General features: G+C 34.6%; 6 protein-coding genes across 6 annotated transcripts; 4 read left to right on the plus strand and 2 right to left on the minus strand.

Annotated features, from left to right (window-relative positions):
- The first annotated feature begins 8,697 nt into the window (after positions 1-8,697).
- LOC128178319 (uncharacterized) lies at positions 8,698-12,415 on the plus strand. Its single transcript, XM_052845430.1, has 10 exons — positions 8,698-8,783; positions 9,194-9,388; positions 9,751-9,939; positions 10,293-10,415; positions 10,598-10,861; positions 11,030-11,152; positions 11,465-11,566; positions 11,702-11,723; positions 11,857-11,915; positions 12,217-12,415. The coding sequence occupies exons 1-10, from the start codon at positions 8,741-8,743 to the stop codon at positions 12,306-12,308; spliced, it is 1,212 nt and encodes a 403-aa protein (XP_052701390.1). The 5' UTR covers positions 8,698-8,740; the 3' UTR covers positions 12,309-12,415.
- An 854-nt stretch (positions 12,416-13,269) lies between these two features.
- Positions 13,270-18,909, plus strand: LOC128177655 (uncharacterized). Its single transcript, XM_052844454.1, has 10 exons — positions 13,270-13,506; positions 13,829-14,035; positions 15,401-15,592; positions 15,934-16,050; positions 16,294-16,563; positions 17,296-17,439; positions 17,800-17,901; positions 18,104-18,125; positions 18,243-18,301; positions 18,676-18,909. The coding sequence occupies exons 1-10, from the start codon at positions 13,464-13,466 to the stop codon at positions 18,762-18,764; spliced, it is 1,245 nt and encodes a 414-aa protein (XP_052700414.1). The 5' UTR covers positions 13,270-13,463; the 3' UTR covers positions 18,765-18,909.
- A 3,060-nt stretch (positions 18,910-21,969) lies between these two features.
- LOC128177564 (breast cancer type 2 susceptibility protein-like) lies at positions 21,970-41,879 on the minus strand. Its single transcript, XM_052844314.1, has 28 exons — positions 41,831-41,879; positions 41,386-41,538; positions 40,922-41,086; positions 40,180-40,279; positions 38,002-38,156; positions 36,937-36,977; positions 35,095-36,433; positions 34,657-34,703; positions 30,536-34,502; positions 30,331-30,384; positions 30,079-30,151; positions 29,073-29,595; positions 28,494-28,663; positions 28,080-28,208; positions 27,745-27,816; positions 27,510-27,645; positions 27,005-27,163; positions 26,460-26,639; positions 25,835-25,985; positions 25,635-25,744; positions 25,305-25,421; positions 25,069-25,150; positions 24,865-24,961; positions 23,941-24,049; positions 23,504-23,604; positions 23,334-23,412; positions 22,688-22,972; positions 21,970-22,374 (listed from the first exon to the last, which is right to left on the minus strand). The coding sequence occupies exons 2-28, from the start codon at positions 41,510-41,512 to the stop codon at positions 22,192-22,194; spliced, it is 8,751 nt and encodes a 2,916-aa protein (XP_052700274.1). The 5' UTR covers positions 41,513-41,538; positions 41,831-41,879; the 3' UTR covers positions 21,970-22,191.
- A 12,586-nt stretch (positions 41,880-54,465) lies between these two features.
- LOC128177025 (transcription intermediary factor 1-alpha-like) lies at positions 54,466-57,731 on the minus strand. The gene is made up of 2 exons (XM_052843533.1): positions 57,234-57,731; positions 54,466-56,646 (listed from the first exon to the last, which is right to left on the minus strand). The coding sequence occupies exon 2, from the start codon at positions 56,622-56,624 to the stop codon at positions 54,708-54,710; it is 1,917 nt and encodes a 638-aa protein (XP_052699493.1). The 5' UTR covers positions 56,625-56,646; positions 57,234-57,731; the 3' UTR covers positions 54,466-54,707.
- A 4,681-nt stretch (positions 57,732-62,412) lies between these two features.
- On the plus strand, positions 62,413-65,408 carry LOC128177480 (uncharacterized). Its single transcript, XM_052844198.1, has 2 exons — positions 62,413-63,757; positions 63,931-65,408. The coding sequence occupies exons 1-2, from the start codon at positions 62,468-62,470 to the stop codon at positions 64,498-64,500; spliced, it is 1,860 nt and encodes a 619-aa protein (XP_052700158.1). The 5' UTR covers positions 62,413-62,467; the 3' UTR covers positions 64,501-65,408.
- A 3,364-nt stretch (positions 65,409-68,772) lies between these two features.
- LOC128178074 (uncharacterized) lies at positions 68,773-70,726 on the plus strand. The gene is made up of 2 exons (XM_052845071.1): positions 68,773-69,636; positions 69,730-70,726. Exons 1-2 carry the CDS (start codon positions 68,818-68,820, stop codon positions 70,279-70,281), a joined length of 1,371 nt encoding a protein of 456 aa, XP_052701031.1. The 5' UTR covers positions 68,773-68,817; the 3' UTR covers positions 70,282-70,726.
- The last annotated feature ends 1,363 nt before the right edge of the window (positions 70,727-72,089 follow it).

Below are 72,089 nucleotides of genomic sequence, written 5' to 3' on the forward strand. Positions count from 1 at the left end.
ATTTTCTCCAGTACATTGATTAACCATTTACAGTATTTTTAATCAAATGCTTTGCCCTCATTTTACAATTAGAATTCATGGCTTCTTAATTAAAACTCATGAAAAATGCAAATTAGCCTATAAACATGGAACGAAATCAACATAAAATCAGCATTAAACATTCACGGTGACCTAATACAGATTCTGCTTCCTTTGGTATCTTTCTTCCCCTTTTTCTTTGCTTACTACATTAAATCGTCTATCGTAAACGCCGATTCTACCCGTCTTGGGTTTTGTGATTTATGTTTCACCTAAATGACATTTGTTATCACTATAGTTCACGCGACGACCGCTAGGTGGGGGTTAATTACGGAGATTGTCGTATCTAGCCAATCATCATTTCTACATTTACTTTTCATGGCGTTCTGATAGATAAAACAATGATTCAATTGCATGGAATTGATTTCTGCCGTTATCTGTTGCTGGCGGTTTTAAACAAGAATAGCTTACGATGGAAAGTACTGTCAATTACCAAAACAAATGATAGCATGACGAAAAGGTGTAATTAGAATTTTTTCCTTAGACACGGATATTCTTCTTGGGCTTTTATTTGGACGGTATGCAAATGTTTACGTTGTCTGATATCATTAACAATAAAAATTACACATAACAGTTATCTGTCAGCTTTATTTTCCTCGAGGACTTGCTCCAGAATGTGTCGTGACCCAACTGAATTGTTCACAAATGATGCAGTAACTTCATTAGAATTGAAGAGAAACATGTCTTGTTATTGTGAAAAGCTTAACGAATAAGAATTACGCTTGGTAATGATTGCGACCCCCTTTTACAGGATGTTCTTCGACGTTTTGGCAAGCCCAGGCATTTGTTGCAACATATAGCACCATCTACCATGAGGAAACTTTAGCTCATGGTAGTAAAAGCCCTGTTCTGTATTGCCAACTTCAGCCAAGCTGAGTCAACTTTTACTCTTTCAAGAGGCTGAGAAGCCAGATCTGTTGTATTCTGTCGTCTAATAAATTATGAAGTCTTGCCAAGCTTCAAGAATGATGATTATGGTCCATGATAGACAAATTCTTTTGCAGATATGTATTATTCAACGTACCGTGGTGTGGACGTACGGGGTCTTCTTGCTTCACGTGACCATATCTGTTCCGACAGATCGGGAACAACACCACATAGCGTGTCTAGCATCTGTTTTACCTTAAACCTCTGATATTGGAAATATTGGGGATGCTCTGCATCAGAAAAAGAGCGTGTTTTGTAGTCTCTGATTACGTTAAATGCTCATTTCCCCCACCAGACAACTCAAATCATGCAGTGCAAAAAAAGAATTTATTAAGCACCAATCTATACCTCTCATGAATAGTCGTCCAGACAAAGCTTAATTGTGTTGTTACATCTATTTATTCTCTTCGTTATACATATAGAAGCGTTTTTTTCTCTCTCCTTTTTTCTTCATTGGAGTGTAGGCTTAAAATAAAAGGACGATAATTACGTATCCTCGTTTATTTGAGAAATTTTAACGTAGTTGTCAATCATCCAATATGTCTTCCGACAAGTTACTAAACTAAAAAGACAGATTCTATTTGCTAATGTACTATCTTATTTGTCTTTGCAAAGACGCCCTCATATCACTTGAATCGTTCTATATGACAAAAGCTGGACGCTTCATATCTTTTCGCCGATATCGTTAATTAAACACGTGACAATGAAAGTAACAAATTGGAGATTAATTGTGCGATCTCCCTCGCACCGTGTATCTCCCTAGAATGACGAGCCCGATTACAATCAGAACTAAACGTGGTGACTACGGATATCAATAAAATGACTATTTGTGCGAGGGGCCAAAGATGTCTTGAGTTGCTATAAAACGTAATAACACTTCGGGACGTTAAATCATAAATTTACGAACATTCGCCATTATCCATATGTATGAGTTCTCGCTTGTCTAAATAAAAGACAGAGAATAAGGACTGATGATGATAATCGGTGGTAAATGACCAGAATTCTCAGCGAGTAGATGAATTTATACTTTGCATTGTTAATTTGATTTACTTGAAACGGTGTAACCGAATACTCTAAAGGCTTGGATTCAGAACGCTGATCATTTCATGACGTTTCTAACAACTGTTAGAAATACATGTATATTAAATCACAAATGTTCCTAATTCGATTTATTGCTTTGTTTACACACAAACTTGTCTGAAACTGAACTCATCATTCTCAATTTCACCACACGTTAAATTTTTCGTTTGACCCAATGCGCATGTCTGTAGATAGCTTAAAAGTTGTAATAACAAATTTAAAACCCATTATCTGAAGACAAACGTTAGCATGTCCCAATACGGCCGTAATTCTACTTAGAGTATCACGTTTTGTGATGAGCAAATTTACAAGAAACATCTGAGGCTAAGGATGGATTGTCTCTGCAGACTGTTGTAATTTTTCCTTTTTCCCAATTGCCTCGAATTTTATTGTACCTTGAAAGACCAAAGTCTATATTTTACTTAACCATAAGCGACATAAGCTTATTGATCCCTCCCTGGTTCCCGCTATAAAGCTCTTGTTTATGCCTTTCCCGTTCGGTCCCAAAGAAAACCAATAGAGGAAACTTTCACTCCAGGTTTGATCCCAGTCGCATATCACGAAAAAATGCATCTATTTTATAATAAAGGGGCTAAACAATTAGTCACCTCTGGCTCCTGTGATCAAATTAGGCCAACCGTTAACGTCAAGAAATGTTTCCCGCGGAATAAAAAATGGCGCGCGAAATAGAATCATCGCCACAGACGACGGAAGACGAGGATGCACGCGGCAAAGTTTTCTGCTGTTATGGCGTTAAGTTTGTCAAAAGGGGTGTGAGTATTGAAGGTCGGTGTAAGTCATGTCCTGTTACTAGCAAGTATATCTAGTGGTCATTCGGCGAAAATCTCATCAAAGACGAATAAAGTACATGCAGATGTGTGGAAAATTTGATTGGTCAAAAAGCTTCATGATAATTATGATCTGTTTGCCCGTGTAAATGGAATTTGTGCCGTCACATGGATAAAATAAAGAGTTCATGCCTAAAAGTCTTTTGATAAAAAGTCGGTTAAACATGAATCATATGTTTGCATATTTACACGCAACAGAATATTACGTAAATAAAAGGTGCGTTCTTATATATACTCTGTCTTGGTCACTTCGTATGCAAAAATTACAGAAATTATCATGTTACTGTAGATTACTTCTTTATGAGTTTCAAAAGATTACTGGAATTTCACCGTTTTGTCACTCATCAATTAACGCATCGAAATTGCGCGGTTCAGTCTAAATACAAATGATAATCATGCAACAATTCTAGAGATTGTTTGAATTATTAGACTTGCAAATAGTGTATTATAAGAAAGTTGTTGATATTTGGGAAGAAATCAAAACGATAAACGTGTCAAATTACTAAAATCGGGAATGACTTATACAATTATTTGAAAACAGCGATTTTGACTAAAACTATTAACAAAAATTCAACAAAGTTTGAGAAATAAAGCAAGAACATTTCACCGAGTTCAGCATTCACGATGCTAAGATACATCGAATTGGCTCCCTCTGTCCATTTTATATCTAGTTAACATTTTACAATCACTCCGACTTTTAATCCTCCCAGGGAGCTAATCCGATAATCGATTCCCAGGCAGACCGCGGTTCACACCGTTCCTACGTAAGATTTGTCCAGAGACAGTGGGATGAGAAAGTCTTATCAGTGTGTCAACACTCGCAAACTTCGGAGGCGGAAAGCGAGCGAGAGAGAGAAAAAAAACCATAAACCAAAAACAATTAATACTGTGTTTAGGAAGAATTAATCAAGGCAGAAGACTGAAAAGCAACGATAGAATCCCTATAACAAAAAGTCACAATAATAACTGTTTTTCAAAATGATGATATTAAGTATCAAAAACAGAGCGGATTTTTCTCACAGTTCACTTTTTTTTTTTTTACCAATTTATTGATTCATCGATTAAATATAATACAGCTTATGAGATTTGTAGGTTTGTATTCCTGGTTCTGATCCATACAAAACATCTTACGAAAAGAGTTTATTTTCATTGATATGCATCGTGTTATGATGATCATTTAATTTTGAAGAATGTTTACTATTTCAGCTTTTTAGAATGTTTTTCTTTTTGATTAATCTGAAGAGTTCGTCTTACATTGGGGCTTGCATCGAATAGCTCGTTAGATTTCATGAACCTTGGGTTTTTTGTAAAACTTAGGTTGCTTCTTGACACTTTAAAATGTAAACATAGAAATAATACTGCTGATAAAAATCTAATGAAAACTTTCTTACAATTAGACCTATGTCTGATTATGTATTGGTGGTGGAACCGTTTCACGTCCGCCAAAAGCTTGACCTTAATTCGAATTTCTGTTAAAACTACATGAATTTGCTTATAAAAAGAATTTTTTGACAGTCGGTTTTAAATTAAATTAATCAGATGTACATTCATGTATTGAAGAACTTTAGTACGACATAATCACTTAACAGGCTTGTTAGAACCAGAACGCCCTTCGTTGGTGACGAGAGATGTAAAAAAAAAAAATCCCTCCTTATTCTTTTTATATACGTTAATCAAATTTGCAATTTAATTTCAGGTTCAAGTCGAATACATGTATAAGCTCCTTAAGGTCTATTTTTTCTTAAAAGTTCTTTAAATTACTGTCCGGTTTCTGGTCCCTAAACTATTTTTTGAAAACTAAGTTTACCTTATGTTAACCCGCCACCCCCCAAAAAAGCAAAACAAAACAAATCCAGTTCTTTACTTTACATCCGAAATACATATGGGTTTTCCTAGCTTTAACGTTTTCCTAAGTCAATGGCTTATCGAAATCATACCAGGCTTTAGCAACATGATTACTTTATAAAGAAACATCTGAATAATAAATTACATATCACTGGCAAATTACATATCAAAAATAGAAGAAATGTAATGAAGACTGCCAAAAGATTTGTATAATAGGTGTCGCAATTTCCTTACTTTCCTTTTTATAGAAGAAAACATCGGAAGTCAAAAATACATATTTTGATTTTTCTTTATAAAAAAAAAATTATTGCTCACTTTGCCATATCTCATATTGGATGCAATGATTTTATGGGATAAAAACATTCGTTTATGGCGCATTTGGAAGAATTTGTGTCAGAAATATTTCTGGACTTAAAAAGATTTACTCTTGGAATCTCTGCAAATTCTATGCAGATCTATTCTTCTTTGGAGGGGAAATACGGAATTTATTGCAGGGATGCGGAATGAGTATTCTCGGTAATGGACGAGAATGACGGTACGGCTTATAATGGACGTGTAATTGGGACTCTCATGACATAAACGGCAAAAAATTATAGTTATTTAAAAACCAAATCACTTTTATTATTCATATTACAACAAATACCCATGGAGAAATTCTTGATCCATTTTGCTGATCACGAACAGTGAATTTTTGTTAGACTGGTGTAAGACCCTCTTTCAGTACTTCTAGCATGGCTCCGACGCATGCGTACTGAGGTTTCAATTTTTACCATTCCTGAGTGTTATTCTTTAATTGATGGTTGGTCTTGCCTTTAAAAAGGATAATCATATTAAAGAATTATAGTAATCTTTGAACATATGTTGGCTTTTTGTCCCTTTTACGGATGGATTCTTGATTCAGTGTATAAACACAATAATGTTAATGTTATCAAATCTTGATATTACTATAGATGGGTTCTTTGCCAAAGTTGAAGGTCATATACACTCCGCACTGTACATTATTCATCTTTAGTTGTTATATCTTAAAAATGCAGAATGAGAATTTTTGTCTAATCATTCACAGTTTATGGAGGTGTGGGTGGGAGGTTATACATTATAGATCACTAGCAGTGTATGAAATTTATAACCGACATAATCCAATTAAAACAGTGTTTCATTAAGGAAAAGGGAATATAATCATGCATTACAAAAAAGTAACTATCGGTAAAAACCTAGGTGTTCTCTTTAAATGTCAGTTGCTTTATTACATGTACATAGGGTATACTGTGGAATCATTTTCATTCGCGGGGGGGGGGGGGGGGGGGGAGGGGGGGTCAATGTTCGTGGGCAGCCAAACGTAATTTCGTCAGTAAATTCGTTGGTCTGTTTGACAACAATAGTTTTAACTGGAATTTTTGCAACAGTTTAATACAAACCTTAATTAATTAGAAGTGTTACTGTTAGCACTGATGGCTAAGCCTAACAACAACGTGACTGATACTAATGTGCTCACTAAAGGTTGCTTTCGAAAATTGTGGTTATTCTGTCACTTAAAATGGGATTGAATATATGGAATAAATGGACATTATGGGCGCTTTCCATTTACGTTGCCTCGCCGGCGACGTTATCGGGAAACGGCGACGTTAATGGAACGGTTGGCAACGTCACAATGATCAAACGATGACGATTGCAGCTTAAAACTGATACTTATATTAAAATTTGATCCAGATATTTTGGTTATTTGCAGTTTTAATGTATTTCAATGTAGTAAGACAAATTGTAGTTTTAGAAATACTGGTTTTGTAGAATATGATAACCTCGACGCCATATTGTTTCCTAGTCGGCAACGGTATATTGCGTGGCCGCAATCGCTCGCCGGCGACGCGCGTTCCAGCAATCGGCGACGAAGGCAACACCGGCAAATCCGGCGATGCCGGTTAAATGGAAAGCACCCTATGTCTATTTGTCTGTCCCTTTGTCTCTTAGCCTGACCATCCTTCTGTCCAAACTTCCGTGTCCAGTCGATAATTCGTCCATGTGTCGCTTGCTAAAGTCAAGGTCACTTCAATTTGGCATTAGAGTTCTAGATGAAATTTGTCACATTGGATTCATAGTAATTCGAATCTCAAGCACATATTGTCAATAAATTTTATTTAGTTTTTTAGCTTTCCAAACACAAAGTCAAATTATTTTATTTTTCACAATTCTCTCAGAAATGAGATACATGCAGGATAGAAAATAAAAATATATTTGAAGTCCCTGTTTGAGATCTCTATGAGTCTCTTTAAATTGACACTAGTGTTGAACCTCGCGACATAGACATCCTTGATAAACCCGTTTCATTTTGACATTACTTATTTATCAATGTGAATGTTCGAAGGAAATGAGACCGCCGTACTTCAGCTAGACATGTTCAAACTGCATTCCTCTTCAAGGAAAAAATAATCTCTCCCACACCAAAAAGAAAAAAAATCTCCCCAATATCAAATATTTTACTGCAAGGACTTGTTTGCTACATCCTTTAGTCCAGTAAACCTTTAAAATGTGTTTTGTGTATTCTCTAGCCGGGTGAAGCAAGTAATGGAAACATCAATATTTCTTCTTCCTCCTCATCTTTTTTTCTATGCCATGTTCAAACATTTATCTGAGCAAACAAAATAAAGGCTGTTCAAGACAATGAGATATTTAGACGCAATAAAGAATATATATATGAAGAAGGCTCATTTTATAGGATTCTTTGTTATTAGACATCAGAATTCAAATCAATTTTATTTGAAATCCATATTGGTCCCGTAAATTTGGATTCAATGTTTACCTCGCTAGATAAAAGAACAAATACTGTAAATAACGCGAGCTTTCGTTGTGTTTGCTGAATTATTGATATTGTTTAGTTTAGAAATTATTCCCTTCAAAATGCAAAATGAATATTATATGACCTTCTGCATTCTATTGATAAAGTAAGATTTTTTACAAACAAGGCGTAACAATAAATATATTGAACAACAACAATTGTTCATTCAATAAACATTTCACCTTCAATAAAACGTCATTGATCAGCATTGAAGATATCACCTTCCCTCAAGGAATCGGACATTGAGCGTGGTATATTATTGTGGAATTCTGGTGTTCGAGGTGTTCTAACAGACAACCCTTTAATTACCTTGGGATTTACCATCTCATTCTTTAGGCACAGACTACCCCTCCATAGTCGACTCGCACCAAAAAGTTTTTTTGCCTTTCAATCTATTAAGTAAATCCTCTTCTTTTTTTTAAAAATAATTTTTATTCTTTGACTTTGAAAGCAGGATTTGCAGTAAGATATTCACATTTTACATTTCTATGCAAAATTACACCAAATTAAGTATTTGTTTAAAAAATATACAATTGATAGTTGTTGTGTAATTTTAAAATTATATTATTTTGTCTTTAGAAAAAAGGAAGGGTTAATTCGTGTTGACCCTGAGCTTGAATAATGCCCCTGAACGTTATTCATTGCTGACGATGACCTTTAGTCTAAAGCTGCTTATAGTGTGATGAGTCAATCTGAATTTGTGCAATAGTTTCAAGGAAGATAAATGTATTGGATGAATGGAGTTTTGAAAAAAACAACCCAAAACCCCCCACAAAACAAAAACAAAAACAAAACGTATGATAACAAACATTAATATGTGTAGACAAAATAGTGTATGGCCGTGTATTTGTTTTATTACACGCATTCTTTACTAGTTTATCTTTCAAATACTTGTGAAGTTTTCATTTTTACATTATAGACTAATCTTTTTAATTCGTAAAGTCACATCTCAAAATGAAGATTATTTTGGGCAATACTCTATCTATATATGTATCGTCAGAGACCGGACACGTCATAGTATATACACACTACCGAACTTGGTATGCACTGAACATAATAACATATCCTGATAGACCTCTCATTGTTTATACATCTAATTGTCATCATATATGTACATGATTGTGTTATAATTATGTGGGAGTTACTCGTTTTTCTACCATTCGCTATTACGCCAGGTAAATTAAAAACTTATATGGTTAAAAAAAACCATGTGATATCTTTCTTCCTAAAGAGGTTATTAATTATATATGAAGAATTGGAAATTTTAGATGCAGAAGTTTACATGCGATGTATCATGATTGAAACTTTCATCAACGTTAGAACATGTACGCCTAGTGTTTCCTGTTTAATCTTACAATGTTGAAAATGAAATAATCACTAAACTAAAGGAACTTGTTCTAATCCATATAAGCGAAGTTAACCTTAAGTTAAAAGTTTACCATGCGTTGTAGAAGTTTAAAAATTAAAAAATATTTTCATCCACAGATGATACATATATTTAAAACCAGACACAAGACTAACGAATACTAGTATGTACTTTTCCCAAGATCAATCATCTCATTGATTTTTCTTATATTGAATACAGGAAATGCACAAACACAAGTAGAGCTGAGCGTCCCGTCCTCACTAAGTCTTGGGAAGGCCCCGTTAACCATCAGTTGTCGGTCCTTAAAAACTGGTGCCATCAACCGAATCCAGATCGAGAGGAAGCCCGCAACAGGATCAGTGTACAGTACTCTTGTGTACGTGGGCGAGGGATTCACTCCAATAGTTAGGGATGGTAAGGAGAATGGTGACAGCTTGCTTATGGAGCAAATGGTACTCGGCCGAATCAATTCATATAATGTGAATATCACTATTCTAAAGGGAAAAAATTATACGTTTTTTTTTATTGCAAGAATATGTAGACGAGACGCTCTGGTTTTCCTCTTTAACAGTATTTGCAAACAGTTCTTGTTGCAACAGCAACTTTAAAACTTAACCGATCTGTTGAAAACAAACAAAAATTATTTTTTAATATATTTATTGAAAAAAAAAAGACAAACTATCTTCAAAGGTCAGCTCCATTGATGTATATGCATTTGATTTTTCATTTGTTTTCAGTTTCTGTTTAATTCTCATCTTTTTTTTTTAAAATCTAAGATGAGTTGAGACCACGAACAGTTGCAACTGGGAGGGTAGGGGCTTCTAAAGAGGCTTCTCTGGAAATAAACTTATCCAAGGACCGTGTGAATTGCAATGACTGGGGCTACTATAAGTGTAAGATTACCTACACTGTGGGCAACCTATCCTCAACAGCGACATCGGCTTCTGTACTTATGAACTTGGTCGGTAGGTACATGAACATCACTGGTAACGTTTTTGTTACGTTCCATATTGAAACAATAATATCGTAATATTATGAATTACCTGAAAATATATATATTATTGACGCCTGTTGAAATATTACTTTAAACGTATTATATTTGGCGGGTATGATATTTGGCGGATATCGTTGTTAACACGTTTGCGTAGATCTGAATAAGCAGGTTTTTTAAATAAAAAGTACGTATGTGTATTCTTAAACTTATTGACATGGCATTTGATGACTAAACGCTAAAGAAAATACACATCCAAACGTAATCCGTTTACGGTAGCTTTATGATTTGGAATCAATCTTCCCAACTTTACCATATTCCATTCAGTTCCACCATCGTCTGCGGATCCTATTCTGTTACTCAGTCCCTCTAACATTCCGAATGAAGACTCCTCCAGTTATAGGTATCTCAAAGGCACCACCATTATCATAGGCTGCAGGGCGGAAGTTGGTAAGCGTTGTTGCATGTTAAGAACTGCAAATGTGTAATGTGTTCTTTCAAATGAAGTATCATAATAATACATGTAATGTGATAAGATATAATAAGATTTTTATCATGTAGAAATTAAAGTTGATGTCGATTATAATAAAGGAATGGTGATTGTCCAAAGTTATACATGTATTTTTGCCCAGGTTTTCCTGTTGCTTACCCGATGCGCTTTTGTTTAAAGAAAGTCTTTGGTTATGAACTCATAACTGAGCTTCAAGCCAATTACGTAGCTCCTGCTTCTACGGATTCCGCAAAGTCTTGTGTTAAAACTAGAACCATTCTGGCGTCAGTTCCGGTAACCTCTGATGGACTTGTATACTGTGACGTGTACAACGCAACAGCCAACAGGGGGTGTTCTACTCACATGACCTCTACATCTGCTTCGTTCACTGTTCAGGATTTCCCGGGTATTGATGTTGAAAATCAAGTTAGAACGATATTATGTAGTATATTAAACTTATATTTTTAGGAATTTGTGAAGGATATTTTTATGAAATTGAAATTGGATTCTGTTTAAATTTCTTCAATACTATTTTTGTTTGTATTTTTTAAAGACATGATCTGTATAATTGCAGTCTGCAATGTGAGTATTGGTTCGACGAATGCGTCATTTATAACACCTACATCGAATGTGACGTCATCGCCAAATATTCCAAAAAAAATCAATACTGGAGAATTTACAACTCCTGAAACAAAGGGTTTGTATACCTTACTACAAAATGAATTATAAACCTTAACTGCACCTTTTTTTTTAAACATATGAACAGTCGTAGCATTAGTCGCAGCGATAACCGGTTTATTTATCGTCAATCGCAAAATGTATTTAGTCCTTGCGAATTACACCTTATTTAAAGTACATTCAAAGTATTTCTGTTGTATGTTTTGTTATTCCTGTATTTGACTTCTTGATTGTTTATATCGTCAATTATTTTCTGAATAAACGCACGCTTTTTATTTACTTTAATTGATTGACATCTATTGAATTGATATTGAACTCCTTTTGTGTGTAGATTACACGGTCCTGGTTCTGGGCTGTGTGTTTTTGGTTGTTGCTGGAGCTCTATTCATCGCCAGTGTCATCATCTATCTGAAGGCCAGGAAACTCAGAAAAGGTCTTCTTACATGTTCGATGCTTATCCGACAATGCTTTATTGCTGATATATATATTTCATGTATATCCATTTGGTCAATGCAAAATTAAACAATAAGATATTAACTAAAATAACGATCAATTTTTTTAATTACAGAAGCAGAGGCGGTGATGATTAGGTAATAAACTTTTAATTGACTTATGATATTCTTCTTTTACATCTTTGTAGTTAAAGTAAATGCGGTTTTCATCAATTAAACATAAAATTCTAGATACTATGAAATCTATATTTTTTATTTTGTTTTGATTTAGAACCACATATGATTCAGTTCAATACAATTCTAAATCGGCGTCTGAATACTCATCGCTGGGTAAGCTACCTGTAGTATGAAACTGAGTGGAGAGAGAGAGAGAGAGAGAGAGAGAGAGAGAGAGAGAGAGAGAGAGAGAGAGAGAGAGAGAGAGAGAGAGAGAGAGAGAATGAGAGAGAGAGAATGAGAATGAGAGACAGACAGAGGGAGACAGACAGACAGACAGACAGAGGGAGACAAAGAGAGAGAGAGAGATGTCAATTGCTTACAGTAATGAGCTGTTCCTTTGATTTTAATATCTAACAATGAAAAATGTCTTCTTATACCTACGCATATTGATTCTTCTTAATTTTGTTTTTAGATAATTTGGCGGAAAACATTTACCATCGTCCTTTGGAGAAACAAGACAGTGATGGATATGTAATGCCTACCAGTTCCTTTAAGGGAAAGTGATTGATTTGTGAACATTTGTAATAATAGTGATATAGGTTGAACTTTAAGAAGTCTTTAAAATAACTCAAACTCAAAGATTTAGTGAGAAAAAAAAACACAAGGAAAATTGGAAAATTTGTTGAAATTTTATATTAAGAAAGAATATTTCAACTTTGGTGAATTCAGTTATTTGGATGTTTTTTCTGCATCATTACTTTAAAAATTTAAAGATTTGTTTATTAATGAAAACGAATTTTAATCGAAAATTTTTTATATACATCCTAGAAATGTTTACGAGCATAGAATTAGAAAAGAACTAAGGAAGCTGGTTGATCAAATTAATCTTTCTACCTTAATTAAAAAAATTGTTTAGCTATAAACTCTAATGTAGCAAAGAAAAATAAGCATTTGATTTTCTCAATTGAAATATATATAATTAAATTAACAACTAGGTTTTATGTTTGAATATTTCCTGTTACTTTATGCAGAGCTATCATTTATTCAGTTCCCTGAAAGTGGTAACCTATATAAATACTATAGACTTCTGAAGGAAGCAACATTTCGAATTCATTAATGAGTTAGCCGAAAGAGGATGAAAATAGTTAAAAGAGTCATACGAATAATGAAGACTTCGAAACAACGGAAAAGGCACAATTCCAGTGTATCTATAATCGAAGACAGGGTACTTAGGTAGGGATGGCGCGCCACAGGGAATCGACAGACAGGTATACAAAGAGTTTCCAACATGGGATGTTAGATGTCGGTCGGGTCATTATGCTTGTTCAGGAAGTAGTTCATTCAGCTCATATAGTGTAAAGTACTTTTAAAATACTAGACGAATTATTATCATCGAATAAATGCGGTAAACAACAGCATGACGTCACACCTGACCACTTGTGATATAAGACACGATGGTATGGCTGCACCTACATTTTTCACTTCTATCGTTGGTTTGAACCGAGTTTTATGAAACAAGATATCATGCAAATGTTTCACCGATAGACATGGACCTATGTTACAATACATGTAGCATAAAGTAGTTGTACTTTAATGCAATATTACGTGACAAAAGCTGATCATGGCGGATGTAGGTCAGAAATGACCAATAGCTTAACCCTCACATCCTGAATATGAGAGGGAATAATTTATTTCTTTACGTATCCATTCTGTGTTACAATGAGGGAAGCGTTTGTGTTATTTATTCTTTTCATTGCACAAGGTAAAACCTACTTCTTTAGTTGTGATAATTTTACACACTTGATTGAATTATATGATCGATAAAGGTAATTTTTCTAAGGGTGCTTTTTTCTCGGACAGTGAATCGAAGTGATTTTTTTGAAGGGGGGGGGGGGGGGGGTTCAAGTATGCATTTATTTAAATGATATCTTGATGTAACAAACACTTCATTAAACTGTAGGTTTTTTTGTATAGATAAACTATTCAAAGGTTTTCACGCAACGGATTTCCTTTAAGATATTTTTTAAAATACAGGCCTAGAAATTGAGTAACTTGATTGATATATTGTGGGGCTTGCAAAACAGGTAAAGCACAGGTTGCAAACCTCGAAGCTCCAGCACAGGTAGACGTGGTCAATGGAGAACTTGTAGTGAAGTGTGCACCTTCGGGAAATGGATTTAACTTCATCAGCCGACTGGAAATCAAGCGTAAACTGGTCAGCGAGTCCTCATACATTACAATCCTCTACGTGGAAGACCCGGCCAAGGGAAGTGACCCGGTGTTTCGGGATAGTAAGTGGTTTGATTACTAAGGGGAACTACTTTAAAGGTCGTAAATTTAGCGTGTACGATATTTTGGTGGTAACATTGGCGGAAATTCGTTGTTCAAAAAGCTAGCGTCTTTCTGAATGTCTGTACTTATATGTATATACCAGGCACGTAGCATCGTTTTTGAAAGTGGGTGGCCAGACTCATCTAAAAAAACTAGATAAGCAAAAAAAACCCAAAAAACTTAAAGTTTCCCAAAATCTTCAAAATCCTAATCGGGGGGGGGGGGGGGGGGGGGGTAGTATAACTTCAATTTCACTCCCCATTTCATATCAATTTTTTACATACTCCCAAAAAAGTGGGGGGCCAACTCCATCATAATTTAATTTTTTATATGTAAATTTTAAAAAATTTGTTGCTGCGAGAAAAAGTTGGGGGGGGGGGGGGCAGCCCCCCCCCCTGCCCCCTTATGCTACGTGCCTGTATACAATGTATGCAAGTAAACGATGTACTCAAATTAGCGGAACATGTTTCCCGCCAAAATAAGGTTAACTGAAATACACAGAAATTGGTAATTTAGAGAGGGTATCATTAAAAACTTTATAACCAACTAAAAAATACGACCATCTGCATTTACCAGTATTCTATCCGAACACCTATTATTAGGTTGAAACTTTGATGAAATATTTTCGGGATGTACATGTATGTAAATATCTAAATCGAAAATGTAATATAAATTCACAGCGCTAAGATAAAGGAAACATATCATTTTGCAAAAATTTATGTAAATCCGTATTGAAGTAACAACTTTCCCCTCAATTTGCATATGAATTACTTTAATTTTAAACGTTCACTTATTTTGCTTAGAGTCAAAATTGGTTTAATTAAACTGTAACCAAGTGTTCACCATTGGCAAAAGTTACATTAAACCAACACTTAGTTTAAATTAAAACATTTCATTATTTACTGCAACTGTAGAATCGTTTAATTTTGCGGAGATAAATTTCCGTACTTTGTAAGTTATTTTTTTTTTTTACAATATCAGAAACATGGGAGCATAGTTACATGTACATGATTTTATTTTCATACAGAATATTTCATAATTAGTTGGGAATATACAACTGTCGGTGAATAGTTCCAACGATAATAAAAAAAAAAAGACAAACAAAACAAAGCAAACCCAAACAAACAAAACAACAACAACAAACAAAGCACGTGCAACCACGAATATGAATGATTTCAAAGCATATAAAAGTGTAATAACACGATTATTTATAATATATATATATATATATATATATATATATATATATATATATATATATATATATATATATATATATATATATATATATATATATATAATCGAATTAAAATATATTCCATCAGATAATTTAGCTCTAAAGGCCACAACAGAAGGGCGTGCAGGAAGAGTTTCCGGGGCAATTCTTAACTTCAGTGTCTCAGCGGGACGGGTCACGTGTGAAGATGGCGGCTCCTACCAGTGCAAAATCACCCACACGGGCGCTAACAACGAATCACTGACAGTCACGTCTGCTTCTGTAAATGTCGCCGTTGTGGGTAAGGCACAAACATTTTGTTTTTTTATTGGCGCAACATCGAAATTGTTATGTGTAAATAGGAATGCGTTTGAGTATACCCTTTTGTGCAAAATTTAACAAAAATTTATAAGATTTGTTTAATAACCTATCACTTAAATGTACGTGTTTCTTTGTATATATACAGTTTTCATGAAACTTCTAACCGGAGGAAAATCCAAATTTTGGAAGCCTGCAATCTAACTCTTCTTCATTATACGAAAACTTTCTTTTTTAATTCCATTCGCTGCGGATTATTTGTAACTCAAATATCTCTTTGACAATTATATTGTCAAATCATAAAAAAAACCTGTTATATTATAGCAAACCCCTCCAGCGGTCTACCTGTCTTCGACCTCAGTCCCTCCAACGTACCTGGATCAACCGACAATGTTTACCTTAAAGGAACCACCATAGTATTGATCTGTCAGTCGGAAGTGGGTAAGTGTCGTCGTTATATTGATATACAGGCCATCAGCTAAAATTTGCATCAGCTTTTCGCGCCTTTTCCACAATTCCGAGCTTTGTCGGAAAGGCCCGAGAGGTTGCGATTGGTGGACGCAACTATTCGCGTAGTTTTTCCTACGATGTCGTCATTATTAAAACCTGATTAAATAAATTAATTTTGAACTTTCCAAGCTTTCTCTTCACTTCGACCTTCTTATTTAACTTGGTCATATGCAGGTAGTCCAGCCCGTCCAATGAGATTCTGTCATCGTCCCGCTGGCATGCCCAACTTCCTCCCCGTTTCCTCCACACAATCGGACGTGGTCACCCCAGCGTCTACTGAGCCCGGGAAAATCTGTATACTTTCCAGAACCATCGTGGCTACCTTTGCGATCGCTGACAATGCTGGGGAATTTTCCTGTGATGTGTACAACGCTACGAGAAATGCATCGTGTGGTACATATCTAAAAACCAGCGTAAGGTCATATAGTGGCCAAGAATATCCATGTAAGTACACAGTATCTATTTTGTCAGGTAATAATGTTCGGGTGGATAGTTATTGTGGGTGGTTGTTGGATTTTTATTCAATTGGATTTCAAAACTTCCAAAAAAAGTTGTAATGATTCAAGTGTAAGCAAATGTGTTGAACATCTGTAAAACAAAGAGTATACGCGTTCGAAAAATATCCAATAAATGGTTGATTACCTTTTGTCATCGAATTGATATCATAACGAACCATGTTTCATTTTTTTTTTCTGGTAATGACATCCAAAAAGTCAAGCCAAAAATTTTGGCGGAAATTTATTTTCGCGAATTATTTTGTAAGGACTCGTGTGCGAAAAGGAAGACATGTATGCGATACCTACCTGCGCGAATCTAGAGTAGGTTGGGATTGCATGGGTTCCGGGCCTGCCTTTAAAAATTCAAATTTCTTAAATTTGCATAGTAACAATAGCAAAAATAGGCATTGGACCCCCAACCGGCAAACAAAGATAGTCCTCTACACACCCCCCCCCCCCCCTTTCGGGTTTTTTTGGATCCGCGCATGTTATGTAGTTTAGTTGTATGTGATATCCTTTCCATTACTCAGTTTAATCAGTTCAATTATCATGGAAATAACAAACAAAAAATACCGGTATTAACTATTATTGATGAAAAGGGTGGAGAGGGGTTAAAACACATACAAACACCAATGACTAGCAATCACATTGATTGCTATTGTATTTTCTATCATTGTAGATTGTAACGCGAGCAATGCAGACAGTACTACAACGACAACATCGACAACAACAACAACAACAGCATCGCCAACAACAACCAACTCTCTATCTATAGATGAAACTTTCATTGCCGAGAATTCAAGCGGCGTCTCGTACACTGGGGGTACAGGCAAATTATAATTGATACCGTACTACATTGACAGTACATTGCATTTTATTCAAATTAAAGTGATCAACACTAATATATCAGAACTGGTTCTTTTAAACGTTTGTTTTGCATACAAGTTGGTCGTCGTTATTATCCATTGCCCATTGGTAATCTAAATAATCTATGCACATAGTTGTTTCAATCGATTATCGGTTTAGTTTTTGGTTTTTTTATTCGTGTTTTTATTAGTTTTTGTTTTTTAATAATATAGCGGGTATTTTTATTTTTGAGTTTATGTTATATGCGGCAATAATATGGCTGTTTCCTCCAGATAGTACTGTACTTCCTCTATTTCTCGTATTTTTTTTTCGCCAGGCCTCTCTCTACTTCTCCTTGGGTGTGCATTGATCTTCCTATCCGGAATCATGGTTGCCGTCAGTGCCATTCTGTATATTAAGGCAAAGAAACTCAGAAAAGGTCAGAAGTTGCAAAGCTCTGGCAATACTATGAGCCAAATTTCTAAGAATTGCAAAATAGAACTCAAATATAAAAAAAAAAAAAATTCGATTTAAAAAAAAAATAGTTTAACTTTAAGAAACGGACAAAATCCCAGCATTATATGTATACAGAAATTGTTTTGACATGTATTATTCATATTTTTTTATCATTTCCTTTTCAGAGGCAGAAATGTCTATGATAAGGTAGGCCGAAACTCCAGGACTTTTTGGCATTCAGTAATTGGTTGCATAACAATTTTGTCAAATAGATATCATGAGATATGAGTTGGTTGAATTGATGACAATTTTTTTTCACTCTAGGTCCACCTACGATTCCGTGCACTTCAATGCGGGCCCGGGCCCTAATTATTCCTCTCTGGGTAGGTACTTGGTACTGATTTTGACTAGTCATTTACGCACATTTCCTATTTCCAATACTAAAATGCCGATGGAAAATGCCATTTGTTAGAAATACAAATTTGTGTTCGATTTAACAAGGAAGTTATCGGAATTTTTTTTTTTATGGAAATTGTAGAAATATTGTATAATCAATCAAATTGATGTTCGATCATCGAAGTTAGAAACTCGATAGGAAAGCTTACGATTATTTTCAATGTGTTCTCATATCCTCGAAACCGTGAATAAAACTCATACAACAAAAATTCAGACCCACCAATATAAATTGAACCACTGTGTGTGAAAATATTTAAGAAGACGTTCTCCGCTAATCATTTGGTATTTCTTTTTTTTTCAGAAGACCTAAAAGAGCAGACCCCCCATCGCCAAATCGAAGAGCTGGACAGCGATGGTTACATGGTGCCATCAATGACGACGTATAAATGATGCAATTACATGACGCAACACACCATCGGTGAAGACTTCCATATAAACATTTTAAATCAATGCATTTTCTTTCAACCAATATAATCATATATTTTGTCAGAAGAGTTATATCTTTACACAGAAAATAAACTACTGTAATTTTGATTGACAACTGTTTTAATTATTTATTTATGTAAGATTGATTACAAACTGTGTTAATTATTTATTTATGCTCGGGGATTAAGGGTTGGGAGAGTGTGAGAGCGATTCATTCTTGAAATGTTGCGTTGTGTATAAGGACTATAACACACGAACCGAACAATTATCACTGATACAGTCAGCACACACTGTTGTATGGAGTGGGAAGATTTAATGGCGCTACCGAGACTAAGGGAAGGTGATGAAACAGCTGAGACCTAGAGTTATGCTCCAGATATCACAGCTTACAAAGTTCATCAGGAAACATAACTTTTTCTGGTTCACATTTTACAATCGTTTTATCTCAATTATTTGCCTTTAGAAATAATCATCTTTCTAATAGCTGTTGAGAAATACTCCGAGAATGAAAAATAACCGACTTGGAACCTTTTCCCGAAAATCAAAGGAATATTTCAAGATTTTCGTTGTTGTTGCAATTATTGGACGTCGTGTGTAAATTGCTCAAATTTGCAACTGACCTTTGTAGAATCGGCGAAAACATAAAAGTACTATTATGTTGCAAATTCGCTACTTATTAAGACAAAAAGGCTTCAGATAAAACCGCAATTATGACAAGAATTATCTGTCAGCGGCCAGAGAAATCGGCTCCCCCTCTTTGCTATATATCTCATTCCCCCTTTTTCTATTTCTCTGGTATGTTGTTATCTTCACTCTTTTATTCTCTATTACGCTGAATGGCCCTGATAAACTTTTGATTCCGGTCTCCCTTAATTCCTTTATCTTCCCTACTGAACACGTAGAGATACCAAAAAAAAAAATATCCGAATCTCCATGTGACTGGAAAATATCTGTAAAAAGCTATCCGATGGAAAATGTTCCAATTACCTCTGAAGCCAAGCCAAGCGATAAACAATGAACAGCTCTTCGTGAAAATAAGCAGCTTTTTAAATTCCCTGTAATTGGTCCAAGCATTTGAAATACTTCACAGAGGATTTGTGAATTCTGCGGCCGGGTCGGCCCGATGCCGTAGCCATTAGGGTATACAAATCAATTACGGATTCCCTCATGCATTCCGCGCCGCCAGACCCGGGGGAGACGTATTAAAGACGTATAAATATGGAATATTCGGTATTTAAGTATGATATATTGTTTATTCGTGATAAGGGAGCATTTCCGAATTAATCTTCTAACAGAAAGCCCCCAATGAATATTCATAAACAATACACTGTTGAATAATGATTAATGGGGATAAGATATTGTAAGTTATTTAAGTGGAAGTATATTGAAACAACTCCATCCCCCGGTCAGGAATTAGTATAGGGACGTGTCATTATACGCAGATGAAGTCCTGATACCTTAACAAATAAAGATATGGGGAGATAAACCACCATTTAGAAAAAACACAAGGGGTCTCGTTTTGCCGTCTGCCGTTTTGTATGACGAGGCTTTTAGAGACTTTTTGGCATCGATGGTGGTACTGCTGATAGGCTGATGTCCAATAATGTCTGACATTCTCATTTAATCCCTGTATTTGCTGTAAAATCCGTTTTTCCCTTTTCCCTAGGTATCCAAAAGGAGCAATCAGTTACATTCGCCAATGGCTATAGGTTATATCGCAGATCACGAGCTCGATCATGAGGCTAGCTCCAAGTTTCCGATTTCTTTCTATATTTTTGATACAAGAACATGCTAATATTCTGAAATGAAAATATATGCGTGCTGTTTGAATCATCGCAATTGGATAGGATCCTTGGAGCAGAAGATTTATACAACTTGGTACAAGCTAGAACGTAGGAGATATCCCCCGATACAAAGCATTAGGCAAATTGGTACCAAGAAATATGACTTTTCTGGAAAGCGATGTCGATGCTTGTAGTGTCACTGAATGAAAAAATACACTACTGCATTCATCAGCTGCGTCTGTTTTGACAGACGGGAATCACAAGATGAATAATTTAAGGGACCCGTGCCATTTCCTGAGACAGGGTTGCAACAATAGGGGGAACCCACACTTCGTCTTGTATCGGAGAGATCTCATCTTTAGAAGCGATCTGGCCTATCACTCACAACACACTACCGGGGCAGCTTCGTAATTGTGAAAAATTAATTCCATTAGTTATGAATCAGCGCTGTTTTGAGGTTTTGGCTGCATACGAAATAAGAGGGAAAAAAACGCTTGTCAAAAACTGCTCAAGAATATTTCTAAAAAGATGCATAGGCTCGGTGTATTGAACTATAAAAGTGCAAAAGTGAGCTCAGAGATTTGTAGCATAGAGAATGGTGGGATTTATGGTTCATGGAATTGGAATTACAAGTCAAAATTTGGCTGCAATCACACATTGAATAACGACTGCCGTATTGCCAAGGAAATATTGTTTAAAAGCACATGCAAATCATTCTCTTTGGTAGCTCATCAATCAATTACGGAAGGAGGATGCCAAGTTCAATGTGAGCGAGTTTGGAGCATTACACAGCAAACTAGTGATCTGTAATTGTAATGCGTTGTAATTGGTATTGTTATTACATTGAAAAAATGAGTTGTAATGTGCAATTAATGTAACTGAAGGCTTTCATTACTCTTGACCCAAATGCATAATAATTGTGCTGTAATAAATATGTAAAGAAATATCTTTTTCACTGGAATAATAAAAATAAATAATTAAGAGACGTGGAAAACGGTGCAATTTTTGAATAACAGAGACTAATCTATGACCAGCATTTCTATCTCACCTGGACTAAGTTAGTAGATTGTGCAATTTGGACAGCTAGTTTAATTTTTATTAACTCTTTAGTCTATATAAACAGAGTTGAATGGATATGAATCTAATAGGTTTCATTCAACCAGACAAATTAAGAAGGCATTTTCAGCCCATTAACAGATTCTTCAGATTAAGAAGGTCAATGAGTTGGCTCAGTGTGTGTCATAGAGGATTTCCAACAATGAACAAAGACTGGTCCCAGAAAGTCAAAATGAGTAATCCAGTGTGAGCAATTCAATTCATCTACATAACAGAGAAACTGTTTAGAAAATAAAAGGAAGCAAACAAAAGAGCCATATAAACTCAGATATTTTTAATTTCTCTAAATTTTCCAACGTTTGGCACATACTTTACTCAGTTTTTAAAGTAAATCCATATTTGTATAAGGTTATAACAATCACTTCATAAAATTCTCTGTTCTGTTTGAACAAGGACTAAAAATCAACATGCTAGCACCATTCACAATTTAACAACTATATAAATATAGTTTCAACAAATTTTAAACTTTGAACACATCAATGGAATAGCTCCTACACATGAGCTGGTTTTGGTACTTTAAAGGTTTTCTTGGCGGCGGGGGTCACTTTGGTGGGGATGGGGGAGAGGGGGGAGGGTGACCCGTATGACATCAACTGTGCTATCTTTGCTTTCTGTGCAGAACTAGGAGGCACTGGACTAGCATTCTCCTCTCCCTGCTCACTGCAAACAGTCTTCTGAAATATACATATTTAAATCAAATTATTATTACCCATTAAGTTGCATTTTGCTTTGCTTAGGGTAAATTTGTACAGTCACAAGTCGTATTAAACTTTTCAAGTAATAAAGAGAAGATGTCCCCCTTTTTGAGAATTTAGCACTGCATAAAAAACAAGTTCACATTTTTTTCTACCATCATGATGCAATTATTTTGAATATATTTAATGTAGCAATGTCAGGATTCTATTTTCCATGTAATTATTCTAGGCTCCCTTTCTATTTAGTTAAAATTCCTCTCTATAAATAGTTCACAGTATATTGAACTCTTACTGTTGGAGTATGTCCCAGTGTCATCTTCTGCTTCTTTTCTAGCAGTTCAGCCACCAGCTGCTGGCCCCTTTCCACAAGAGTTTTCTCCCCTGCTGATTTGATTCTCTCGGTCAGGACCTGGTGAGCCTTCTTCTGCGGGGCCCCCTGAGGGGACTTGGTGAACACAGAGAACTCCATGTTGGCCTCCACCAGGGGTAGGATGGTGGAGCGGTGGGGGAACTTGTCCTGTAGGTTACTCCCACAGACCACAGTACCCACAGTCAGAGTGGCATTCAGTCCAAAGGCCTGAAATATACATCACATGCAATAACAAAACATTTACAACCCTTATATAACTTGGATGTTCCATTTTCCAAGGAAGACTTCTAATCACATTTTTTTTGGAAAAAATGTTCATGAGTATTTTTGACTGCAGTAGTCTTTAGTGATTTTATATATTCCCTAGCAATTTAGACATGAACAAAGGCCTGTTTAGCAGAGCGGGATCTTGCAAGCACTCACTAAAATTACTGTTAAAAGGTTAAGGAATTTTGATGAGTTGTGCTGTACAGGCGTCAGGTTTAAATTTACTAGATCTTAAGTCCTTAAAGAGAAAATGTAATATGAAATATTACTTTGTCTGAGAAATATCTGCACAAACACATACCTTAAGCCCTCCCCAAAATTTGATCCCTATAATATCTCCATTTTTGTCCATTCCATACACAATTTCCTGGTTTCTTGAGCTGAAAATAAATGAAAATTTAACATTCAAATTTCAAGGATAGGTTTTTTTTTTTCAATATATCATTCCAAATGTTGAGGAAAAATTGTCACCTTTCACCAGCTTCTGTGACTTCAATGTTAACAATTAGACACACAATATCTACTTCTCCAAACATCGGTTGCCGTCTCTTTAAGTCACAAGCACAAAGCACCTGTAATCGGGAAACATACATATGCACAGTTTAATAACATCTTTCCTTGAAATATACACAATAGCACAACAAAATTGTTGTAGACCATTGAAAGACAATTTATTATTTTTATTTTACTTTTATTTTATTTTTATTATTTTTATTCCTCAGCAGCTACACATTTACAAATGTGTAAATTTCATATGAAAAGAGCATACAATAAATGCATGTGCAAATTCAACATAACATCGATTTCACGTATATAAATAGTTTCATATGAAATTCATGCGACATTATCTTTGACATAACTATTGTGAATTACATAATGACTTTTACCTGTATAAATAATGTACATACCTCTCTGGGTTCATACACCAGGTCCAGCAGATTCTCGTCCACCCTGACCGGCAGGAACTTGGTCTGTCTGTTTGCTGTCAGCTGTACACTGTTAGGACTGTATCTGGCTCTATAATATCATTTATATTGAAAATCATTTAAAGGCTCAACATTTATTTATTATAACAAGTGAAATGATTCATTTACAAAACTTTTGCAGAGTGCAGACTGAACATTGACCTCTTAAATTCAAACCATGCTTTCAGGTACCTCACTACACCAAGGCTTCTACTTTCTATGAAACTATGTCACAAGATGACAATTCAAATGTTTTCTTAAATTGTTTTTAACAATGGATTTGGTTGCATATCACCATAGCTCAGTGGTTAAAGTATTACTGGTAGGCTTGTGAAATCGCAGATCACAAGTTCGCATCCTCCAGAAGCTTTTGTTTATATTTTCTGAATCATTTTTTGAAAAACCATAATTTTTTATCTAAAATTGCATATTTTTTCAATTATTTGTCTTATATTATTCTAATTCATCATGCTTTCATTATGTTATTTTCTGCTTAATTGAGAAACTATTTCAAGGTGTTGTTGGTTTGATGAAAGAGCTTTTGTAGTCTTTTATTCATGGTTGTGGAACTTTTTAGTGTTAGAGAAAGTCAAATAAAATCATAGGATATCAAAATTGGTGTCAAAATTTTTGTGACAGCATTCAGAGGGGTGGACAGCGCATTTTATACCCCACTGTATAGATTAGCTATATATGAACAATCCTTGCCTAAGAAAAATAGCTATTTTACCTCCTAAACTTCATCAAGGAAACATTTTAACAAATGTATGATAATATATTTTACAATAATTTGTGCTTAAGCAGCCACAGACAGGAGAGAGCTATGTGGACTCCCAGACTGAGGTTTGGATTGACCCTATTCCTCACCTTGAGTGAGAGGCAGACAATGAGAAGACCCTGTATCTCTGTCCCTCTTTCAGATCCAACACTTCCTGGCCTGGTCTCCACACAGATATCACTGTGGCTGCAACGTATCGTAACTCATATTTAGATCAAGTGACGCCTATGGAGAACAGATGTTTGAATATCAACTCTATCAATGCACATATTCATAGCAGAGAATTCACTTACATCTTCTGGAGTCCACATCTTTCTTTGACAGTCCCATAACTCTTAATTTCAACAATGGCACCACATTTCTGGCCTTTGAATTCTTGAGAAATAAGGATTTATAAAAACTTCAGTTTATGTTATGTAAATGATATTGTTTGCTATAAATCTCTTCAATCTGAAAATATTCACATAAAATCTTAATATCAAAAAAATACATTGAATATTGGAAGATATCTACGTAGAACCATTTATACCCCTTGTTCATCACTCCAGGATTTCTGGAACTCATTCTGTAACCTCTGGAGCTTTTCTTGATGAAGTTGTTGTTTGTAGTCCATTAGCAGTCTCATCTGAGAGTCGCTCAAATAACCCTGAAAACAGAAACCTTCATATACACTACATACATAACAAATCACAAAATCACTATTGCATCAATAGTATCATTGTTATAATGGATTTTTTCATGATATTCACAATGAACGTATCTCTATTTAATGATTTTGAAACATATATGGAAGAATTATGATTAGTTGTTATTTGGTAAATCATATTGTCGCTATTCTAACAAGTACTTTCACACCCACCTCAACAATGTCAGGTCTTTTGGCTGTTCTAAGAGCCTCCCACACCTCCTGTCCACTTTGTAATTCCTCAATCTCAGACTCCTTCCACTGTCTCTTCACTGCACGGCTCTCTGCAAAAAAGATTGCACAAAAATCATGTCCAACTTATCCGTTTTCCCTTTATCCACGCTGCATATAAACAATCTTCAAATATATTTTACCTTCATAGTCCTCCTTGTCGAAATCTTTCTCCAGCTTTCTGTACAGTGACTCCATGGCGTCTTGTTGCTGTTTTTGGTGGAGTTGGCTGAACTTCTCCTCGGCCTGAGCTGTTCTGAAAACTGATCCCCCATCAGGCAGCTTCTCCATGTACTACAGATGGTACACACAACCAGATTATTTTGGTTTCAAAAACAAAATTAATCTTGAGCTTGATTAATTGGCGATTTAACCATAGGATATGGATGTTGGACACAGATTTAATTTTACCAAATACTGTAAACGTATTATATTTGGCATGTACGATATTTGGCGGAAATTAGTTTTTGAACAAGTTTGCGTAGATTTGAATTAGCGTATTCCTGAACATGACTATTCTTTTACATATATGAATTACAATTAGCGATGTACTTGATTTAGCGGAAGCCGCATTCTGCCAAAAGCGCTACATAGAATACACAGCCAAATGTAATATGTTTACAGTATATGTTTAATGAAAACAAACTTCTTTAAATTCACAAGAAATTTTGTACATTGTACCAGGTATATAACGTATGCAGATTTAGGCTGAAGTGTCTAAAAATTTGTCCATCAAAACAAAACTGAGTGAACCGATAACTTTCTAACCATTAGCGGATACTTCCTTCCCAGCACCACATCTACACACCCCACCATCCCTCCCTCTCCGTGGAGGTCACTGAGTGGGACACACAGCGGGCGGGGGTCAGGCTGGAAGCCTAGCACAGTGTCCCAGGGGACAGGCCGAGTGGAGTTAGCATTGATCTTCAACTGCAGGGACGCTGGGGCCTGAATGTGGGAATTTTGAGTCAGTTATCATATGTTCTTTTACATGAATAAAGGTTTCATGTAGAACATCAAATATGAATAAGGATGCAAAATTATTTTTCTACACTATTTTACAATATACTGAAATAATTATGCTGTAACCAGCAAATGCACATGGAAACAGAATATTGATTTTTTTCTCTTCAAAACTTCTTTCAAAATATGCATTACATACTACATGTAGTACCTAGTTTTCTGAATGAAAAATCCAAAATAAATACATAAAAGCTTGCTATTTTCGCATGTGATTTATATCTAATACATGAATTACTATCACATAAATATATCACATATAGCCTCAAACAAGTACACAGCCCTGGTCTTACCTCAAGCGGGGTACAGGGGTCCTGACTGCCCACCAGCTCCGCCCCGGTGGTACACAGTTTCTGCCCTGTCTGGATCCTCTGCCTATTGATGAGGTCCAGCAAGGGGACATCTAACTTGGCTGGGATACAGTACCAGCCGTCGGACAGCTCCACTGTCACCTGTAGAGACAATTCTGGCATTCACTTATTTTTCACATAATTTGCATGTTTCATAATTGATTTATACAACCTCTGAATTATAATGAACTCATCACATATACGGTATGTACTGTATTAATAAATTTTTAAAATTTTTAAGTAAATGTACAATGTTAGTCTTTTTTTGAAAAGGGAAAGAACTTAACAAAAGTTAACCATTTGTAAAAGTGATGATTCATTGAAAAATTTACACAGAAAAGAAAGCCTTTAATACACATGTCAACCCCTACAGCTCAAAATTGTAACCATATAAATAGTCAAAAGTACTTAGGCTTTTACTGATAATGAGAATAGCAAGTAGACAGACCTCAGGATCCAGGACAGTTTGTTTGCTGGATGGTGTTGCTGGGTTTGTGGACTCCGCTCTCTGTACGCTGGACACACACAGCACCAGTCTCTTTGAAGAGGTATCATCTCTCTCCATTATCTTCCTTAGAGCTGACCTGAGAAAATATGTCCAATCACATTAATAATTTCTAGTACATATACTATGATAAATGCAGATTATTATCGTGTATATTGTCCTTTTAAAGTAGAAATACCTTTGACATCTGTCAATTTCTCTGTCATATCTGTATTTCATCTGCAGCATAACATTCTCTGGAGTCAGAGCCCTATTAAAGAGGATATTAAATCGATGCAAAAAAGTGTAACAATAAGGCAGTATAACATACATGTCCATCCAAGAAATTTGTAAACAAATTCAATGTCTCGTTCATCTTTCTTTTTTATTTTACATTTGGCAAAATCTATTGGATGATACCATACAAATTTTATCACAAAATGCATTTTATTGTATAGAATTAAACGACGCCCAAAATAAGATAAAGTAGGAATGATGAAATACCTGTAATTACTGCTTTACACTATCACTCACCTACTGCCAAACTTGTCAGGGGAGGCGACTTCGTATGACGCCAGCTTCCACACGATCCACCTGTAGTGATTACAGAACCAAGCCTCGCTGATCAGGGATGGGTCGACACTGTCTATGGTCAAGAATGCCCTGCAAGAATTCATCAATTTAGAATATAAAATGTAATTGTTACCCAGAAACAAAATCTACATGAAACATACTTGAAGAAGTACAATAACCAGTAAATGCTGAAACTCTGAAAAGAAAATATCACCAAGTATACAAAGTTTCCAAATGTATTTCTAGTTTTTAAAATTGAGGAGGAGAATTCAATAAACTAATAACAATTTTAATCTAACATAATGCTAAATCAAGTAAAAGTTACTGATCATTCGGAGAATGAAATTTTTAACCATACTACCATAGTGGACCTACTTGTACAGTTCTTTGACTCCTGTATACCCTTGGTCATCAGGAACAAGTAAAGCCCCGTCTCCGACATACACCTGTGTGACATCAGCGCTGTAGAAGTCGGGCAGGTAGAAACGGTGTCTGGCGGCATTACAGGACCTCACCAACAGGGTGGAGGTTATCACACAGCTCGACTGTAAAGTATGTAAAATGTAAAGTTTGTAAAATGTAAAGTATGTAAAATCTATCACTCGGGTCTCAGATCCTTTGATTTATATCCCTTCATACAGAAACACCAAGTCTATAAGTTACTTTTCCCATCATTGAATGAAATAAAAATTTGATTTCATTTAATCTGTACATACATGTAAATCTATGATAATGAACGATATCTACCATTTTTTGACAATAAAATTCAATAAAATTCATGTCTCATTTCTAATTTGTGAAAAAAAATTACTCCTTTCTATCAACGATTCACACGATTTTTGATTCAATTTAATTTTTACTGAAAACTATAAAAGCATTTTCCCCTAACATAGGTTTCATTAAATCTATTCAAAGTGCCAGATTACAGTTATGACATTGCTGTGTTTGACTTACGTCAGTCTTGTTCTGTTGTTGTCCGAAAATGACCTCCCTCAGTTTGCACCTCGTCCCTGAAGTCTTCAGCTGGAACAATCGGCCAGCACTGGGCTTCACGCTACAAGACGACTTGGACTTCACCATCTCCTCCTGTTTACCCCTGGCAGTTTCCAAGGCCTTCTTGTACTCTTCCTTGTCTTTGTCACTTATTTTAGCTTTCTGGGACACATCTTGCTTTAAACTCCCTGTCTGTGAACTACTGGTACTTATAGCTGGAGAGGACGAAACTACGGATCCAAGATTTTTTGACACTGTCTTACTTCCTGACTTTACATCCAGAGGAGATGCAGAATGAGCCTGTTGCTTGGACTTGGGTACAAACACTGGCTGCACAGACTTAACCACAGAGCTCGATTGACCTTGGCTCTCAGTAAAGGTGGATCCTGCTTTATAAGGAGTCCTAAAGCTTGAGCCTGATGCTGTAGCTGCACTAGGTGTGTTCTGTTTCTTTGCCTCCTCCTGCTTGACAAGGGCCCTGTAACTGTAAAATAAGCCAAGTGAAGCTATTTTCATGGTGGAATAAGAAATCATGAGCTCTTATATATTCCAATTTACAAATAAATTGATATTGAATCCCTTTTTTTTAATCATTTAATTGTGAAAGTAAACAATACTTATTCAAAAAATACATTCAAAAAACTTTCAAAGCTGAAAATTATTTAAGAAACCAAGGGAACTTTAATAGGACATTTCACTTCAGTAACTGACACTCTATCAAATTGACCTAAGCTGTTTGACAACATTATGGAAGTCATGTATAAAAATCATAAAGACAAAGATAAATTCTACTGTTTGTTTTGATAAAAGAAGTATTGCATACTTGGTCCTCCTTAAAATGAATTTTAATCAATATAAAGAGCAATGGGGAAAAGAGAAAGAAAGAATGATGCTAAATTTCCAATGTATTCAAACAACATTAACAGGAAGTTCTGTTTGCATTTGTTCCACAAAATCTACTCTATACCTGCTTCCAGAATCCCTGGCAGATTGGCATTTTAATGGGTTAGCATAAAAGTTCTGTCTATCCTTTGTGTAACCTTTAAACAAAAGTAAAAACAAGTCAAACAAACATGTAATCCTCCTAAGTAATCTCAGCAACCTTAGTATTGAGCTATCTAATAAAAATCAAACAAAATCGAACAATGGAGTTAACAATCGTGTGAATAGATTTTCCAAACAAGAATTAAGTTTTTTCAGCATGTTTTACTTCTAATACCTTCAGGAACAGTTGAAAGCGCTGTAAAATTTTGTCTGTCTTTTCCAACATGTCCTACAAGATAAAACAATCCATTGGTTAGGATGCATGCTCACTATACACTTTTCTGAATGATGGCAGAACTATATATGTACAATGTGCATAAAACTTTTTACATATTTACTTTCAAATAATGATTATTGAACAAAAACAAATTACACACTACCTGGTAGTGTTTTGGAGGCACTTCCATTTTCCATTTTGATTTTCTTATTGGGAGTCTCCATTTCATCAAAGAAATCATCTGGCAGTATCAGATTCTCATATTCATTCGCATCCTCCACTTCTCTTGTCTTCTGCTTTTTCGGTGTCTTAATCTCATCTAACTTCCTCTTCTGACTGTGAGCCGGGAAGACCACACCAGTTTCCTGTCTTGATGATGTAGATGGGGTGTCAGCACTAGAAGTTGGCAGTGTGTCAACGTCTGCTTCAAAGTTTTCCATTAATCTTGCTCGAGCCTTTTCCAGAGACTTCTTGGATACTGACACAGACTTTCCACTGGCGCTCTTAAATGGTAAGATGTCGCCCTCCATGTAATCAACTTTTGAGATCTTGGGTGTTGAGGTCTGCTTTTCAGGTCCTTGATTGTCTTCTAGCTTGGCTCTGGCCATTTCAAGAGATTTCTGGGACACTAAGACCTTTTTACCACTTGCACTCTCAAACGGTGAAAAGGATTTTTCTTTTGAATGTGTTTCATTGGGCAAACTCGTTGTTGCTGCAGTACGCAATGTTTTCATTTCATGGTCTTCCTCCAGAATTGCCCGAGCAATCTCAAGAGACTTCTTTGACACAGAAACAGACTTACCACTTGCACTTTGAAATGGAGAAAATTTCTTGCTATCTGTTGTTAAAGAAGAAACATCTTTCTCATTGTCATCGAAAAATGATTTGGTTGATTCCAAAGCAGAGGCTGATACAGATATCTGTTTTCCTGATGCACTCAGAAATGGACAAGACATACTTTCTGAAGAATTCATAACTGGTTTAGTTTCGTCATTTTGAAATACTGGCTTTTCATTTTCTTTTCCCTCCTCTGTCTTTAAAGTTTCCAATTTAACATGATTAAGTGCATCCTCTGAAACTTGAATCTTTTTCCCAGATGCACTCATAAAAGGGCTTTGAAAAGCAAGAGGACAACCGCTTTGAATATTAATATCATTTACCATTTTTTTCTCTCCCATACTGCTAAGAGAACTAACGTTCGATTTCATGTCACTGGAACTTGATAACTGGGGAACAATTTGATTCTTTGGTTTTTCCTTTGAATCTTGTAAGGTTTTCTCATCATGAGTACTGCTCAGTTCATTTTTTTCTTTAACATTATTTTGTGAAAAGTTATCAGGTTGACACAAATTTTCAAGGACTGTATGAGTTGGAGTTTCCCTTTCTTCCACACCAGAGGAACTCCAGAGTTTCCTTGCCTCTGTCAAAGACTTGTCATCCACTTTTACAGTTTTTCCTGATGCTGTTTGAAATCCACTAAATGACACTTTCTCTTTCTTATTCTCATTTTCAGGTAACTGCACATTGTCTTTTGTGCTTTGTAAGGGACTGATAGAAGGATCCTTTAATGAATTTTCCCATAATTTTTTTCCTTCCACCATAGCTTTCCCACTCACAGTTACATGTTTTCCAGATGCTGTTTGGAAGCCACCATATTGTACAGGTTTTTCCTTCATTTTTTCTTCAACATGGGACGTATGAATGTTATCTTCCTTTTCCGAGTCCGAAATCTTTCTAAACGAAGAATTATCATTCTTTATTGCCATGTCAAAGTCACTGTTATTTTTGACTGAATTTGTACAAGAAGTTTTTGGATTTTTGTTTACATTTTCATCACAAAAAGGTTTTAAACTTCTATCATCAATAGAGTTCTTCCACAACTCTTTTGCTGCTAACAGAGACTGTTCATCAATGTTCACAGATTTTCCTGATGCAGTTTGAAATCCTTGGAATGTCTTTAATTCACCCCCTATACTTTCATTACTATGTGGCCTTTGTGCATGAGGATCAGGGACAAGTGATACATTAAAAGACTTTTCAGTTGGGTTTGAACTTTCTCTTTGTTTCATCAATTCATTGTTCCTTAGGAATGATGATGTTTTTATGTTTTTGAAAGTAACTTCAGGATCAGTCTCTTTATAATCATTGCCAGTTGTCTGATTATCCCACAATTCCTTGGCTTTCTTCAAACTCTCTTCATCAATAGAAACAGCCTTCCCAGAAGCAGTCTGAAATCCATCAAACTTCTGCTGCAAGACATCAACCATTTCAACAGGCATTTTAGCACTAGGACCTCCATTTAGACTTTTTTCTGTGGTTTCTTCTGCCTTTTCTGGTATAGATGTAGAGCAAGCACTTTCTTGAACTCTTTCTTTAGGTTCTTCACTTATGTTTTTTATGATCTTTCCACTATTAGCCACAGGTTCTGGAGTTAATTTCTGAGAGATCTCCATCTCCTCTTCAAACATGTCATTCAAAAACAAATTGCTCAAATCAGCACTATCATCCATTTTATCATTCTCTTTGTTACAAAAATTTTCATTCACATTTTTCTCCTCATCTCTGGAACCTTCATTACTGTGTGGCTGAATTTCTTCAACACTTTCAGATTTATCGACAGTTGTCTTTGAAACAACATCAGATTCTGTAGATATATGAGGTTTTGCCTTAGGTGCAATTTTAGGTGGCTTGAAAGGTCTAAATCCTTTAGGAATGTTGGAACCAGGAGGAAATCGGGCAGCAATGGAAGCAGATTTCATCTGCTGAGCAGTGCTGACTGGTCTGGTAAATGTACTGGGACCAGCTGGTTTTGTGTTAGAATTGTTTCCTACTTTGCCTTTTATTCCAGAAAACATGGACTTGATAATATCTTCTTCCACCACCAAGTCAACAGATTCTACATTAGGTTCTTTTAAACCCTTTTTGTTGTTTGTTGGAATTGTATTTTTCAAACATGAACTAGCAATGTTAAAACCTTTGCCACCAGCAGTTTTAAATCCAGGGATGGAGTCTGCATCAATGTTGCTGCCACAATCTTGAAATTCTTCAAAAATATCTGAGAAGATATTCTTTCCTTTTGTTTCAAAATCTGCATTCTTACTGCAACTTGACTGTGATGTAGATTTAGATGATTTTAAACCAGGATTTATAAATTCTTTCACACTTGAGAAACCAATTTCCTGACCTTTGGCTGCTGATTTTCTATCCCCTGATGGCATAACAGTTTCATTATCATCCCATTCAGTCTCTGTATTTGAAATATTTTTTGTATCCCCCTCCTCAGTTATCATCCTCTGGGCCTTTTCAAGAGAACTCTCACTACACTCCACTTTCTTTCCACTAGCTGTCTGAAATCCTTGAAAGCCAGCACTACTACTTGAAGTCCAATCCACTTTACTCCCAACAGTACACTCTTTACTTGCCATTTCTTCTGTCGCTATCCCTTCTATTATCATCCTTTGAGCCTTTTTTAGAGAACTTTCACTACACTCCACTTTTTTTCCCCTCGCTGTCTGAAATCCTTGAAAGCTACAACCATCCCTACCTAAAATATCATCCACTTTAACTCCACCAGTACACTCTTTACTCCCTGTGCTCGGTAAACTTATTGGATCCAGTCTATGGTCGACATTCTCTACAGCCTTCTCTCCCTGTTCAAACAATTTCTTTATTCCGCCGTCAAGATCATTATCATCATCTTTTTCTAACAGTGATCTAGCCTTTTGTAAAGCATCCTTGTCCATGACAAACTTTCTACCACCTGCTGTGGAGAATCCTCCAAATGTCTTAGTGCTAATACCACATATGCTTGTTGATGGCTGTACTTCAGACTCTTCTTTGATATGCTGTGGGGTCTGTGCCTTGTTATTGAGAGGTGAACTAGTTACAAGTTTGTTCGCATCAGAGATAGCAGATCTATCATTTTGTTTTTTGTCAGTGGATAGAATATCTTCCTTTCTGTCGGTGGATAGAATATCTAGTTTTCTGTCGGTGGATAGAATATCTAGTTTTCTGTCATTTTTCAATGGTAACTCTGATTTGGTTTCCTGTACTTTGATGTCTATAGATCTGTTCACCATCTTACTCATCTTTGTGTCAGGTTTTGAAGTTAATTCCTCCTTAAATGTTTTCTATAAAAAAAGTTTCTGAATTATGTTCTATTAATGCAATTCATTGAATACTGAAAAGTATCTTATTACAAGTCATGGCATTCAACTCCAATAAAATGTTAAAATAAACATTTATCAAAAAAATCTTATTTTGGATAAAAAAAATTAGAGTTACCTCTCTTTGATTATCAGCTGGCTCTAACTTTGAGAACCTTTGAAACCCTGTAAAAATATAAAAAAAAATCAAATATTTTGTCAAAATAAAACGTCTTATATTTTCAACTTTTCATCATCTCTTTGTAAGATTATTTGTAAAAATTCAAACTCTATCAACATGAGCGGCTTAAACCCCATTTTATTTAGCATTCTGTTTCACCCTGTTTTATTTCCAGCCAAAGCATGTATGTACAGGTATGTGCCATTTTCTAAATTGGTTCTGTTTGACTTTATCAACTGGGTTTGAGGGTGTACATGTAGGAGGATGGGACAAAAGTAAAGGAAGGCAAAATGTAACAGATTCTGATTTGCCTACAATCACAGTCCAAAACAACTTTTAATATTGGTTTAGTATATACATGTATATGTAAAACAGTGCAGTTTACACCATATGTACCTGTAGTTGAAGAAACTTTTGGACTTTTAGTCTCTCTTGATTTATTTTCAAAGCCTTGCCCAGCTGTTGGCTCTCCGTCATTCTTTTCCACTGTGGGACTTTCACTTGTGGTGTGATGATTGTGGAATGGTGATTCAACCTCCTTGAACCCATAAACAACTTTGGGACAACTCTTTGTAATTTGGTTGGTGGTTGGGTACAAGAATTTTCTACCTTTGGACCTCAGTCCTGAAATTTTTGGCACAACAGGAGCTATGTCTGCTGTGGAGGCTACATCATCACTAGAATGTTGTTTCTGAGTTTCATTAACAGCCGTGTTCTTGTTATTTCCATTTGTAGCCGTTGGTTCTGCCGCAACAACAGAGTTTAATATTTTCCCATGATCTTCATTCTTTTTGGAACTTGATGAGTTTACATCTTTAGCAAACAAGTCCTCGTTATCTATAGAGCACATTTCATTCAATGAAGAAGGTGACACTTGTGAAAACAAGTCTTCAGAGTCTTCTACAGTAACATCAACACTTTGTCCTTTTTTCTGATCACAGGAGTCAAAATCTCTCGATTTCGAACTGTCAACAGTCTGAGCAGGTACATTGATATCAACATCCTCTGTCTTTTTTAATTGTTTGTTGCTTTTACCACCCTCTTCCTTCCCTGCATTAATTTCTTTAAAGAAATCATCAGAGTTGCTGAATGTCACACGTTTTCTTGTACCAGACCTTGAGCCTCTGCATTTCTCGTTCGACAGAATTGACCGTGGCGGCTTGTTTCTCTCTACAGGGGTGTTAAATTTTTCTTTTGCTGCTTTTAGAACCCTCCTTGTACTTGCTGCTGGAGACAATGAAGGAGACAAGGAAACCACTGCCTTTGCTTCTCTCTTGAAAGGAAAGTCTAATTCCAAAGGCGAATCACCCAGGGATTTTCTCTTCCTTCCTTTACTGGGTGCACAGCGACGCCTTCCTACAGACTTTGACGGAGGATCAAAGAAATCAGACAGAGTTTCGTCAATCACTTCCTGTTTAATGGCGGCTGCTGTGGTTTCATCTGAGGAAGCACAGTTATCTTTCTTTGTGCTTGGAGATTTTTCTCCAAGATAAACAACATCATTTTCCAAACTAGGTTCCTCTGTTATAAGTTCCTGAGAAAACAACTGCATACTATCCGTTTCCACTTCACTTTTCACAGAGATGTCTAGTACATGTATTTCTTTGGAAGCTCCTTCTTTTACTGTATCTTCATCGAGTTCCACCTTTATTTCAATGTCTGACCTGTTTAAACTATGACAGAGTTCATCCGGATTCCTAACCACACCTGGAGAAAATAATGCTCTGGGAACTCTCTGAAAATTTTCAATGAAAGAGGAAATTATTTTTCACATACATACATCGTCAAAGTAAGATCAACAATTTTTCGAGGGTTAGAAAGATAAATGTCAGGATATACAAATGACAAAATTAAGGTGATGTGGGACACCTCCATATTGTGACGTACTTTCTGCTAAAATAAACAATAAAATCAAGTATACTCTAATAAATTTTGCTTTCCCAAAATTGTTACCTAACAGAATAGCTTAATGGATTAAAGTGTTTACTATGAATCTGTAAATTATGACTCTGATTCCTATTGGAACTATTATAATTTTTAACTTTCAAATTGTATAAAACATATTCATTTGTCAAATAATTCTTAACTGGTGACAGTATTTTCATTTTAATGTATTTTTATCCATATTAATATTGACAGGTGTCCCATACCACCATAAAAAAATTATGGATTCTTCAGATTGCTAAACTTGCAATAAAGTTCATTAGTTTATTCTTTTGTATCATATCATAATGTTACCTTTTGTTTTCTTTTCTCTGGAAGTTGATCTTCATTCACATCTATTAAAATAGAAAGACTCGATGTTTAAGTTCATTACAGTATGAATAAATTGATATGAACACATAAAAATAAATTAAAGAGACATTGGAATACCAAATTATTCCTCATATTTTATCTCTCTACTATGCAGCACTGTACATAGAATAGCACACAACTTTCATTGTTTTAGCTATCTTTATTCCATAAACATTGCCATGCACCAGAGTTTAGCAGTGGCTTATTCTAAACACAATAGTATAGTAGAGTTAACAGCTAGGATTAATGATAAGTACATCTGGAATTATATGTACATAATGCATACCTAACCAGATTTGATAGTCCTGTATCTCACAGTGTGCAAAACATAAGCACTGGGAGGAGAAAATGTTTGCTGTATCAATATCTGTCATAATATTAACACGTCAGGATAAAAAATGTATCACAATATATTCCTTTCAATGAAAAATTTTGTTTTTCAATTTCAAAAAGTACATTTTTAATACTCAAATTCTTAAAAAGTGAAGCTTTGAAAATAAAACAACTTCACACTGCCATTGACATGGTCACTATTTCGAATGCACTGTAGTCTTGGGAATTCGATTTATGCACTTAGTTGTAAGTTCTCATTTGAATAATACCTGGTACATGTATTTGATATGCATATGAAATTTAAAGCATAGAATAAAAGAGACAGGAATTCTATTTTCTGTCTCAATATCTATACAAGGGTATTGATACATGTATCCTCTGCACATTATTTTGATATTTTTATATTATTGTCTCAGCCATACACAAAATATGATCCAAACACATTGTAGTATGTACTGGTACATAAAATTATAGACACTACAATGACATATTTTTGTGGCATTGACACACCATTCCCTCTAGATTCATCAGCCGACCAGGTTTGATTTTCGTAGGTGAAGTTCACACAATAATAGATACAACCTGGCTGGACACGAAATAGCTAACAGAAAAAGGATGAAAAAGCCCATACCATATTTCATCCTAATAAAAGTGACAGGGTTAGCACCAGCATACCTTGCTTTACACCTGAGCCAGTGGGGGAGAGAGGGTGGGAGGGTGTGGCTAAAGAGCTGGTCCAGGAGATCCCTGAATCATCTGCTGAAATTCCAAGACTCCTTATAATGGCTTCCTCAGAGGCAAGATTCTGGTCTCTACCTCCATCTTGTGGACTGAATTTAAATAATACACATATGCATGAACAAATTTTTTTCAGATCAAATATGAATACTTTGCTACATAATTTATCATCAAAGATTAAATTTACTGGTCACTAGGCCTTCCACCTGTTCCATCGAAATTTTTACAACTTCCAATTTTAATATGAGGAATTATTATCTGAGTAAAATCGCAAGAAGCACCCCTCTTGGTTTTTAAAATCTAGCCATTATTTTTCTGATAGTCTTGATATAGAATGGAAATTTTGGCTTTTGCATTTTTATACAAAACTGAGAAATCACAAAATTATGCACTCAAGCTAAAATAAGGAATCTACAGCTGTTCATTGTCAGTTTAGACAGCTTTACCAATTAATAAGGAAAAGACTGAAAAAAGACAGAAAAAAGAAGAAAAAGGAAGGGACTCAATGGGTAAGAGATTTTTTTTTTAAAAAGCATCAGCCCACGTCTCTTATTTAATGACCAGGAACATGACTATTGAGCTTATACCGTATTTTTCCGACGATTAGTCGGTATTTTTTTCCTCTGAAGCAGAGCACCCGACTTATCGTCTTGTTCGACTTGTCGTAGGCTCGTAGTCAAAATTTTTTTTAAAATAGCATAAAAAATCTTGGTTTTAATCATCTTGAGTTGGCTGTGTGATTGAAAATTACGTTGTTGAATTCACTGTTCATCTTTAATAATTATCATTTTCACTCATTTGTCAACACTTAAATACATAATAATAAAAACAGTTATTAAAAAATATTACATTGTCTTTAATCAATTAAAAGTTTTACCGTTCCGTTTTTGTAAACACATCGTCACATGGTTCTATGTATCACTAGTAGGAAGATAACATTGCGCAGTAAAATTGAAACCAAGTTTGAATGGAAGAAAATATTGCAGTAGGTCCGGGGGATGTTTTTTTAAATTTAATTATTTTATTTGTAAAGAGTTGTTAGTGGAAAGTATAAATCAGAAATATTTAATGGTCAAATTCAATCTTAAAATACGTAATCGGTAATTATCAATACTACTGTTTATACAATAGGCTGACACCGGTTGTGGTAATAATCTTGCCCTAAGGCTGAGATCTTTACGGCAATTTCACTCCCTGTGTATATAAAGAGTACCGTTATAAGAGTGATTATAGTTCATTGATTAATTATTGTCCAATTCTTTGATTATTGTTAGATAATTTTTTTAGGAAACGTATGTATGTCGTATATCGTCATTATCAAGTCGTACAAATGATCGATTTATTTCTAACAGTGTCAATCTAAAACAATAACGTGTAGCTGCATTACTGGATACAAAGTAAACAAGTTTCATCAAATCATAGTAATTGCTAAGCTTTCTGCACTTGAGATCCCCCTTTGAAGTCCGACACGAGACAGGTGCATGCCTATGACACCGGAAATTGTTAAACAAACATTGACCACGCGCCGAGTCAACAGGTGGCTGGTTACGTAATGGCGAATTCACTGGCGATAGTCAGAGTGGATACTTATTTTAATGCTTGGGAATAAAATATTTCTGACAAAGTAAGTTTAGTTTTGCATAACACGCGATATCGGGAATTGTTTACAATGCAAGCGACTTTGTAGAAGTTGCCGGTATTTGAAAATTTGATGCATAAGTATAAAGCGTAATTGTTTAAATGTTAATCATTAATAATAATTGGTAGCAATATCGGTGACATCGTGGCATCATACACTGATGTTACTGCAGTTTTATAGGCCATTTTGAAGTGATAAGATCGACGTATGGTCTGAGATCGACGTATCGTAGGATTTTGTTAAAAATTTGGCTAAAAATGGGCAATTCGACGAGTCGTCCGCATCGACGAGTCGTCGGGAAAATACGGTAAGAACATGACTAATGAGATGCACTTGAACATGACCAGTAATATATGTGAACATGAACAGTCAGTTCAAGGAACATGACCAGAAAGCTACATGAAAAGAAGAGTTAGCAACATGATCAGTGAGTTAGATAAATTGATAAAAAAAATTTCTGAGGGTTAGTCTGTTACCTGGAGCCCAGTGAGGGGTGGAGCCACCTAGAGTGTGGACTAGACGTGGAGGACTGGGAACTCAGCAGCCGCTCAAAGGTGGAGATCTCAGGAGAGGATTCTATAAATCAAGAAAAAAAAAGAGAAACACAGAATTATTTTTGTGCAAAAAATAAAACTAAGGGCTGCAGTACAAGTACGGAATTTACAACATACGATCAACCTAATGACTGCTCATTTATAAAAATTCAATAAACGTTTGAATTTAATGAATTTAATTTCTGTAAAATATAATTACAGAAATTAAAATACGGGTAAATTACTGGTTTTATATAATTTTTGTAACTTAAAGAGTATTCCATGAGACTGAAAATATTTACAACTTGTCATAAGTTCTTTTGTACGACTCAGCAAAGAACCTTAAACCATCTTTAAAAATTGAAAATGTAATGAAATGTGAAAAAATGAAAATATACCAAACACAAGAAATTCACTATTTAAGGCTAGCTTGATTTTTATTTCATGAAATTAAGCTGTTTGCAGATCCATTTTCTACTTATTTTAAAAAAAAACGTGGGGGGGGGGGGGGATAATAAATTTACCAACCTACTGACCTTATAAAGTTTAGAAAAACTGAGTCAGGACAGAAAAAGACAAATTCTTTCAAAGGTGTCTTCAATATAAATCAATCCTATCATGAGCAAACACAAAAATTTCCACAATTATAAAGTTTGAGAATGTTCAGTACAGGGGAAAAACAAACCATAAGTCCTTCCCCTGTGAAATTTAAGAATGTCTGGGGTCAGCTGTGAGGAGCACTGAGAGACAGGGGACATGAACAGGCTCCTTTCCTCCTTCTCTCTCTGTTTAGCCTGTAGTTTTTGTGTTGTAGCAACTTGGAACCAGTCTTCACTGCTAGGCCCTACAGCTGAAATAGCAACCACAGTAGTCTTCTTGAATCAAGGCTCTAATAACAGGGGCATATTTAGAGCAGTTTACCCTTATTGCTGTGGAACATTTTTTGTATGAGAGAGTAGAGGAGAACTTAGTACATTTTTTGCATGGGCATCATCGAATTACAACATTAATACCCATATAAATTTTGTAAGATGTTGAAAATTTTACGTAAATGTGCATAATTTTTTAATTCTCTCATGACATTTTCCATGCCATGCATTATTTTACAGAAATCTCTTATTAGCCAGCTGTTAGCAGTGTTAATATTACCTTCCTGGAGTTTTTTCTTGGACCTTGAAAAACATTTCTTCGCTCTTTTCCTAAGGGACAGTCTTAATGTTTTATGAATTTCTCCACATTTCTGACAAAGTGTTTTATTATTTTCACCTGCCTCCATTTTCCTGCACCTTCATTCCTCAAAACCTTGGAAATAAAAGACCACATATCAATACAAGCTCATATTTTCTTTGAAATGTGAGAAAATTAACAGAATTATTAATATTTTCAACGGATGTCAATGTTAGTAGGCTTTCCCATGTTTCCCGAAAAAAATATCTCCTTCGACTTCGAGGATGATGACAATATCTGATGAATACACGGTGACTGTGCGACTGAAGACTTAAAACTGGTTTATTATACATAACTTTTCTTCAAATACAACACACACGCAATCAGATATAACGACAGGGTCACGGGTAATTCTTATAATAATTACCTGAAACCTTTCCTCTACTTTCCAGACAGACAAGACATCAAAAATGGCGCTACGGAAGTTACTGTGTACTAGCCGAATCAAAACAGTCCAATTCCGGGAAAGTAGCGAAACTTGAAAAGTGTATACAAAAACTTTATTGTGTTTTAAATCAATATCAAACAGTACTGATGCATATATGATGCATGGATAGACAACTAATTTCAATCAGATTGTAGTTGGCTGGTGCACCTGGGACTGAAATGAGGAAATAGTGAAAGAGTGAAATTAAAGTTATACACTACTTTTTATTTATTTATTTATTTATTTATTTATTTATTTATTTATTTATTTACTTATTTATTTATTTATTTATTTATTTATTTATTTATTTTGCTTCTCAAGATTTTTTCTCAAGAATGCCCCCCCCCTTCAGTCCACACACACACACACCTTCAAAAACGATGCTACGTGCTTAACTGCTCATACATTGACATTCTAATCGGTAGTTTTAATTTTCAGTTATAGCCTATATATATAAGGTGCCTGGTTTTTCTGGGGGTTAGAACCAACTGCATTATTAGAAGAGCACAACATGAGATATTTTATTTGTTTATGTGTAAAATTTGTGCGTGGAACCATGATCGCTTTTTATAATAGAGCTATGACTTCGATTATTTTTAAAAGTAGATATTAAAATAGCTAAATTTTTTAAAGGTTGTGTAACTTACCTTTTTTTATACCTGATATATCGTTTGCTTATTTTTCTATTTGTGAGTATTTTCTTTAATTTTTGTTTTCTTTATATATTCTAATTACATGTAATATATATTACATTTATATGTAACATGAAATCTCCACAATGGGAATATAAAGATTGAATGACTGAACACACAGATAGAATTTTGGATCATTTTTAATAAATTCAGTGACTAATACTGTATAGAGTATAGCTGTCTCAAATAAATATTTATTCAACAGCTGTTCAAATTAAAATTACTCAAAGCATAATCATTTCTTATAAACCAAACAAGCAAACAGATAAAATTCATACAAATAAAAAAAATAAAATAAAAAGTTCCCACCTTATCTCCGAAGCGGCCTCATGCGTCCTCCGGGGCATGGAGAGGATAAGTAAATATGTACCTTAACTCCGAAAATATATAAACGCACTCAGTAAAAAATGAGTATAATGATTTTAAAAGGCTTTGGTATGTGATATTCATAAACGTATAATTTGCTATAGGCCTATATGAATCTGTATTTTTTTTTGGGGGGGGGGGGGGGGTCGAAACAAAAACACTTAGAACTTTCGAAAAATCAGTCCACTTCTGTTATCCTCGTCAGGTCGACGAAATTAAAATAATAGATGTCATGTTGTAAATTTTGTATTTACACCCACCCAGTAAATTCAAAACTTTTAAAGCTACTTGCATATAATTTTCACTGTTTATTTTTATATCAAGTCATGTATTTTAAACATTTTATTAGTATTAGTATTATATATCAATACTATAATCATTTTTTAGCAAGTAGTATACCTTTTATTTTATAGAATTTGAGCTCGGTATAAAATGGTGTTTATTTATTTTCTTTAGTACATTCTTACATGTAGGATATCTCTTGAATAATTAAAGTTGTTAAATTAACTAGATAATCTAATAGAAAAACACCTTGTTTGGCATGTCCCCTTTTTTCGATACTGTGTAAATTTAGTTTTTTTTTTATCAGTAAATTCAAAATTTACAACATGACATTGGAGTAATATGCCGGCTAGAAAGGTCTTCGCTGCTGAAAGATTGCAAATTATATACAGAGTATGTTATTGAGTAAAAAAAAATCACATTCCCTTTTTCTCTCTGTCCATACATAGGCGCTCCCCAGCTAATTTTGTAAATGACGTGTGATCATATCTATTTATAAATGTCTACCCTCTGTACTATAAAATCAACTTTGATTTTATAGTACAGAGGGTAGACATTTATAAATAAATAGATATCCTACGTCATTTTCAAAATTAGCTGGGGAGTGCCTAAGTGTCCATAGTATTTTAGTGTCTTGTTGCACAGCCTGAATACAAAGTCAAAATACAAAATACTGTATATGATATAAAAATATTTAGAGTTTAGAAATAATGCTGTTTAAATTATTGATGTTTGACTTATTTGCGTGGGAAAATTCTTTCTACGTTAATGGAACTCATTGTTGGGGGGGGGGGGGGGTGTCTTCCAACGATACTTAGGCTGTTATGTGTTTGTATATTTTGGAAATAATATTTGGTATAAGGAAATTGTTACTGGCATATATAATTCGCCAGTAATGTTGGAAATGAAAAATAATTCAAATAAATCAATGAGAAACATTAGAAAGAAGTGTGTACAAGTTAAAAGTGCATATCTTTATGTATAAAAAATTATTTTCAAACCTGCAGTTAGTTGTCGTATAAATGATTCAGTATTATCGATGTTTCAAAGTCATATTTTCTTATAGACATTCCTCACAAGTTAGGAAATGCATCTCTCCTTCGCATTTTGAGTTTTGAAAATCAATCTAATAATTTTTGTTCACTTATCGGAACGGAAGCGTAGGCGTATTGCTGACAACTGATATTATTATTAAGTATCACGAACGAGACACATGTAAGTACGTGTAGATGAAATCCAAATTTAAAAAAAAATCGAAAAATAAATGCTATATTTCATTTTGTTTGAAAATTTGTCTCATACAATAAGATTACATTATACAATAAGATTTCAGAACGCTTTTTATCATAATGACAGAATATAGGCACAATTTTAAAAATAATACACACTTTATCTAATGCATTGGCACTGATAAAATAAAATGGTGCAACAAACTAAATATATAAAATATTGCATTGTAAAAATAAGTCCACCAACACTTGTAACAAGTTGTTAGAGATACAAAGAGAATAGGGCATCGATCTTTACCAAGATGAGCTTACTCACTTGAAAAACACTAAGTGCCTATGAGAACACCGACAAGAAAGAAATTCTTGAATGCCACTTAGCTAGCTATTGAGTATTAATTTATAGATAAGGGGTGTAACAGCTGCGATAGTGAAAGTATATTTTGGTCAATCAGATAAAAGGTTTTTGCCCTCCCCCCATTTTCATGCAAAATCGCCTACTCATACACCCATGGATAGGAATTTTAGGGTTAGTGTTCAGTGTATGAAATAAATTTCTATTTTTATTCCTCACTTTCTTTTTTTTTTTTGTCCTTTTTTGTCTTGTCGATGATTTTCAGGACTGATCTTTCGTGGTGAAAAACAATTCTACGTGACCGAGAATACAATCAATCAATCAATCAATCAATCAAATGTAGATGTATAACAAGAGGCCCAGGGGCCACATCGCTCACCTGAGCAACAATTGCCTTAATTCTGATCAAATTAGCATTACAGTATCAAAATATCTTGACAACTGAGTCGATAGATCTTGCTAAAAAAAAATTGAAAATCTGCCAATTTTTATCAACCTCTTATTTTTTAGTAAATACCAAGCCCCTTTTGTTGTTGTACCTGTAAGAAGATTTTTCTCTATTCCTATATACCCCCCCCCCCCCCCCCCCCCATTTCATGGCCCCATTTTTCTCTAGGGAATCATGGTTTCACCAGACTTAAATCTGCATAACCTTTGCTTTCACACTAAGTACTGAGTTTTGAACCGAGCACTTTCCCAGAATAGTTTTAAAGATTTTCTCTTTATATTCCTATGTAAATATTCAAACCGCCATCACGGTCCCGCCCTACCACTAGGGACTGTGATTTTGCAAACTTGAATTTACACTACCCGAGGATGCCTCTACACAAGTTTAAACCCTTTCTGGCCAAAAAATCTTTAAAAAGAAGATTTTTAAAGATTTTCTCTATATATTCCTAAGTAAAAATTCATCCCCCATTGTGGCCTTACCCTACCACTGGACTATTATTTAAACAAACTTGAATCTATATGATCTGGGGATGCTTCCACTCAAATTTGGGCTTATCTGGCCTAATAGTTTTGAGAAGAAGACTTTTATAGTTTTTCTCTATCTATAAAAATTCACCCCCATTGTGACCCCGCCCTACCCCCAGGGACCATGATTTGAACAAACTTGAATCTACACTTCCTAAGGATGGTTGCATGCCAATTTGAGATTTCTTGGCCAAATATTTTTGAGAAGATTTTTAAAAGATATTCCTATATAAAACTTGATCCCCCAATTGTGGCCCCACCCTACCCCCCCGGGGACCATGATTTGAACAAACTTCAATCTATACTATCTGAGGATGCTTCCATTTTAATTTGAGCTTTCCTGTCCTAATAGTTTTTGAGAAGAAGATTTTTAAAGATTTTCTCAATATATTCCTATGTTAAACTTGATCCCCCAATTGTGGCCCACCCTACCCATGGGAACTATGATTTGAACAAACTTGAATCTACACTACCTGAGGATGCTTCCATTTTAATTTGAGCTTTCCTGGCCTAATAGTTTTTGATAAGAATATTTTTAAAGATTTTCTCTATATATTCCTATGTAAAACATGATCTCCCAATTGTGGCCCCACCCTACCCCCGGGGATCATGATTTGAACAAACTTGAATCTACACTACCTGAGGATGCTTCCATTTCAATTTGAGCTTTTCTGGCCTAATAGTTTTTGAGAAGATTTTTAAAGATTTTCTCTATATATTCTTTTGTAAAACATGATCTCCCTATTGTGGCCCCACCCAACCCCCGGGGACCATGATTTGAACAAACTTAAATCTACACTATCTGAGGATGCTTCCACTCAAATTTGAGCTTTCCTGGCCTAATAGTTTTTGAGAAGAAGACTTTGGCTCAGGTGAGCTAAAAAAGGTTAAGTTTACAATACAATAAGTTGCTAAAGTTGGTTTCTGGAAGAAGAGACTTTGAAAATTTTCTTAATAAATATTGACAATTTTTTTTACTTTTTTAATCTTTAGTTTTTAAGATCTGTGTACAAACATAGAATTGTGAGCAAATCTCTGTATCTTGCTTATAATTCGAAGCTTAACACTCAAATATGGTTAGTAAAGAGAAATTGTAAACAATTAAACACAAGAAACATGCACTATAACAAATAAAGAACACAATTTATTTTTTCGAAATGAATCATATATATACATGTACATGTATATACCTACATATTTCCGACAGCAATATCAAACTCTATTTAAACTGAATAAACTCGAGAAAATGCCGAGCATCTCAACAAAACCTATTGCATTAGTCTACCATTACGCAAAATATAATGCCGAATTACCGATATAATGAATTGTATTTCAGTACTTTTTTGATACATCAGATTTTGCTTAATTTGCGCAGGTAAACAGTTAACTGTTTGATTTACCAAAGTCTCTGTTTGATTTGATACGTAAAAATCACGAAATACAGACGATAGTTCTCAGGTTACAAAGCATAAATAATGAAAACGAAACGAAAATCAGAACAAGCTAACACCATCGTCATGTGTGAAAACTGTCAACGCATTGAAATATTTAGCCTCAATTTACTTCACAAAATCGGCACCGATATATTTTGCATGTTTCAAAAATTTCCCTTCATTCGCAAACTGTTGCACAACAAGCAAATTCATCATAGTCAGATCGACCCTTTTTCGTACAAGTAATAGCTTTCCAAAAAGCTTGCCTGACTAAACAAATTTATTCAATGGAAGCATGTATGTTTTAATTAGGCTATCTTTGAGGAAATGAATTTTAATTTTTCGCTGCTGATCATAAATTCTAGTGCATGTACATGTGTACATGTGTCAGGGTTTGACACTAAGGTACGTCCGACCGACATTGTTTAGTAAAGGATAGGTCCGGTCGGGTTAAATGTCTGTGTACTAGCCCGACTGGTCGTGTGAAAAAAAAAAGTGTGCACATAATCGCTTGAAATTAAATTATTTCATTAAATGTCCAGCCATAGGAAATAGGAAAGGATATTCAAGCACGTATTGTTTTAGAAAGTGTGTGGGGCAGCTTTATCCAAAACATCTTGACAAGCAATTAATAAAAGGGCGAATTCTCGAAATCATGAAAAAAATCCTAATTGTAACTTCAATTCAATTAGATTCCTTATTTTCAGTTTCATTTATTACATGCTCCGACAATTTTCATTTATTAAATATGTAAAGTTAAGAAATGTGTCTGCTGCAAAAAAAGGGAGAAGCAGCCCCTACTCCCCACCACCGTTTTTACGTGCCTGCGATGTGTACACACGGTGTGGTGGAGTTATTCTCTTTTGAGAAGTGGACAGGCATAGCCTACGTGGATGTAGGCTATGCCTGTCCACTTCTCAAAAGAGAATATGCTGGAGTATTCTTCTGTGGTCCCATTTGGACTCGGCCACTAATCGACGCGCAAAAACTATAAATGAGACATTTTGGCGCGAAGTCCTGCTTTACCATTCACGCAACGGCTGAGATCTCGATCCGATGGTTTGAATGAACTCATCCATTGGCATTGATCCATGGAGAGGGGGGACAAATGATTTTTTTTACATTTGTTTTGTAACAACTACATATATTCTACTTTGGTTCGAATGTTTTGGAAGAAATCTATCGAATTAACACACATACTTGACTAGCGATTGTTTAATGTAGTATTGATGTACATTTAGTAAGATACACGAGTTTTGTGCCCCTTTCAAGATAAATGAAATCGCCCAATCGATCGAAAATCGGGTCACACCCCGCTTCGGCGATTTAGTTCCTCCAGTAAACATTCAAGCTATATGAATATATATTTGTTTTAATCTAAACTGACGATTCTTTGGTAATGATGACAATCCAACACCAATTATTACTTACATTGTACCGTAATAAACAATTTGTAACAACTTTCTGCGATCACCCCCCCCCCCCCTTTCCACCGTTCAACTACATGTATGGCTAATCTATTTTTAAATCAGGATTACACACGTGCATGGTGAACAGCCCTTTTACTTGAAAACTCTTGCTCACTGATGTTATTACATCTTATATAACATTCTTATCAATTGTGAATGTAAATGCTGACACATTAAACATGCATCTGTTAATCTTTTTTGTGAAAAATCTTGATATTACTTGCTCCAATTGTCTGCGCTGTTTCGGAGAAGGCAACTTTTAAACCTTAGATATGCCTGACGTCATGACGTCAGGCAATAATGTCATGGCTGCTTTAAACACAGAACCTCGTTTTAGGTGTATGGAATACGAGTCTTGGTAAAATGGGTACGCAAACCCGAGCCGTGGCAAAAAAAAAAAGCCGGGGCAGATCGGCAATCGTCAATTCCAAATACGCATTATTTTGCAGCAATATTTACAGCAAATACAAATATACTGGTCCATCAAATATCCTGAAATTTTAATGAGATTGGCAGATTAATAACTGCCAATCTTTTGTTTTGCCCAGGCCAAGTCTTGTCTACCCAATTTACCGGATGCCGAATCCGAAGCTATTAAACTGATTGAAACACGCCTTTCCTTTATTATTATTTTCGTAATAACTCAGATTTGAAACAGAATTAGACCTTAATTTTTGCAATTTATATTTTCCTTCCCATAAGGATAATTTATGCTTAACTACGTTGAATTGGAATCAGTAGTTCTTGAGAAGAAGATTTTTTAAAATGCACCCCCCTTTTTCTACAGTTTCAAGGTTTTCTCCGCTTTGAATACAGATCGGACTTTTATTTCTGCAATTTATATTCGCCCTCCCATAAGGATGCTTTGTGCCAAATTTGGTAGAAATTGGATAAGCGGTTTTAGAGAAGAAGTTCAAAATGTAAAAAGTTTACAGACGGACAGACAGACGGACAGACGGACGGACAGACGGACGGACGGACGGACGACGGACAAAAAGTGATCAGAATAGCTCACTTGAGCTTTCAGCTCAGGTGAGCTAAAAAAATGATATATCAAATAAGAATACATGTAGATCGATACGTGTATGCATTAGGAATATCGTTTATTTTTTTCTTTTCCTAGAAAAGATGATTTTTTTTTTCAAACGGCAAGTTCGTGTAAACACATGTAAATTTATTCTCAGCTTTGAGCATCAATCAATAGTCAATGCAAGATCGTCATTTAAATTGTTAGCAAGGCCCTATGAAAACGATTTCATTGCATTGATGATAGATCTATGAGTCAATCAATATGAAAGAAAGTGATCGTTGGGGTCAGTTTCCGCCATTAACAGAGTCAGAATTGTCAATTGATTATTTCCTCACATAATAGCCCAGATTCCGGGGTTGAAGTTGAAATTCGTCTTTGATTCGAATTTGTGAACTTTGAATTGATTTATGAGAGGATCGCTTGCTCTAAACGAATCATTTTTTTTCGATTTGAGTGATTTGAAAATCTCGCGATGTATAGAATGCAATAGTAATTTTTGTAGAAATGAGCTTATATATATATATATATATATATATATATATATATATATATATATATATATATATATATATATATATATATATATACAATATGCACATACACAGGAGAATTGCATTTACACGCACGCACGCACACACACACACACGCGCGCGCGCGCGCGCGCGTGTGTGCGTGAGTGCCTGCGTGCCTGCGTGTAAATGCAATTCTCTTGTGAATGTGCATATTGTTTAACATAATATATATCACTGAGTGCATTTACTTTGATGCACAATCATGTTGCTCCATAGGGACCTCAACCGGTAAATGAATTGAGTTATGGAACTTTTTTTCAATTTGGTTCCATGTATTATATACTGACCTTCGATCCAATTTTTGTTTTAAAATATGAATGAAACAACCTATTTTATCTTTGTGCGATAACAAAAAAGTAATAAATCATTCAAATTTCCTGCTTCAGGCACGTAACATCTTTTTTTTTATTAAAAGTGGAAAGGGGTGGGGGGCTGACTCCAATAAAAAATCTTGACAAAAAAGGAAAATAATAAGATTCTTTTAAAAAAAGCCAGAAAATCCTATTCCCCGGGGGGAGGGTGGGGGGCTAATAATATCTATAACTTCAATTTCACTGTTTATTTCCTTATTTTCAATTCATTTTTTTTACTTGACATAAAAGTGGGGAGGAGGAGAGAGGGGGCGCAATTCCACGTTAATTCAAATTTTTTTAATGCAAATTCAACAAAAATCTTTCCTGTGCTAAAAAGTGAAGCTACGTGATTGGGCTTATTACAGTTAAACTTGGTTATAGCGAAGTCCTAAGGACCAATGAATTTACTTGGTTATATCCGTAATTCGTTATATCCATATAACGAATTCGTAATATTAACATCAGCAAATTCACTATAAACATGTTTTCTTTAACCGGACTACAATTTTTGCTAATTGATGCTTGAAAAAAAAACCCCATCCTTTTGTTACCTTTAAAAATCGAATTGTAAATTGAAGAATTTATGAGAAAATCAATATATTCAAACTATTGTGTTAAATGGTCGTGCAAACTTTTTTAAATGTAAACAAATTCGTTATAAAAGACTAGTGTTAAATTTCGTTGTTATTCACCTTTAGGGGACACTGAAACAGTTCGCTATATCAGTTACTTAAGAAATAAAGTACGAGTTTTCGTGAATGTTGCAGAATAACCTCCGAGGTCGAGAAATGTTGTTTTGAAATATAAAAGCCGAGGCGTTAGCCGAGGCTTTTATATTTCAAACAACATTTCGAGACCGAGAAGGTTATCCTGCAACATTCACGATAACAAGAACTTTATTTCTATTCTACTAACAGCCCAGTATTTCTACGGATCGTTTCTCCTATAGAGAGACGATCTAGGTCATTTTGACGGCTGTTCCGTGTAACCCCAATGGTTTTGTTGGTAATGTTTACATGTGTATCGATCAAAGGAATCACATGCAGACGACAGAAATTTCTTTGGTTTTTTAATACTCTTATCTTATTTATAAAATATCTTTGAATCATGTTCCTAATATTATAAAGGCAATTTAATACGATTATTACTACTACACGATATATATTTTATGTAAAAACATGCAGTGAAAAAATGCTAGGGAGGTGCTAGGAACAGCCGCATTGATCTCTTAAAAATAAACATTTGAGGCAATACACATCGTTTTGACTGGAACTAACACGTGAAACTGACATGGTTTTAAAACTTTTTACGGTTTGAAGTTGTACTTTCATAGTCAGTGCGAGACAAATAGGTATTTCTGATCTGATAATTTACTGATGACGTTCGTGGTATATTGGAGAATAATGTCCGCGGCATCTCTTTGATCTCGGCAATAACTGTAGTAGAATTCGTTATATCTGAATTCGTTATAACCGTAAAATTTTGCAAAGATTTCTTAAGAATTTTAACGGGGACTCAAAAAACCTCGCTATATCAGAGAATTCGATATATACGGAACACGGTACGAAACAAGTTTTACTGTAACTGAAATATTTTTGCATCATTGATGTACACATCATCACAGATATTTTACATACTCTTTCCTTTGCTCTCGACACCCAGACCGCCTCTCAACAGAAGAACTCAACCTTATGTGTTTCCCGTTTCATGATGTGTTGCACTGGGTTTTCTTCCGTGTATGATGCATCTACGCCAAAATGGCAAAAAACCCTACAGAAAACCCCCTAGAAAATCCCGCGCTTTTGAAGTAGCGTGCTTACGGCTTACACAGCAATACTCTTATAAGCATTCCTGGCTGATACGAGTCCTGCAACCTAAAAATAAACTGTGATTCCTCTTTTTGTGGTTCATATTCTCTGGAAAACTTGTGTTGCTTGTTGATTCCGTACAATACATGTATCTGATTAGGAGAGTCAGATTTCGAATTTGTCATTTTGACACAAGGTGCATGTTTTAATTTATATGAATTAACTCAGTAATATTTTATCAATTAGATTTGTTCGGCATTTTAAAAGTAAATTTGTGATGAATATATTTCAGCGAATTACAGAGAACTGGTAAAGTGTTTTCAACAGCTTTCTGGATTACTCAATAGGTTATACAATTTGGTTAGCCGGGTATTCCGTTAATCGCTGAGACACATAATTATACAATCTGTACATACGCGTGCATAAAATAATATATATACACAGGTGTACACATGCTGTATTTTCAGGTTTCGTGCATACAATTTTCAACAACCATTTGTATTCGGATGTTCAAAAGTTCTAAAAACAAGTGTACAAAAATACTCAATCACTTACATTTGAACTCATAGAAGGAAGTCACATTTTTTTTAATCTAAGTACTACACAAATAGAATTTTTAACGAAATCAGAAACACGCAGTCTAAACTAGTTTTAAAAAATAGTATATAAAATATCAGTTATAATAATTCCTTAAGCCGACATCTGCTGACGTAGGTTTGCCAAGTTTCCTTACGTGTACAAACTGTTATTACATGTACGTAAGTGTGTGTATATGGGTCTGATAAAGCAATAAAAATACCTGTAATTTCCGCATAGAAATATAACACTTTGTAAAGTTTATTTACTAGTAACCAATGCTGACATGGAAACAAAACAATCCAAACTGGTGAAAAGTCGCGATTTAAAAAACCCCAAATAATCAATTGATGCTATAACAACACGGATGCTTGCATTGTCTCCGGTAGCTTTCATCAACATTCATGAACATATTTAAAAAAAAATCAATTTGCAAAATCAAAACTTGTAAGGAAATAAATGGTCGCACTGTTGTTTTGTTATATCGGCACACACAAATTATTGAAATGTCCACACAGATAATAGTAATCTATAAATATAATGGAGTTAGACGCACTAAGTGGGTTGAGTTTAAAAAGGAGTTTTTGGTCGGGGTTATTTTTTTATTCTACTTTATACGAAAAACTTTGTATACAGACGTAGGAGCATTTTTAAAAATTTCAATCGTAAATATTTCTTGTACTGATAAATAGAAGATGCATGGTCAAAAATATCCAATGAAAAAAATCAAAGGCTGATCAGAGTACTACATTGTAGTTATGGTCTTCCGTCTTCTATTATTCTATTGTTTCTTTTTCACTTTTCTTATTATTCTTTTTTTTTCTTACCGATTTTGTGCAGACGATTTCTCGGAGATGGCTGTGTCGATTTCGCTCAAATTTTCAATATTAACGTTTTTATTTAAAGCTGATACATTTTTTTTTTAATTTTAGAAAATACACTTCCGGTCAGAAGTTATCGTCCGTTTACGATTTTAAAAAGTCAATTTTGTCTGTCAGGTTTTTCAAAAACGAGTAAAGATAAAAGGCTGAAACTTTCAGAGATGATAGATCTACTGTTTTTCTGGTGCACCTCGGTCAAATGAATGTCCGCCGTCACTTCCTGTCGACACCGGAAGGAAATTTAAAAAATTGAAGTTTCCGACTTTTTTAGTTTTTAATATTATTTTTTGAAATTTTTACACCTTATAGTGATCCTTTTACTGATTCAGAATATGTAATTTATTTTAAAATCGATCAAGGCATTCTCGAGAAATTAAGCGTCAAAGTTCTGAAGCGAGAGTCCGAGTAGCACTGTCGATAGAGTCGTGGACATGGCCCAAGCGACCCGGGTTCAAGCCCCGAGTGCCGCAAATTTTTTTTTACTATTTTTCGCTTAGATCTACGGTTTTAACTTTGAATTGATAAGTTTGATCTAATCTATTAAAAAATCGGACGGAAGACCCACTCGTTGCTCGCAACGAGATCGTGTCTAGTTTTATTAATTTTCGTTAAATACGTACCAATTTGCGTATTCATTGAATGCAATTTCTTATAACAAATTGTATTGGTATTATCATTGTCCATGTTTTACGTTTCTTTTACCCTGTAATTTTCATTCATTTCATGAACATTGATGCACACGACTATTGATGAAACCAAAGTAATCGTAATAAACTTCCTTTTCGCAAAATCACAATTATCAATTTAGATGGTACACAGACATCTTTCCATTTCGACTCCCTACCCACAGAACCCCGTCCTGACCTAAGGCGACCGACCAAGGTTTGAATATTTTGTCAGACTTGTTCAGCACGACGTCAAACATATTTCCTGATTCGTCCAACCTCATGATTCTACTGTTATTGTAGTCGGTCACGTAAATATACCCGTTGTCCGGGTCACTACAGAGGCCACGCGGGTTAAAATAATTTTCCGCATTTTTCTTTAGTCCATAGTACTCGGCTTGAATATGGCCACTCGGATTTAACACAGTTACACACTCCCTTTTCCAGTCAGATATAGCGATAAACGAATTCTTGGTTATGACCACTCTGGCTGGATACTCAACAGTTGGATGGGCGGAAAATTCCAAAATATCAGGTAGCTCCCATCTCTTGTTTTCTCCTGTCATTGTCTTCACCACTTTATTGTTATGTGTGGCATCATGATCAAAAAAGGCATTTTTCTCGGTCATGCAGATATAAACGATTCCACTCTTTTGGTCCATGGCTAATCCTCGTGCACAGACAGGGGTGGATAGCAGCGTCGTTTGTTGCAATTGCTTGTCAACTGTCTTGATGACCTTTCCAGAATTGCAAGACACTAAAATGGTGTTGTTTGGTCCACTTGCAATGTCGTCCGCTGGTAGACCCAAGTGAAGTGACTTGTGGACTCTTCCTGAATTATCGTATAGTTTTAGCACTCCTTCTACACCTTCAACAACCCATGCTCTTCCATCACCTAGAGGAAGTATGGCAGAAACAACTGAACCTTGGTTTTCCACTTCAAAGTCCTCCAGCAGTTCTGGGTTAAGGTCTTTTTCAACAGGGATCCCAGGTGTTACCATCCCAAACAATGGACGAATGTCTTTTTCTTCAATGTGTTTCGGGTCAAAGTAGAAGGTATTACCTCTTTTAACTGTTGGTATTGAATAATCTGACTTCATTTTATCCAGCTTTGCTACCAGTTTATGACTGTATCCCACAACAGCAATGTCGTCACCTTGTAGACTAACGTTTTTGGCAAACTGATAGATTGTCGCAGCAGACAAAATCTTCCTATCCAAGTCTTTGATTTGTCCCTTGATAGGTGTCACTCTCTCTTTCATCATGTCTTTCACTTTCCCCATAAGATCGTTTTTGACAATTTCAACGAGATGGTGCAACATTTCCGAGTGTTTTTGAATAGCATCTTCTGCTGTGTGTTGTGCTCCTTTAAATCTGCTAATTTCTTGTGATATCTCCATTTTTTTCTCTGCCATCCAACACAAGTAATTTACGTATTCCTCTGAATTGACAGTATCTTTTAATTTGGCCCTATTCGAGTCTGCAACATCCTTGACGTAATTTGATGCATGTTGCTTGTGAGTTGTTGCGTTGCAATGCTGGCAAACCAAATCCTTGCAGACTTTGCATTGATACAACAGCCGCTCCTCAGGGTGGGTTTTGCAGAAAAGAGTATGTTTTATCTGTTGCTTGCTTGCATTCTGTCCTACTTTCAGCAGATGATGTTCTCGCGTGGCTGTCATTCCAGCATGTGATTTCACACATGACGCACAAAAATCTTGATTGCACTCTATACAGTGCTTTTTCGCCTCTTCTTCCTCTCCACAAACTTGGCAAAATTCACCAATGCTCTGCTCTTGAAGTTGATAGAAATAATTTCTTCTTAGCGCTCGTGCCCCTTTTTCGGGAACTTTCATCTCAGACTCGCAAAGTGGACATTCTAAAACGCCATCTTCACAGCATGTCGTAATGTAACCGTCGAGGCACTCCTTGCAAAAACTATGGTGACAGTTTAACAGGCGCGGATCTTTAAATTCTTCCAGACAAAGATAACACTTGAGGTTGTTCAGGATTAGGTTCAATGTTCTCTGTCTATTCTTGCCTTTAGACATCTTTACTTAACTTTCATAAGATCTAAAGAAATATTGAAAACAAAAATCTATACACATTCTTCATCAGGCGAACACAATCGTATTTCCTCGTTAAAAATGTTCCAATTACATACTTTTTTTAGCAAGTTCCTATCGGGAACACAAAAGAACACAAAAAATCACTCTGATAATTGTCTTTTGTCATTTATCGTAAAGTTTCTATAAAGATCACTGCCATAAATTATAAATTTATAGGAATTACAAGAGACATTTTTCTTCGGGTTATCAACAAACAAGATAATGGATACGACCACACACACGAATTAACTTGAAACTCAGCATACTATCAACTTCTGTGTAATAAATCATCGCTCTTTGATAATCTATTCCACCTTTTCAACCTGTGTTGCTTAGATATAATTAATATCTTTGAAAAATGATGTTCATTATCTAGATTATTATTTCAATTGTAAAAAAAATCCTTTACACAATTAAAAAAAATTATATACATACTGTATAAGAATCAATGATTTTCACTGTTAAAAAATTTCATGAAACGGTTTTAAAACATAACTTTTAAAATAAATCACATAGATATCTTAGAAATCGCTATCAATGAAATCAACCTACCCTGAAATTTCTCTGATGTTAATCCATCTGATCAGAGGACGGTTTTTTCTACCCGAGTCACTAGACTATTTGACTTTAAACCCACCAATTCCTATTCCCTCGGAACCAATAGTCACGAACAACTTGGATATGCAGTTGTACGCAGAAAACTTTTTGTTTGTCGGTCTCTTAATTTGCTAGTGAATCACTTCACTAACGACTAGCTACCACTTTATTTATTCAGCTTTCTCGCATTGATTCTCGGGTGCACAACATTTTCGCTTGCCATCAGAAATCAATTTTATCCAGTTTTGACGATAAACTTTCTCGTTTGCGCTCTAAAATGTTGTAGAAAGCCAATTTTGTCCCACTACAAATGGCGCGTGATTCTTCATATCAATACATTATCGGTTTGACTCATGCTGTGCATTTTTTAAATGAATACGTCCGTCGCATACATGAGAGCGAATTGTCACAATTCAAATAATATTAGCCATTCAACACCATTACAGTAATGATCTTTCTGACGCTATCATAAAGCGTCTTTTCCCAATCATCAATTTTTTATTTGAAAAATTACGAATAAATAATGCATTGAAAACTGTATGCAAATAACTCTCATCAGGCTGCAGTATCCTTATTCTTCCGAAAAAAAATGAGACACCTCAATGTAAATGAATTCCTACTGGGTTAATTTGTTTTGTTAACAACGGGCAACTTAATCGACCCTTTCCGGGAAAATATCGGTATGCTAGTACCAAAGTAGCAAGGGGCAGTTTCGGATAAAGTAACATTTTTGTAAAATTGACAGTTGCTGTACTTATGAATGTTGCTAAAATTAATGAAATGATTTGTAATGATTATCGTTAGTTAGAGGGATGTCTTCCATTGAAATTGGTATGCAATATCTAGGCCCCTTATGTTAAGTATATGAAAATCAGAAGTAAAGTGCGAAATTTGCGAATTTGACTGTTGTGTTGACTTACCACAATGACATTGCAAAGACGGGGGAGGGGGTAAAATAACACAAAATGGATGGGAAACATTGCAAAAAATCATCACATACTAGTTTGTGAAATGTAACGGTGCAACATGAACACGATACAGAATGTCAGCCCTTAGCAGGGAAAAAGCTGGGGGTTGTCTAAAATGCTGAAAAATCATGAAAAATGGGCGAAAAATGAAAGGGTCGAAATCTTAGAAAAACCTTTAAGTAGAAAATTTTTACACATTTGGAATACTACTTTTTTCTCAGAAATTGCTGATTGGTCGTATATGGGGTAAATAAAAGGTAGTTTTTGCTGAATGGGAACTGAGAACATTCTACATGTAGTTACACAGTTCCAAAGACACACATCCCCTGTCTACAGCGAAATGTATCAAGAAACTGTTCCGTGACACCTTATAATAAGTTGTGCATTAGAAACGCGTTTATACTTGGAGTATAGAAACAATGATGATGCCAGTTCATTTCACTGTTATTTTACGTACCGCTCAAGGAATTGAAACTCAAAGTTATAAAACGATTGACCCTCAAATAATTACTTTGTTAATTTTAAACTAGAGGTACTGTGAGCAAGCTCACAATTGATACCCCCCGCTAAGATAAAAATCATAATGCGTGTATTTTTCCAATTATAGAAAATATTGGATGAATCTATTTCACCGTCTATTTTCTTTAAATAACAACTGCTCTATTTTTTTTAAAAACTGTTGGTCATAAGAAATACTACATTCAATGCTTCTCCATAAGAAAGATAACGACCGGACACAAATTTTGCACTTTTTCTGCCAGTGACCTTGACCTTGCCCAAATGACCTTGGGTCAAGGTCATGACACACCCTTTGGTCCTAAGCAATATTTGTGTGAAGTTAGAACATTCAATGCTTCTCCATAAGAAAGATAATGACCGGACACGAATTTTGCACTATTTTTCCCAACGACCTTGACCTTGCCTAAATGACCTTGGATCAAGGTCATGGGACACCCTTAGGTCATTAGCAATCTTTGTATGAATTAAGAACTTCAAAGGTTTCTCCATAAGAAAGATATGGGCCGGACACAAATTTTGCACTTTTTTCTGCCAGTGACCTTGACCTTGCCCTAATGACCTTGGGCCAAGGTCTTGACACACCCTTTGGTCATAAGCAATCTTTGTGTGAAGTAAGAACTTCCAATGTTTCTCCATAAGAAAGATATGGACCGGACACGAATTTTGTATTTTTTCTGCCAGTGACCTTGCCCTTACCCGAATGACCTTGGGCCAAGGTCATGACACATCCTTAGGTCATAAGCAATCTTTGTGTGAAGTAAGAACTTCCAATGTTTCTCCATAAGAAAGATATGGACCGGACACGATTGCACAGACAGACGGACAAGGTGATTCCTATATACCCCCCCCCCAAACTTCGTTTGCGGGGGGTATAATAAAATCAAATGGTTGATATTCCCCTTATTTGCGGGTTATATATTTGCGGTAAGGCTATATATCTGCGATAGGGTTAAATATTATATACTTACGTAGATTTTTAGAAACATACGATAATTTTTCAGCAGTAATTGTATCTACATAAAAAGCAAAAGATGCATCTCATTGGCAATTCTGCAACTGTATGTAAACGTAAAATAATCCATAACCAGGCATTGTGAGCTGTTATAATGTACGGAGTTTTGTTCGATTCTCATACCGGTAAGAGTGTTCAATTATTCCTTATTATTATTTATAAGTTGTATTTTCTGTATTAATAGGTTTCCCCCCTAATGATCAAAGTTTTTCCTCGAACGGTGAGATTTTGGCAATAAATAGTGTCCTGTTAATATGCAAGAACGTAAAATGACTAATCTATATTGTTTCTTTATAGTTATGCATATCCTCTATTATAATAAGGGTCCCTCAATTCCATCTGTTTTAATGTATTGGAAGAAGAAGGTTACAAACCCGAACAAAATTCATTGTTGTTTGGCCCAAAAATATCAGTGATATATAAAGCTATTTAAAAAAGTCAAATATTGCATCTCGAGTCGCTTTGTGTAAAATTACCAAGTTATTCACGTCTTTAATTCCTGTTTTTAATTAAATATCTAATGAGATTGTTAGGTAAAGTTTTGTATTATCAGGTATTCTTGAACAAATAAACGATACATATTTTGAAATCTTTAAAAACCTTCACGCGTATTTCCAAACAGACTAATTTAAAGAGGTTCGCTCCTCAGGTTTTGGGTTTCCACTTTGGGTCACCTTTAGTCTGAAAGTTCTGCATCACATATTAATTCTAGTAGTAAATTTATATTTTACAATCTTAAATAAACTTTATTGAATAAAATTGTTTTTAAAAAATTATACATTTTTACAGAATTTAGTAAGGGGCTATAATCATTTTGTGGCGGAAGGTTTTCAAGCAGGAAATGAACATTTTTCATAACTCACTAGTTTTGTAGTACTGTTACTTTAGCTTCCTAATTTTCAGCACAGACCAAATTTCTAGAAAGTTTGTGTATTTCGATATATTCATGATTTTCTAAAAACATATTAAAACAATATTTTGATATTTCTATCGATATATTTTGGCATATTTAGCTTATATTTCAAAGAAGTTAAGAAGAAATTAAAACTCCAATTTTGGCCTAAAATTAGCTTGTTTCATGCTATATCTCAAATTTTTGAGATGTGATCCCTACTTGTTTTACTTTTAAATGAGACATTAGATGTATGTCTATTTGTATGCAAAGTTTTAGAAAGATGACATATCTATATTTTTTTCATTTGCGTTATAATTTAATTGCTCCAAAATTTTGTAACATCTATAGTTGTGTTCAATATGTACTGGCCTTTGAAGCCACCAGTAAAGCAAGAATTTTTAAACTTTGACTTAGATTTTACTTTTATAGTCACTACATGTGCTCAACTTCATACTGTATTAAAATCATAACTAAATTCTAGTTCAAACTATAAATATGTGTTTGATTTCTTCAAATTATCAATTTCCATGTCAAATTTTAGCAAAAATTTCAGGAAAACTATCTTTTCTGTTTAGGTCTCTATATTTCAAAAAAATGACATGTGACATGGGTCACAAGTAAAATAAATGAACATTTTAGGTCCCCATCTTCATATTCAAGTGGTTTTCGGATGATTGACATTACTATTAGTTCAGGTGCCAACCTCCTTAACAACCATGTACAGAAACTGCGCATGTCACAATACTGAAGCAACTTTATCACTTTCAACACATTTACACTCCCACCCTAGGATTTCCTTCTGAAGCAAATGATCATCAAATCCAACAATTAACTTCAAATATTTAGCAATGACGGTCTAAAAAAAACATGTCAAACTTACACATATGTCATAAAACATTAAGGAAATTTAACTTCAAAAACTTCAGCTATGCTGCATACTACATTCTAAATACCTATGTATATTATATAAACGAAACAAGGAAATAAAGGTTTTAAGGAAGTTTAACTTTTTTTCCAACCATATTTTTTTAATCTATTATATTATAAATAAAAGTTATATAATCAAAGAATTTGTCTGCATTTTTTCTTAGTTTTAATTTTGACTGATGGTTTGCAAATACATATTTGGTACCACTATATTTGGTAGGAAAACAATTTCATAACTTATGTACGTACACCTGAAGAAGGATGTAAATCGTAAATCCAGAAAGCGCTAGTGAATAGAGACTTTGGAACTGTTCATTTTCTTTTTCCTTGTGTGTGTGTGTGTGTGTGTGTGTGTGTGTGTGTGATGAACAGCTCTATTAGCTTTTCACTATTTACTATTCAAATGGCGAATAGTACATGTATAGACACCCATATTGCTACTATGGTACCAAATACTAGTATGTATATACATTGTACCTATATGTATACAAATATGTATAGTTTATTTAATTTCATAACTTATGTACGTTCACCTGAACATGGATGTAAATCCAGAGAGCGCTAGTGAATAGAGACTTAGGAACTGTTCATTTTCTTTTTTTGATTATTTATACTGTGTGATATCACCTTTCACTCTTTTTGGACTCTCTCTCTCTCTCTCTCTCTCTCTCTCTCTCTCTCTCTCTCTATATATATATATATATATCGCCATGTTTCAGAGTGAGACAATTAATCGCTTTCCTTCCACAATCAGGAAGTTTCAAAATATAGATATACATGCACTGCATCTGATAATACAGCGTGATGAACGAGCAAGATATGTTCTTATCTCCATGTATATACCCTAACTTGAGAGAAAATTAACTTAATGGGGGAAAATATCAACCAATATTTTGCCAAAGACAGCATATATCTTCTCGAGGAAGATGATGATGATGATTACCTCTTGCCTCACAATAACAATGATTCAGCATTTAAATTTGAACAAAGTAGTGAAAAATGCAATGCCCGAGGAAGTACATCATTTACAGCTGAGGAGAAAATGAACAAATATTTCTCGGAAGACAGTATATTTCGGTCAGAAGACGAGGATGAAGAAAGCAGACAGGTAAAAAATCAATGGAAACCTGGACCATCTCGAGAGTCCATTCCTCAGGAAGATCCAAAAAAAAATATTTCACCCACAGTTGACGGAGAATATGTATTTCCAGCAAAAACTCAAAAACGTAAACAAGAAACCTCAAGCAATCTCAAAGCAAGAATTGAAGTAGAAGAATTTGAAGAAAGTAGTGAACAAAGCAATGCCCGAGGAAGTACATCATTGACAGATGATGAGAAAATGAAGAAATATTTCTCGGAAGACAGTATATTTCGGTCAGAAGACGAGGATGAAGAAAGCAGACAGGTTAAAAATCAGTGGAAACCTGGATCATCTCGGGAGTCCATTCCTCAGGAAGATCCAAATAAAAATATTTCACCCACAGTTGACGGAGAATATGTATTTCCAGCAAAAACTCAAAAACGTAAACAAGAAACCTCAAGCAATCTCAAAGCAAGAATTGAAGTAGATGATGAAGATTACGTTCTGCCTCACAATTACAAGGATTTGGCAATTAAGATGGAAGAAAGAAGTAAATTGAGCTATACTAAAAAAAGGGCATCGCCCATATTTAATGGAAAAGAAGAGGTTATACCATCAAAAACTCCAGAAAGTAAAAATGAAAATTCCAGTTATTTCAATGAGAATGGGGGTGTTGTCTCTAAAACACTACTTCCCACAAGAAAAAATTGTGACAGGAAGTGTGTTCGTTATTTTCGTTTTGTGAAAGAAAAGATAAGTTCAAAATATGAGGAAATTCGGTCATCGGTTTGTAATAGCCCGAAAAGCGATAATGAAGGCCCCCTTTTGTTGGTTTCCACTTTCTTTTTTTCGGATAGAATGGCGAATGTCTCTTCCATAACAAGTTATGAAAATGGTGAATGTTGGGTGGCCGCTGACGGTGCTAAACGTGTTCGATTGTACAATAGAGACGGACATTTGATAGAAACTGTAAATGTTGGGAGTCCTGTAGATTCACTTACAATAGACAAACATGGAAATGTCTACATGTCTTGTCCAGAGATTAAACAGGTTCTAGTTTTCAATCGAAGCCGACACGTGAGTTTTTTTGATTCCAAAACATTTTATAACGAAATTAAAACCCCCGAGATTGATACTTTGAGTACTTGTAAAATTTAACGCCATGGAATTTAAACGTATTTTTTGGTATTTACAGATAAAACATGATTTTTAAAACCACTATATAATTAAAAATAAATATTTATTTGTAGGTAAAAACATTTAAGGAAATGACTGATTTTCCCCGTGGGATCGCTTATATGAAGCTTAGCGAGTCAATCCTGGTTTGCAGAAACAAAACGAAAATTGCCTATAACATGTCATCCAAACCATCAAACCGAATAGAAAAATACAGTGTAAGCGGTACCAAGACCAAATCCGGGGCTGTAACGAAAACTTTGTTTGGTTATCCTCTTCGAGTGTGTGTGAATGTAAATAACGACTGTGTTGTCTCTGACTTTGCCAATAGTTCAATAACTGCCATCGACTCCTCTGGAAGAACGAGATTTTCCTTCAAATCGTCAACAGATTTCACCATCAGCTATAGACATTCTGTTTGCTGTGATAGAGACGGTTATATCTACATTTTTTCGAAAGGTACACCAAACGTCTGTATTTTGGATTCCAACGGCAATGTGAAAAATACGTTTACTTGTCTAGATCTGAGCGACGATACTTGCTTTGCAGCGGTGTTTGATACTGATGGATATCTATGGCTCGGGAGCTCGAAAAATACAATTAAAATCTTCAAACTGAGCAACCAAACCAATGTTGTTTATTAAAACACAATTGTCTCTTTAGATTGTTTAACACTATGCCTGTTTTAACATTATACTCATTTTAAACGAGCACTGTAACGAGTTACACGAATGTTTTTTAAATTTTATTTTTTCCTTTTTCGTGATACGTGTAACAAAGCCGTTTAAGGGTATTTCCAACGGTCAACTACTAATTTACCGTCAATCATATTGAGTTTTAACTAAGATACAGAGCTGATATTTCTCAGTAACGTTTACAGATTTCGTCATGTTTTTTAATTTATATGTTGAGTGATGAATAGAAGATATCATGTTTAAATCAAAATTCAGCGTGATAAACACTAGTACATGTAACTGCATGCGTTTTTGTGTTTATTACAAACAAAACAATTTTAAAAAATTTACTCGAAAAAAACATTTAACCAGTTTATAGAACGCGCCTTGTTTTCATAACAAAGAATTGTAAGCATTGTATCTTGCTTATTGTATAATACATGTAAATGACAATATAAATTTGACTAATTATTAAAGATATCAATAAAGTGGTCAGCACTAGGGAAACATTGTCATTGTCAAATATTGCAAATATATTTATGAATACATAAACATTGTTATTTAACAATATAAGTGACTATTCTATATCAATTTGGTAATATGCTCAACTTATATGGAAGCAATATGGCGTATAAAGGTAACATAAATTGATCTAGAAATTTCAACTGAAAATTGATCAGGAGTTCATTTCAACATTTACTAAAAATAGTACATGATTCATTATACGATCGGTAATGAATAATATCTAGAAATGTCACTACCTGTGACCTGTGAAAATGATGATGCAATGCAAAATGGTTAAAATGATCTATAAATCACTAAAATTGGATCAGTTAGGAGTTCATTTTAACATTTACTAGAAATAGTGCATATTGCATAACACGATCAGTAATAAATCATGTCTAAAAATGTCACTACCTTGAAAATGAAAATGATGATGCAAGAAAAATAAAATAGAGCAGTTATTTTATTCTTACTTTAATACTGAGATATTTTACAATGATTCCTATCTGTATCTCTGTAAATCTCCATTTGTACCATGTTATATAAAAGATCATTGCTCTGAATACGAATTATATTGAACGATGGCATGCCATTTCTTCGAAATGGTATATAAGTTAAATACAGTGTTGTAGATGAATTTAGGCCACACAGCAACGACATGAGGTACATGTACTTCTTCGTAACTCTTTGATTACTGCATTTCTGATGTGAATTTGGATGTACAATTAGATGGGTTATGGTACAAAAGACACTATGTATATCAAGAAATCGAATCTATTAAGTTGCAGTCATTTATATATCATATAATAATATCACAGATGATTGGAGAACGAGATATCTGCAACCAAACATAACTAACTTAACAAAGGACTTACAGAAGAAATACACAATCATGGATTTTTTAAAAAAATGCTTTATTTATTTGTGGTATGGACGTTTGCAAAGTCCTTTGATGAAAAACATCTGATTAAATGACGTCATCTGATACTTATTAGGAAAATAGATTTTACTAAAACTTAGTTTGCATGATTGACTTTGATATAATTTTTTATTAAACTGTTTCATTTAAAAAATAAAATGATTTCTTTGGTGATTCATGAGGGATGTGATGGTGGCGACAATGCAGAAATATTTCTGCAATGATCGCCACTTTCACAAACCGCATGAATCTTCAAAGAAAGCATTCGCATGCTTTCTTGCACTCTTTTGCTAATTTCAACTTATAGTTAGCTGAGAATTCAGACTACACTCACTGATTAAATCTTTATAATGATTTTGTCCCCGTCTTTTATAAAACAAGTATAAAAACACAATCCTATATCTTGTTCTGAATATGATTTTAAAAAAAATCATCTATGTGCTCCTGACGTCTTTAAGGTCATTCAAATCGGGCTCACAAGTGGACATTCCAAAATACCCACGTTGCAACATATTGTCATACACTAATGATAAAAGATTGTCTTTCATGAACTCCCAATATAATGGGTATAAATAGCAATGTCAAAAAGTTAACCAACATAGTTGCTTATTTCAGTGAAGATCAGGGGCTTTCCAGAAGACTTTATCTTTTACCAAGCAAATTCATATTGAACTGAACTGTACAACATTACTGTTTTTTAATTTTTTTTTATTTATGTTTGAGATAGGCATATCCTTGAGAATTATGAACACAACCAATCGCAAGTATTACAAAAACTTAAAGCTCTTTTGATCATCATTGTGACGTTAAAATATCTTTTTGATCTGTTAAAAAGATCTCACAGAAATGAACATTTTTTTATTATCTGTAGTTTTATATAAGGAAGCATATTTTTTCAATTCAAATTTTTTTCAAAAACTTCTAGCACGATCAATTTCAAACGTTCCCCGCTACAGTGTGCTCTTAATTTATCGCGTTTCCATTAAAAACATATTGTGGATTATTTAAATTTTGAGGAAAAAAAACCTGTTTCGACACTTGGGGTACCAAATATCATTATAGATTGCCAATATTTATTATTTTATTTCTCTAAACTGTTTTTATTCATAATCGTGAAACATTTACAGAGAAAATTCATCTGAAATAAAAATGAAAAATTATCATAAGAAACATCCCGAAATCCACATCGATTTCTGCTCTTGTTAATCTAAATTTACAATTAGTGCCACCTTTATTTATCATCTTTCCAATATCGATCTTGGGTACATAACATTGATGAATGCCACTATAAACAATTTTATCCATTTTTGACGATACATAACCTTCCTGTTTGTGCTTTGCATTTGAAGCAAACGCCGATTTCATCCTGCTTCAATTGGCACATGCTAGCTGATAAGGCAGAATATCTGCTTCATATTGAACGGGTTTTATGCGACACAGTTGAGGAAATTCTACAATGAAAACAGAAAGAAAAACCAAAATGAGTATTTTATACAGTCAAGTACAATGCCAAATCGAAGATGGAAATGCTAGAGAAAAGGCACAACATGGATGCATATTGTATTGTGTATTTCTGCCATTGTTCTATGGAATTGTCGTCACATATTAAAAAAAAACTATAATATTATAGTCCGGCAAACGATTTAGAAATGAAATGTATGTTTCCATTAGTACATGTTTACGTTCATGGATGTTGTGTGATATATTTTGTCAAAAAGGCATTCGCCTCTACATAATTATTCAGAAATAAAAAAAAAATATCAGAAAAGCACTTTCTATGGTATAAAACATAAATGCAATTACATCTTGTATTTATATGCTTAAGATTTGTACATGTATACCTATACGAGAAAACAACAGTAACAACCGAAATTCAGTTTGTTTAAAAGAACAACGTATTGAATTCATGCTTAAAAATCACTGGGATATTTTGTAACAAAATCATTTTCCACTATAACCCATGGCCATATTGAATTTGGATGCCTCTTTGGGAATTAGCAGACATTATTATGATATCTGAATGGGAAAAAGATATTTTATTTCATTCATTTTCCAAAAACTGCAATTCTAAATTTGTTGAAAACATTTTAGTCTTATAAATGCTAATTATGAAACTTTGTGTCCATTTTCAAAGCAGTCAAATTATGAGCATGTTCTTCGTTAGCAATCTAGGATACATACAAATAATCACCCGATTTTTCAATTTCTTTAGCTACCATCAGAATTCTTGATGTTTTAGGCCTTCTTGAATAACATTTTGTCGTTCTGTGTGATTTGAATCTTATTTTTAATGGTTAAATTACTCTCCGGATTAGCTTGGTTATTTTAATCTGCTCCATGACAGTGATGTCGTCGAAAGCCTACTTAACGGTCACTTACATATAAAACGGCAACAGCTTTTGTCATAAGGAAGTCCTTCTACACAAGTATCTATGCTATTTTCTGCTTTTTGCTGTCTGACAGTGTAGCACCGTTGAAGTAATGTTGTAAAGTTTTGGTAACCTCAGATCTAGCTAAAATTTTAGGATATGGTTTGTTTAGCTTTAAACTATGATTTAGTAAAGAAAAAGCCATAGATTTTACCTTTCAAATTTGGATATTTTCCTATATTTGAATATAGAGTTCTTTTTCTAGAGAAGATCAATACATTCTTTAAAAAAAAAAGACCACGACCATCACGTCTTTTAAAAATTTAGTTTTTTTTTGAAATTGTAACGTGTTTTTTTCAAGTTGTTTCCGCGTGTTTCAAAGAATGCCATGATTTGATTTCCTTCCACGATACGGAAGGTTTAGAGTATCTTCATATACCTAATAATACAGCGGGTCAGCTAGACAAAGCATGCTCATGATTTATTCATTCTTTAATGTTGAAAATTGATGAAATGGAAAATGATAGTTACCGATATGATTCCCTCAATAGAATCCTCCCTTTCGACGAAGATGACGAGGGCTACCTTGTACCATACAATTACAAAGATTCGGTTAAAGAGTCGAAAATGGGGGAATGTGATTTCTTAACTCCGCAGAGAAGTCCAGCACTTTCAGAGAAAAAGATGAGTATGAATAAATATTTCTCGAAGGATAGTATTTTTCGGTCAGATGATGAGAATGATGACATGGAATATTTAAACAATGAGTCAAACTCTCCATCACCTCACCAATCTTTCACTTCCGAGGATCAACAGAAATTCGACTTACCTATGTTTGATGAAGAAGAGGGAAAACAGTCTAAAACTTCAAAAAACAAAGTCGAAAACATAAAAATTGACTGTGAGATGGATGAAATCAACAACAAAACAACTGTTCTTCCCACCAGATCAAAAAATCAAAATAAAATATGCACTCGCGCTTTTAATTTTGCGAAAGAAGTCTACAGAGAGCTTCGGTCTGTTGTCAGTCCAGATATGAAGAGGGACAGTCAATGTCCTCTTTTATTGGTGTCCACTTTCCGTGTTCCAGATGGATGCGCCAATGTATCTTCTATAACAAAATATGACAATGGTCAATGCTGGGTTGCTGCTGACCATTCCGAGGGCATACTATTATATGATAAAGACGGAAATTTGGTAGATTTCGTAAATGTTGGGTGTCATGTAGACTCTCTTACAACCGACAGATATGGAAATGTGTTTATGTCTTGTCCAGATTTAAAACAGGTTCAAGTTGTCGATCGAAACCGCCATGTGAGTATTTAATATATATATATATATATTTATAGTGAAAGAGAGAGAAACGTCCACTTTGATTTATTAAACTTATGTCATATTTTTTGGTAGGTAACAACATTTTTGAATATGACTAAATATCCACGTGGAATCGCATACATGGAGACGAGCGAGTCAATCATAGTGTGCAGAAACAAGAAGAAAGATGCCAATGATCTGGCAGCAGCTGCATCCAATTCTGTAAAGAAATATGGCATTTATGAGCCTAACATAAGAGAGGAAATTGACGCAAAGTTCGGTTGTCCTCTTCAAGTTTGTGTGAACGTAAACGACGATTGTGTGATCTCAGACTTTGCTAATTGTTCAATTATTGTCATAAACCCCCGTGGAGAAACGCGATTCTCCTTTAAACCATCCAAAGATTTCCCCATCCTCAATATACACTCCATTTGCTGCGATACAGATGGAAACATCTATATCTTTTCGAACGGCACACCGAATGTATGTATATTGGAACCCGACGGTAATTTAAGGGACATGCTTTCTTGTCCAGATCTGTATAATGAGATCGTTTTTGCGGCGGTTTTCGATACGGATGGGTATTTATGGCTGGGTTGTTTGGATGGGTCAATCAAAATCTTTCAACTGATACCAATTAAGTAAAACGAAGGTTAATCATTTATTAAGTAATTGGCAAGAAAACTTCCGCTAAAATCGTGGAATTCATTGTTTAACTTCTCCACATGGTATTTCATTCTTAATGTTTCAATTAAAACTTGTATCAAATATGTTTTTATTGTATATTGAATATATTCTGTGTGACGGCTGTCAGTTTAGATGAGTGAATAATACATAATTTAAACTTGATGGCATTATGGTAATAAAGAACTTATTCTGGGTGTTGTTTAAGTAAGTATATGTAAAACATATTCCAACGACTTTTCGAATATTCGCCAAGTTATTTAGGTATCAAACAAAAGTGGTTCATAAAATCCTGTTTGCTAGGTTTGTAAAACAATATCCTTGGTTAAGATTAATTACTTTAATAAACTTAAATTATTTTTGATTTTCTAAACTACACCGTAGGACGTAGCTTCCCTCTTTTGTAAACAAGGTCAAGATCGCCCGTTTTTTTATTCAATACATTCGACAAGGATCCGGAGTAAAAATAGAATTCCGCTTCAGCTAAATCAGGCATAGTTTAATCATCATCATCAAGTGCGCAATATTTTGCGCAGGATTTAGTTTACACTCAGTTGTCTTGGATGTTTAAATTTTGATCAATGTTATTATTTTCTCTTCTTTTACGAAAAAGACAATTACATAAATGTACGTGAAATTTATTCACAATTAGATTTTTTAAAATTAAATATTATTTTAAACAAATATTGATATAAACTTAAACGAATATGTTAGCCTGCACATCTTAAAGTAAAGTAACTTTGTTTCCATTTGTTTAATTTGTTTTCATTTACATATTTTAAGGCGGACGCGTCACATCAAAATTTTTTCTACAGAACAAATCTTGATTTTACCATCATGAATAAAATAAAGTTTAAAGCAATATGAGCTGTATTATTTAGAATTTTATTTTGCTGCAAAAACCTGCTAGTGCGATAAGTCTGCCTGTAACTTAAGGTAGCTCCATACTCGTAAAATTCTCTGAGGAAAGTTGAAAAACTGAACTGATTTCGACTTAATAGACTTAAATGTCATCAATTGTTAGAAAAAATATACATGTCATCACACTTTTTGAGATGCCAGATAAACATAAACTAAAGCATATTTTAGCATTAGAAAAAATGTATTTTTTTTTGTTAAAAGTAAAATCTTGTAGGCAGAAATTTGTTTTTCTTCTTTAATTTTAATGTCAACTTTATCAGAAAACTAAAATTACAAAAATATTTTAAAATTAATCGTTGGAATAAGAAAAACTATAGCATTTAGACATACAACTGAGAGAAAAGTCAGAAAAAGAGTTATTTCCCCTTTGCATAGATAAAATATATAAAAATTTGGAAATTTAGTATAAAATTAAGTGCGAAAATATCTTGAACCTACCAATAATTCTAATTACATCCATGTGGTTATATTCACATAAAATAAAAAAAACTATCTTGCACAATTTTTAAAGAATTCAAAGTTTTACAAAAAAGTGTGACGTCACAGAACACTGGATCTACTTTAAACTTTTATGATAAATAAGATTTGAAAAAATCATTAAATTTTGTCAAGAGAAAGATTTCACTTATAAGGAATATATAGTAAATCAATTTTTGTACAGGACGACAATAATTCAATTAATTTTTTTGCTCCAATTAAGGCTTCTTAATGGCTTTTCCCACAAAAACATAGCTAACAGAAATTTTAAAACCATGATATTTTTTGTCATTTTAGTAGAAAATAACATTTTCTTCAAAAAAAATTTTCAACATGAAATTGCAGCTCATATTGCTTTAAATTAAAAACTA

The sequence above is a fragment of the Crassostrea angulata genome, chromosome 3 (assembly GCF_025612915.1).
Source record: "Crassostrea angulata isolate pt1a10 chromosome 3, ASM2561291v2, whole genome shotgun sequence".
In the NCBI taxonomy this organism is placed as follows: Eukaryota; Metazoa; Mollusca; class Bivalvia; order Ostreida; family Ostreidae; genus Magallana; species Magallana angulata.

Coding starts and splice junctions, on each gene's coding strand:
- LOC128178319 (XM_052845430.1), top strand. CDS start 8,741: ATGTGGGAGTTACTCGTTTTTCTACCATTCGCTATTACGCCAG. Junction 11,724..11,856: donor GCAGAGGCGGTGATGATTAG/GTAATAAACTTT, acceptor GTTTTGATTTAG/AACCACATATGATTCAGTTC. Junction 11,916..12,216: donor GTCTGAATACTCATCGCTGG/GTAAGCTACCTG, acceptor TTTTGTTTTTAG/ATAATTTGGCGGAAAACATT.
- LOC128177655 (XM_052844454.1), top strand. CDS start 13,464: ATGAGGGAAGCGTTTGTGTTATTTATTCTTTTCATTGCACAAG. Junction 18,126..18,242: donor GCAGAAATGTCTATGATAAG/GTAGGCCGAAAC, acceptor TTTTCACTCTAG/GTCCACCTACGATTCCGTGC. Junction 18,302..18,675: donor CCCTAATTATTCCTCTCTGG/GTAGGTACTTGG, acceptor TTTTTTTTTCAG/AAGACCTAAAAGAGCAGACC.
- LOC128177564 (XM_052844314.1), bottom strand. CDS start 41,512: ATGGAGGCAGGTGAAAATAATAAAACACTTTGTCAGAAATGTGGAGAA. Junction 25,986..26,459: donor GAAGGAAGTATCCGCTAATG/GTTAGAAAGTTA, acceptor TACCATCTGTAG/TACATGGAGAAGCTGCCTGA. Junction 25,745..25,834: donor CGACAAGGAGGACTATGAAG/GTAAAATATATT, acceptor TCTTTTTTGCAG/AGAGCCGTGCAGTGAAGAGA.
- LOC128177025 (XM_052843533.1), bottom strand. CDS start 56,624: ATGTCTAAAGGCAAGAATAGACAGAGAACATTGAACCTAATCCTGAAC.
- LOC128177480 (XM_052844198.1), top strand. CDS start 62,468: ATGGGGGAAAATATCAACCAATATTTTGCCAAAGACAGCATATATCTT. Junction 63,758..63,930: donor TTTTCAATCGAAGCCGACAC/GTGAGTTTTTTT, acceptor ATTTATTTGTAG/GTAAAAACATTTAAGGAAAT.
- LOC128178074 (XM_052845071.1), top strand. CDS start 68,818: ATGTTGAAAATTGATGAAATGGAAAATGATAGTTACCGATATGATTCC. Junction 69,637..69,729: donor TTGTCGATCGAAACCGCCAT/GTGAGTATTTAA, acceptor ATTTTTTGGTAG/GTAACAACATTTTTGAATAT.